Consider the following 67478-nt stretch of genomic DNA (forward strand, 5'->3'; position numbering starts at 1 on the left):
ACCTCAGTACTGGACTCAGCTGACCATGTACATGGCTCCTGCACATCAGGAAAATATTCGCTTTTTGGTGTTGCATAATTTGCATGATGTTGTCGTCTTGGGTTTGCCATGGTTACAGGTTCACAATCCAGTGCTGGATTGGAAATCAATGTCTGTGTCTAGTTGGGGTTGTCAATGAATACATAGTGATGTTCCTTTGATGTCAATTTCTTCTTCCACTCCTTCTGAGGTCCCTGAGTTTTTGTCGGATTACCAGGATGTATTTGATGAGCCCAAGTCCAGTGCCCTACCTCCTCATAGGGACTGTGATTGCGCTATTAATTTGATTCCTGGTAGTAAGTTCCCTAAGGGCCGACTGTTCAATTTATCTGTGCCAGAACATGCCGCTATGCGGAGTTATGTAAAGGAGTCCTTGGAGAAAGGGCATATTCGCCCGTCCTCGTCACCGTTGGGAGCAGGGTTCTTTTTTGTGGCCAAGAAGGATGGCTCTCTGAGACCCTGTATAGATTACTGCCTTCTCAATAAAATCACGGTCAAATTTCGGTACCCTTTGCCTCTGTTGTCTGATTTGTTTGCTTGGATTAAGGGGGCTAGTTGGTTTACCAAGATTGACCTTCGAGGGGCGTATAATCTTGTGCGTATTAAACAGGGCGATGAATGGAAAACAGCATTTAATACGCCCGAGGGCCATTTTGAGTACCTGGTGATGCCATTCGGGCTTTCTAATGCTCCATCTGTGTTTCAGTCCTTTATGCACGACATCTTCCGGAAGTATCTGGATAGGTTCCTGATTGTATATTTGGATGATATTTTGGTCTTTTCGGATGATTGGGAGTCTCATGTGAGGCAGGTCAGGATGGTGTTCCAGGTCCTTCGTGCTAATGCGTTGTTTGTGAAGGGGTCTAAATGCCTCTTTGGAGTTCAGAAGGTTTCCTTTTTGGGCTTCATTTTTTCCCCTTCTACAATCGAGATGGACCCTGTTAAAGTTCAGGCCATTTATGATTGGACTCAACCTACATCTGTGAAGAGTCTTCAGAAGTTCCTGGGCTTTGCTAATTTTTACCGTCGCTTCATCGCTAATTTTTCTAGTGTGGTTAAGCCTTTGACTGATTTGACGAAGAAAGGCGCTGATGTGGTGAATTGGTCCCCTGCGGCCGTTGAGGCTTTTCAGGAGCTTAAACGTCGTTTTACTTCGGCCCCTGTGTTGCGTCAGCCAGATGTTTTGCTCCCTTTTCAGGTCGAGGTTGATGCTTCTGAGATTGGGGCAGGGGCTGTTTTGTCTCAGAGAAGTTCTGATGGCTCTTTGATGAAGCCATGTGCTTTCTTTTCTAGAAAGTTTTCGCCTGCTGAGCGTAATTATGATGTCGGCAATCAGGAGTTGTTGGCTATGAAGTGGGCATTCGAGGAGTGGCGACATTGGCTTGAGGGAGTCAAACATCGCGTGGTGGTCCTGACTGATCACAAGAATCTGACTTACCTCGTGTCCGCCAAGCGGTTGAATCCTAGTCAGGCTCAATGGTCACTGTTTTTCTCCCGTTTCGATTTTGTGGTCTCATACCTTCCGGGATCTAAGAATGTGAAGGCTGATGCTCTTTCTAGGAGTTTTTTGCCTGATTCTCCGGGAGTCCCTGAGCTGGTTGGTATTCTCAAAGAGGGGGTGATTCTGTCTGCCATCTCCCCTGATTTGCGGCGGGTGCTGCAGGAGTTTCAGGCTGATAGACCTGACCGCTGTCCAGTGGAGAAACTGTTTGTCCCTGATAGATGGACTAGTAGGGTTATTTCTGAGGTTCATTGTTCAGTATTGGCTGGTCATCCTGGGATTTTTGGTACCAGAGATTTGGTTGCTAGGTCCTTTTGGTGGCCTTCCTTGTCACGGGATGTGCGTTCTTTTGTGCAGTCCTGTGGGACTTGTGCTCGGGCCAAACCTTGCTGTTCTCGTGCCAGTGGGTTGCTTTTGCCTTTACCTGTCCCGAAGAGGCCCTGGACGCATATTTCCATGGATTTTATTTCTGATCTTCCTCTCTCTCAAAGGATGTCTGTCATCTGGGTGGTTTGTGATCGGTTTTCTAAGATGGTCCATTTGGTACCCTTGCCTAAATTGCCTTCCTCCTCTGATTTGGTTCCATTATTTTTTCTGCATGTGGTTCGTTTGCATGGCATTCCGGAGAACATTGTGTCGGACAGAGGTTCCCAGTTTGTTTCTAGGTTTTGGCGGTCCTTTTGTGCTAAGATGGGCATTGATTTGTCTTTTTCTTCAGCGTTCCATCCTCAGACAAATGGCCAAACCGAACGAACCAATCAGACCTTGGAAACCTATCTGAGATGCTTTGTTTCTGCTGATCAGGATGATTGGGTGACCTTCTTGCCATTGGCCGAGTTCGCCCTTAATAATCGGGCTAGTTCTGCCACTTTGGTTTCGCCTTTTTTTTGTAATTCTGGTTTTCATCCTCGTTTTTCTTCAGGGCAGGTTGAGCCTTCTGACTGTCCTGGTGTGGATTCTGTGGTGGACAGGTTGCAGCAAATTTGGACTCACGTGGTGGACAATTTGACGTTGTCTCAGGAGAAGGCGCAATGTTTTTCTAACCGCCGTCGCTGTGTTGGTCCCCGACTTCGTGTTGGGGATTTGGTTTGGTTGTCTTCTCGTTATGTTCCTATGAAGGTTTCGTCTCCTAAGTTCAAGCCTCGTTTCATTGGTCCTTATAAGATTTCCGAAATTATCAATCCTGTGTCGTTTCGTTTGGCCCTTCCAGCTTCTTTTGCCATCCATAATGTGTTCCATAGGTCGTTGTTGCGGAGATATGTGGCGCCTATGGTTCCCTCTGTTGATCCTCCTGCTCCGGTGTTGGTTGAGGGGGAGTTGGAGTATGTGGTGGAGAAGATTTTGGATTCTCGTATTTCAAGACGGAAGCTTCAGTATCTGGTTAAATGGAAGGGCTATGGTCAGGAGGATAATTCCTGGGTTGTTGCCTCCGATGTCCATGCTGCCGATTTGGTTCGTGCCTTTCATTTGGCTCGTCCTGATTGGCTGGGGGGCTCTGGTGAGGGTTCGGTGACCCCTCCTCAAGAAGGGGGTACTGTTGTGAATTCCGTTCTCGGGCTCCCTCCTGTGGTCGTGAATGGTACTTTGGTGAGTTCTGTCCTTGGACACCCTCTGGTGGCTTTGAGTGGAACTGCTGATCTTTGAGGTTGGCTTTCTCAGCTGCTCTCGGTTATTGCTTCTGCTGGCTTCCCTATTTAACTCTGCCCAGGTCGTTAGTTCATGCCAGCTGTCAATGTCTCAGTACTGGTTCAGATCTCTCTTGGATTTCTCAGATGACCTGTCTACTCCAGCAGAAGCTAAGTCCCTGCTAGTTCATTTGCTGTTCATTGGTTTTTGAATATATTTCTCAGTACATGCTATGTTTCTAGTCCAGCTTGCTATTATGATATTTCCTTGCTAGCTGGAAGCTCTGGGGGTGAAGAGTTGCACCTCCACACCGTGAGTCGGTGTGGAGGTCTTTTTGCACACTCTATGTGGTTTTTGTAGTTTTTTATACTGACCGCATAGTTCCCTTTCCTATCCTCTGTCTTTCTAGAGAAGATTCGGCCTCCTTTGCTAAAATCTGTTTCATGCCTGTGTTTGTCACTTCCCTCTTAACTCACAGTCAATATTTGTGGGGGGCTACCTTTACTTTTGGGAATTTCTCTGAGGCAAGGTAGGCTGCTATTTCTATCTTTAGGGGTAGTTAGCTCTTAGGCTGTGAAGAGGCGTCTAGGGAGAGTTAGGCACGCTCCACGGCTATTTCTAGTGTGTGTGATAGGATTAGGATTGCGGTCAGTAGAGTTACCACCTCCTCAGAGCTTGTCCCAGGTTTTCAGTTTTAACCATCAGGTCATTTCGGGTGCTCCTAACCACCAGGTCCATAACAAAGGGCGAAACCAAGGTAGCCGAACTAGCCCGATTATTAAGGGCAAACTCGGCCAATGGCAAGAAAGCCACCCAATCATCCTGATCAGCAGACACGAAGCATCTCAAATAAGTTTCCAAAGTCTGATTAGTTCGCTCGGTTTGGCCATTTGTCTGAGGATGAAATGCGGAAGAAAAAGACAAATCAATGCCCAGCCTAGCACAAAAGGACCGCCAAAACCTAGAAACAAACTGGGAACCTCTGTCGGACACAATATTCTCCGGAATACCATGCAAACGAACCACATGCTGAAAAAACAATGGAACCAAATCAGAAGAGGAAGGCAACTTAGGCAAAGGAACCAAATGAACAATCTTAGAAAACCGGTCACAAACCACCCAGATAACCGACATCCTCTGGGAAACCGGAAGGTCTGAAATAAAATCCATAGAAATATGCGTCCAAGGCCTTTCAGGGACCGGCAAAGGCAAAAGCAACCCACTAGCGCGGGAACAACAAGGCTTAGCCCGCGCACAAGTCCCACAGGACTGCACAAAAGAACGCACATCCCGCGACAAAGAAGGCCACCAAAAAGACCTACCAACCAAATCTCTGGTACCAAAAATACCAGGATGACCAGCCAACACAGAACAATGAACCTCCAAAATCACCCTACTAGTCCATTTATCAGGAACGAACAGTTTCCCCACTGGACAGCGGTCAGGTTTGTCAGCCTGAAATTCCTGAAGAACCCGTCGCAGATCAGGGGAGATGGCAGAAAGGACCACCCCTTCCTTTAGAATGCTGACCGGTTCAAGGACCTCCAGGGAAAAAGCTCCTAGAGAGGGCATCAGCCTTAATATTCTTAGAACTCGGAAGATAAGAGACCGCGAAATCAAAACGGGAGAAAAACAAAGACCATCGAGCCTGTCTAGGATTCAGCCGCTTGGCAGACTCAAGGTAAATCAGATTTTTATGATCGGTCAAGACCACAATACGATGCTTGGCTCCCTCAAGCCAATGTCGCCATTCCTCGAACGCCCACTTCATAGCCAACAATTCCCGATTGCCGACATCATAATTACGTTCAGCAGGTGAAAACTTTCGGGAAAAGAAGGCACATGGTTTCATCAAGGAACCATCAGAATTCCTCTGAGATAAAACGGCCCCTGCCCCAATCTCAGAAGCGTCAACCTCAACCTGAAATGGAAGAGAAACATCTGGCTGACGCAACACCGGGGCAAAAGTAAATCAGCGTTTAAGCTCCTGAAAAGCAGAGACAGCCGCAGAGGACCAATTCGTCACATCAGCGCCCTTTTTCGTCAAATCGGTCAGGGGTTTAACCACACTGGAGAAGTTAGCAATGAAACGGCGATAAAAATTAGCAAAGCCCAAAAATTTCTGAAGCCTCTTCATAGACGTGGGCTGAATCCAATCATGAATGGCCTGAACCTTAACCGGATCCATCTCTATAGATGAGGGAGAAAAAATAAAACCCAAAAAAGAAACCTTCTGCACTCCAAAAAGACACTTAGACCCCTTCACAAATAAAGCATTGTCACGAAGGATCTGAAATACCATCCTGACCTGTTTCACATGAGACTCCCAATCATCGGAAAAAATCAAAATGTCATTCAAATATACAATCATGAATTTATCAAGATAATTCCGGAAGATATCATGCATGAAGGACTGAAAAACAGATGGAGCATTAGAGAGCCCGAAGGGCATCACAAGGTATTCAAAATGGCCCTCGGGCGTATTAAACGCAGTTTTCCATTCGTCACCCTGCTTAATACGAATAAGATTATATGCCCCTCGAAGGTCAATCTTAGTAAACCAACTAGCCCCCTTAATCCTAGCAAACAAATCAGAAAGCAAAGGCAAAGGGTATTGAAATTTGACCATGATCTTATTCAAGAGGCGATAATCAATACAGGGTCTCAAGGAGCCATCCTTCTTGGCAACAAAAAAAATCCCACTCCCAATGGTGAAGAAGATGGCTGAATATGCCCTTTCTCCAAAGACTCCTTAATATAACTCCGCATGGCGGTATGTTCAGGCACAGACAGGTTGAAAAGTCGGCCCTTAGGAAACTTACAACCTGGAATCAAGTCAATAGCACAATCACAGTCCCTATGCGGTGGAAGGGAACTGGACTTGGGCTCATTGAACACATCCTGAAAATCAGACAAGAACTCTGGAATCTCAGAAGGGAGGGAAGAGGAGATTGACATCAAAGGAACGTCACCATGAACTCCCTGACAACCCCAACTAGTCACAGACATAGATTTCCAATCCAACACCGGATTATGTACCTGCAACCATGGAAAGCCCAGCACAATAGCATCATGCAAATTATGCAACACCAAAAAGCGACAATCCTCCCGATGGGCTGGCGCCATGCACATGGTCACCTGTGTCCAAAACTGGGGTCTATTTTTAGCCAAAGGTGTAGCATCAATGCCCCTTAAAGGAATAGGGTTCTCCAAAGACTGCAAGGGGAAACCACAACGTCTAGCGAATTCAAAGTCCATTAAATTCAAAGCGGCGCCAGAATCTACAAACGCCATGACAGAAAATGATGACAATGAGCAGATCAATGTCACAGATAACAGAAATTTAGGTTGTACGGTACCAATGGTAACTGAACTAACGATTCTCTTAGTACGCTTAGGGCAGACCGAAATGACATGAGAAGCATCGCCACAGTAAAAACACAACCCATTCTGACGTCTGAATTCCCGTCGTTCAGCTCCAGACAGAATCCTATCGCACTGCATATGCTCAGGTATCTGCTCTGAGGGCAACGCCACAGCGCGCACAGCTCTGCGCTCACGCAGGCGCCGATCAATCTGAATGGCCAGAGACATAGAATCGCTCAGACCAATAGGCGTGGGAAACCCCACCATAACATCTTTAACAGATTCAGAAAGACCCTTTCTGAAAATTGCCGCCAAAGCATCCTCATTCCATTTAGTCAGCACAGACAATTTTCTAAATTTCTGACAATACAATTCTGCCGCTTCTTGACCCTGAAACAGGGTCAACAAGGTCTTCTCAGCATGATCCACAGAATTTGGTTCATCATATAATAACTCTAGAGCCTGAAAAAAGGCTTCTACATTAAACAAGGCAGGATTCCCAGATTCCAGGGAAAATGCCCAATCCTGAGGATCGCCACGCAGCAGGGAGATGACAATTTTAACCTGCTGAATGGGATCACCAGAAGAACGAGGTTTCAGAGCAAAAAACAGTTTACAGTTATTTTTAAAACTCAAAAATTTAGACCTGTCCCCAAAAAATAAATCAGGAGTAGGAATCCTAGGCTCTAAAACCGGAGTCTGAACAATATAATCGGAAATACCCTGTACCCTAGCAGCTAGTTGGTCTACACGAGAAGCTAATCCCTGAACATCCATGCTAGCACACAGCTCTTCAGTCACCCAAAGGAAAAGAGGGAAGGAAAGACAAAACAGACTGCAGAAAAAAAAATGGCTCAGCACTTTTCTTCCCTTTTTCTGAGATGCATTTAACTCATTGTTGGCCAGTTGTACTATTATGATCCGGTGACCCTGGAGCCGCATGAGACTATCTCTGGAGTAGGTGGTAGCTATACTGACCGCAATCCTAATACAGACACCGCAACTAGAAGTAGCCGTGGGATGTACCTAACATGGCTTATTCACCTCGACACAGCCGGAGGACTAAATACCCCTAAAGATGGAAATGGGAAAACCTATCTTGCCTCAGAGCAGAGCCCCAAAGGATAGGCAGCCCCCCACAAATATTGACTGTGAGTTTAAGAGGAAATACGTACACAGGCAGAAAAGACAGAGTTTAGCAAAAGAGGCACTTCTAGCTAAAATAGAAAAGGATAGGACAGAGTACTAAGCGGTCAGTATTTAAACTCTAGAAAAATCCACAGCAGAATATACTATCTACTACATCTAACTAAAGACATAGGATGTATATCTGCATCTCCAAAGAATCCAGCATGACAGAAAAATCCAAATAAAGTCTAAGCTGGACCAAAACACAATAGATTGCACTGCACATAAAAGCACACTGCATGCGTGCTACAGAGAACAAAAACCAGACACTTATCTTAGCTGAAATGACAGCAGGGCAAGTGGAGCCAGACAGAGATGCAATCCCTCCAAGATACAATGGACAACTGGCAAGGATTGATGGATCCTACAACCCTAAATACCTAATAGAGCTGCAATAAGCAGAAACACGTGCCCAGGCTTACAATCCAGAGACCACTGCACTACCACTTACAACCACTGGAGGGAGCCCAAGAGCAGAATTCACAACAATCACCCCAGCGGACCCCCTAGCAGTGTCGGTCACCCTGACCAAACACCACAGGTGGCGTCACGAACACTTGACAAACACTCATCCTTTAATTTGGATCGCCCCTTAACAGGGCCACAGACCGGGTCGGGCCACCGTGACATCCCCAGAACCGAGACAGAGGGACCCGGTACCAAGTACCCCACTGCCCTGTGCCTGGGGGCGATCCAAATAGCTGCATTGCTGTTTGTACGCCGCTGTGCAAATCAACTGCTTTTTTAAAAGCAAAAATCCTGTTGCTCCTTTCTGCAGTTATCTTGTTTATTTGTCCACACTTTTGTGTGCAGCAGTCCTTTTTGTTGCTGCAATACTTGTCCTGAGATCATTGTAGGGAGATTGTTATAGTAGTACAGTCCCTTTTTTTATATACATCTTCCAGCCACTTTCTGCCACTGAAACTGTGTAGTGTAATACAGTGGGCCTGGTTTTTCCAGCAGTCTCCCACACATAAAAAGGGACATTTAAATTGCCACTAAGTGCATCTGCGTCAGTTCTGTTTGTCGTATATCTGCCAGCCACGTTCTGCCGCTTACATTGTGTAGTGTAATACAGTGGGCCTGATTTTTGCAGCAGTCTCCCACACATAAAAAGGGACATTTATCGCCACTAAGTGGATCTACATCAGTTCTGTTTGTCGTATATCTGCCAGCCACTTGCTGCCACTCACATTGCGTAGTAAAATACATTGGGCCTGAGTTTTGCTGCAGTTTAACCCCCAAAAAAGGGAGATTTAATTCGCCACTAAGTGGATCTATGTCAGTTCTGTTTGTCAAATATCTGCCAGCCACGTTCTGCCACTTACATTGTGTAGTGTAATACACAGGGCCTGATTTTTGGGTGCAGTCTACCCCCAAAAAAAGGGAGATTTAAATTCTCAACAAGTTTAGATACACCTTCTACCTTGTTTTACAGTACCATATAACGGTTGTTATTTTGGTTACATTTTTCCAAAAATGAGGAAGTCTGGTGGAAGAGGCCGTGGGCGGTCATTGCCAGCTGGTAATGATGGTGGTGGTGGTGGAGCATCTGGTGGTAGTGGGAAAAGCAAGATAGCACCTAAGGCTCGCGTTGTTGAGCCAGCGTCATCGTCTGGCTACACAAGGCCTCGAAGGCTCTCTTATCTGGGAGTAGGAAAACCGATTTTAAAGCCGGAGCAGCAGGAAAAAGTTTTGGCTTTCCTTGCTGACTCAGCCTCTAGCTCTTTCGCCTCCTCTTCAGAAAGTTCAAAATATAAAAGCAGCGAGTCGTCAGTGGATGCTCCCGGTCAGGAACAAGTCGCTTCCTTGTGTCCTTCACCCAAAGCAAAAGTGACGGATGCGGCAGGCAACACTACAGTTTACTCCATGGAGCTCTTTACACATACCGTGCCAGGGTTAGAAAGGGAAATAGTTAACAGCCCATTACAAGATGAATCGGACATGGAGTGCACAGATGCACAGCCACAGCTAGATTATTATGCTGTTCCATTGACTCAGATCACAACATTGCCCTTGCAGTGTACTGATCCAGAACCTGACCCTGATGAGAATATGGTACCCCATCCCGAACGCTATAGCACCTTACACGGTGACACAGAGGAAGGTGCACAGGACATTGAAGAGGAGGTGATAGATGACCCAGTTGTTGACCCAGATTGGCAGCCATTGGGGGAACAGGGTGCCGCTGGCAGTAGCTCTGAAGCGGAGGAGGATGAGCTGCAGCAGGCATCAACATCGCAACAGCTTTCATCTGGCAGGCCCGTATCAGGCCAAAAACATGTGTCAAAAACAAAAACAGTTTTAGGACAGCGTGGCCATCCGGTGAAAGTAGCACAGCGTGCAATGTCTGAAAAGGTATTCGATAGTAGGAAGAGTGCAGTGTGGCAATTTTTTAACCAAGATCCATATGACCAGTGCAAAGTTATCTGTAAGAAATGCTCAAAGACTTTTAGCAGAGGGCAGAATGTGAAAAATGTAAATACAACGTGCATGCGTAGACATTTAACCAGCATGCACTTGCAAGCCTGGACTAACTACCAAATGTCCCGTAACGTTGGTGCACCCGCTCAGAATGAAGGTAGTCAGCAACGCTACATTGCTTCCCTCACTGTAAGCCTACCGGTTAGGACACTACCAGCAGCAAATGTGGAGGTATCGTCGCAAGGCCAAAGCAGTCAGGGAATTACCAGGTTCTTGGTAGGAAACACTGTATGTAGGCCAACCTCAATAATACCATCATCAACCCTCTCTCAATCTGCCATGTCCACCACCACCCCCGCTAGTTCCACCATATGCAGCTCTCCAGTCCAGCTCACCCTACAAGAGACTCTCATTAGGAAAAGGAAGTACTCATCCTCTCATCCGCGTACACAGGGTTTGAACGCCCACATTGCTAGACTAATCTCGTTAGAAATGATGCCCTACCGGTTGGTTGAAAGTGAAGCTTTAAAAGCCCTGATGGCCTACGCAGTACCATGCTATGACCTACCCAGTCAACACTTCTTTGCAAGAAAAGCCATCCCAGCCCTCCACCAGCATGTCAAAGACCGCATTGTCCATGCACTCAGGCAATCAGTCAGTAAAAAGGTGCACCTCACAACAGATGCATGGACCAGTAGGCATGGCCAGGGACGTTACGTGTCCATCATGGCACACTGGGTTAATGTTGTGGATGCAGGGTCCACAGGGGACAGCCATAGTGGGACAGTTCTGCCTAGCCCACGGTTTAGGAAACAGTTGGCTGTAGGCGTTCACCACCCCTCCTCCTCCTCCTCCAGCAGAAGCGAAAGCTCGTCCACAGCGCAGTCGCACGACCACTCCATCCGCAGCTGCCAGTGTTGCACACGAGGTGTCCCATTATGGAACAGCTAGTGGTAAGCATCAGCAGGCTGTGTTGGAAATGAAGTGTTTGGGCGACAACAGACACACCGCGGAAGTTCTGGCCGAGTTCTTGCAGCAAGAAACTCAGTCATGGCTGGGCAGTGTACATCTTGAGGCAGGCAAGGTAGTCAGTGATAACGGAAGGAATTTTATGGCTGCCATAGCCCTTTCAGAACTGAAACATATACCTTGCCTGGCTCACACCTTGAACCTGGTGGTGCAGTGCTTCCTGAAAAGTTATCCGGGGTTACCAGCCCTGCTCCTGAAGGTGCAAAGACTTTACTCGCACATCCGCCGGTCGCCCGTACACTCCAACCGTATGCAGAACCATCAGCGATCGTTGAATCTTCCCCAGCACCGCCTAATAATCAACGTTGCAACAAGGTGGAACTCCACACTGCACATGCTTCAGAGGCTGTGCGAACAGAGGCATGCTGTAATGTATTTGTGGTAGGATACACATACACGGGCAGGCAGTTGGATGGCAGACATGGAGTTGTCAGGTGTGCAGTGGTCGAAGCTACAAGACCTCTGTCAAGTCCTTCAGTGTTTTGAGGAATGCACACGGCTGGTAAGTGCAGATGACGCCATCATAAGCATGAGCATCCCACTAATGCGTCTGCTGATGCAAAGTTTGACGCACATTAAGGAGCAGGCGTCTGCAGCCGAGGAGGAGGGAAGCCTTGATGACAGTCAGCCATTGTCTGCTCAGGGAACTCTCCTGGACGAGGTGGCAGATGAAGAGGAGGAGGAGGATGATGGGGATGAATATTTATGAGAGGAGGAAGCTTCTCAGGGGGCAATAGAAACTGGTGGCGTGGCAAAGGTGTCTGCCGCTCCTTGTTGTTCTCCTCCACTGAACAAAGCTGAGCGTCAATTTTCAAGCTTTCAGCCTATATCACATGTTAAACTGCATTTGGCCTACTTGTTTGATTGGGCCTACTAACGGTGTCTGCCGCTCCTTGCTTTTCTCCTCCACTGAACAAAGCTGAGCTTCAATTTTCAGGCGTTCAGCCTATATCACATATTAAACTGCATTTGGCCTACTTGTTTGGTTGGGCCTACTAACAGTGTCTGCCGCTCCTTGCTTTTCTCCTCCACTGAATAAAGCTGAGCTTCAATTTTCAGGCTTTCAGCCTGTATCAAATATTAAACTGCATTTGGCCTACTTGTTTGGTAGGGCCTACTAACGGTATCTGCCGCTCCTTGTTGTTCTCCTCCACTGAATAAAGCTGTGCTTCAATTTTCAGGCTTTCAGCCAATATGAAATATTAAACTGCATTTGGCCTACTTGTTTGGTTGGGCCTACTAACGGTGTCTGCCACTGCTTGTTGTTCTCCACTGAACAAAGCAGTGCCGCCTGTTTACTCCTGTTACCAATTTTGAACTGCATTTAGCCTACTTTATTCTATGGGCCTATATCTGTGTTTCCTCCTCATCCTGCCCATTGCCCAGCCACTGCTAGATGAGTCTGCTGGTACATTGACCCAAACCACTACATTCCCCTTGCACTCTACACAGCCAGTATCTGACCCTGCTGAAAGTCTGGTTCCCCTTCCCACATACTATACCACCTTACACGGGGACAAAGAGGAAGGTGCAGATGAAAGTGCAGGTTCCTTCATCAGGTGGGGGGCATACTCATTGGCGACATCACTGGCACAGGGCCCCTCATAGTACACAAAAGTGTCTCTGCCGGTGGGAGGCGCCCCCACCATCAAACACACCGCCGTACTTTGAGGGGCCCTGTGCCAATGCCAATGTGAATGAGTGTGCCCCCCTGCTTGCTCAGGATCACAGCACTTGCAAAGTTGAAATACTTACCTCTCCCTGCTCCACCGCCATGACGTAGTCCGCGTTTCCTGGGCCGACGAAAAAATTGAGCCAGCTCTACCCCCCCCACAACTTTAACCAAATGACCCCCAATTTTCAATGCCTAACTATTATTATAAGTTAAATTAAGATTGACAAGCTTAAGTAACAAGAATTGATGTTTTTTGACATTAAAATGGGCACTGTAGGTGTTTTCCTGTCCTCCACTCACTGCCGACTGCTTCCCCATTGACTTGCATTGGGTTTCGTGTTTCAGTCGGATCCCCGACTTTTTGCAATAATCGGCCGATTTCACCCGACCCGACTTGACAAAGTCAGGTTTCGCGAAACCCGACTCGATCCTAAAAAAGTAAAAGTCGCTCAACTCTAACTGCCACCACTCACCGAACACATGGGCGATGAGTCCTGGAAATATTACTACTACTGTCTGCCAATCAGCAGGGTCACACACTCTAAGGCTATGGATTCTTTTAGAGCATTCAAGGTTCCAACTTATTAAAGTTTTAACCTTTGACCCTGCTGTACTGTTCGGGTCAATATGACCCAAAATGATTTTTGAGACCCTGTAGATTTTTTTATATGAGGATTTGAAACTAGTGGTATCTTGACTTCTCCTCATTTGAGGAGCTCTATATATTTTTTTTGTTTTTGTTTTTTTTTTGTTTACTTTTTGCTACACGCTGATTGTTACACTTGTACTGTTCGGGTCAATATGACCCGATAGCATTTTATACTGTTCTACAGGTCTCTGATTATTTCTGACTGCAAAAGTTATGTTTTTATGTGTACTTCATCTCAAAATGGTGGTGGTTTCACTGTTCTTATCAGTAAACAAGTAATTATCTAGTATTATCCATTTGCTGTTTGTGAGAGAGGAGACTGGTTTCATGAAATTTCTAGAGTACTGCAGTTTGATTCTAAAACAGATAGAATGGAAAGAAGAGCTAAAGATAAACTAGCACCTATTAGAAATGTTTGGAATCAATGGGTAGAGATTCTACCAAAATTGTATAATAGTGGTAAAAATGTAACTGGTGATGAGCAACTGGTGGCATTCCGAGGTAGGTGCCCATTCAGACAATATATACCAGGTAAGCCAGCAAAATACGGCATCAAGATCTGGACACTTTGCGACAGCAAAAGTTCATATGCTCTAAATCAGAGGTCCCCAACCGCCGGTCCGCGGACCGGGACCGGGCCGTTGGGGTTTTTCAGCCGGTCCGCGGCGCCGCAGCGCTTCCCCTGTTCAGCGGTCACGTGGGACCGCTGATTAGAGAAATGAATAGGCTGCTCCACCTCCCATAGGGGCGGAGCCGCCTATTCATTTCTCTAATGAAGCGGTGCCGGTGACCGCTGACAGAGGAAGAGGCTGCGGCACCGAAGAGCAGCTGTCCGGGGGAAGGAGCGGGACGCCGGGAGCAGGTAAGTATCTCATATTCACCTGTCCTGGTTCCACACGCCGGGCGCCGCTGTCTCCATCTTCCCGGCGTCTCTCTCTCCTCACTGACTGCAGGCAGAGGGCGCGATGACGTATATAATGTGCGCGCCGCCCTCTGCCTGATCAGTCAGTGCAGAGAGACGCCGGGAAGATGGCGCCGAGGAGCTGCAAGAGAGGTGAGTATGTGTTTTATTATTTTTATTGCAGCAGCAGCAGCACAGCTATGGGGCAATAATAAACAGTGCAGAGCACTGTATGGCACAGCTATGGGGCAATTATGAACGGTGCAGAGCACTATATGGCACAGCTATGGGGCAATTATGAACGGTGCAGAGCACTGTATGGCACAGCTATGGGGCAATAATGGTGCAGAGCACTGTATGGCACAGCTATGGGGCAATTATGAACGGTGCAGAGCACTGTATGGCACAGCTATGGGGCAATAATGGTGCAGAGCACTGTATGGCACAGCTATGGGGCAATAATGGTGCAGAGCACTATATGGCACAGCTATGGGGCAATTATGAACGGTGCAGAGCACTGTATGGCACAGCTATGGGGCAATTATGAACGGTGCAGAGCACTGTATGGCACAGCTATGGGGCAATTATGAACGGTGCAGAGCACTGTATGGCACAGCTATGGGGCAATAATGGTGCAGAGCACTGTATGGCACAGCTATGGGGCAATAATGGTGCAGAGCACTGTATGGCACAGCTATGGGGCAATTATGAACGGTGCAGAGCACTGTATGGCACAGCTATGGGGCAATTATGAACGGTGCAGAGCACTGTATGGCACAGCTATGGGGCAATAATGGTGCAGAGCACTGTATGGCACAGCTATGGGGCAATAATGGTGCAGAGCACTGTATGGCACAGCTATGGGGCAATTATGAACGGTGCAGAGCACTGTATGGCACAGCTATGGGGCAATTATGAACGGTGCAGAGCACTGTATGGCACAGCTATGGGGCAATAATGGTGCAGAGCACTGTATGGCACAGCTATGGGGCAATAATGGTGCAGAGCACTATATGGCACAGCTATGGGGCAATTATGAACGGTGCAGAGCACTATATGGCACAGCTATGGGGCAATTATGAACGGTGCAGAGCACTGTATGGCACAGCTATGGGGCAATAATGGTGCAGAGCACTATATGGCACAGCTATGGGGCAATAATGGTGCAGAGCACCAGGGAAACAAGCATGGTGCTCCCACTCATTCCTGAACCTATGGTAAGTTGAATCACATTCTCATTATAAATGTCATAATTATATGATAAGTATGCACTAAGCTCCATCCCTCCATAACCCCACCCCCATATGACCAAAGCCCCGCCCCTGCCCCACCCCCACCGGGCCATGGAAAACTGGTCTGGCTTAAAGCCGGTCCCTGGTGCAAAAAAGGTTGGGGACCTCTGCTCTAAATGTTCAAGTGTATACAGGAAAAACCCCTGGTGAAAGACCTGAAAAAAATGAGGGTATGCGTGTTGTTCTCGATTTGACTCAGGGACTAAAAGGACAAAATGTTACATGTGACAACTTTTTTACATCCTATCAACTAGGCCAGATGTTGAAGAAAAAACAACTTACCATGCTGGGTACTATAAGAAAAAACAAACCTGAACTACTGCAAGGTATCCTTAGCAAGAGAGAGGTGCACAGTTCTACTTTTTTTTTTTCTGGAAATACAACTGTTGTTTCTTATGTTCCAAAAAAAACCAAGCAGGTAATTCTAATGAGTACAATGCACCATGACAATGCCATAAGTGATAGAGAAGACAGAAAGCCTGACATTATTTTGGATTATAATGGGGAGCAGTTGATACTTTAGACCAAGCAATATCAACATATACATGCAAACGCAAAACCAATCGGTGGCCAATGATTTTATTTTATAACATACTGGACGTTTCTGCATACAATGCATTTGTCTTATGGAGAGAAATCGACCCCGATTGGAACCGGAATAAGCTGCATAAAAGAAGATTATTTCTTGAGGAATTGGGCAAATCCCTGGTTAGGCCATATATTGAGAGCAGAAAAGTGACCCCCAGAAGTGAAGGAGCAACAGCCATTGTAAAAAGTGTCCAGCATGCTCAAGAAAGAGACTCCACATCCACGGCCTCCACCAGCACAGCTACCAGCAAAAAAAGGAAGAGATGTAGCTTCTGTCCATCTTCCTGTGACAATAAGACTAATCTGACATGTGCTGGATGTTCAAAATATCTGTGTAAAGGACATTTGTTATTATTGTGGTCAGTGTAAAAACGCATGAACATGTTCAGTTTTTCTTTTTTCTTTCTAAAAAGGTTGAGGTTTTTATGATTTTTCATTTGTTGATTTATAAATATTGTTTTCAAAAAGTTAAATTTCATGTTTTAGTAATAGTAGTGTAAAGCTTCTTTGTTATTTGTGTGCAGAATGCCAACAATCAAAGATAATTGTAAAAAGCCTGTGTAACCGTTTCATTTGTTTATGATCTATTATGTTCACATACAGTATCATAATGAAAAAAGTATTCAAATAAAACACTTAGAGTAGCTAAAAATCAAGAATTAATAGGTCGGGTCATATTGACCCGGGAACAGTACAAGTGTATAGCAAATGCGAACAGAACAGCAGGGTTAACAGAAAAGGTACAGTGCTTATGCAGCGCCCCAGAGTCCTGGTCGTTGCAGTACTGATGCTCCGCCGCTAAGGGGGGCTATGGTACGTCTGATGGCACTGAAGGAGTTCACCTGACCAGGTATCACAGACACCAATACACTTCACAGTCTGGCCTCCAGGGGGAGCTAATGGTGCTATGTATTAGGCCACTCCTCACAGTCTGGTAAACCTGGGGGTTGGATAGGAAGTTGGATAGAAAGCTGACTGAGTTGGAACCAGGCAACATCCTGTGGCAGAGGGTGTTGCAGGGGAAGATTCAGGGGGGTCCCTGTCAGGGGTGGGATCCTGACAGAGGCCTAGCGAACAGAGAGAACGTTACGGGACCGCGCCTGCACCTGATCGCAGCGGTACCCTAAGAAAGGACAAGAAGCGAGGTTTATTGTGCTGAGTGAGAAACGAGATCAACGCAACAAGGAGAAACACCAGTAGGAGTTGTGCTGTAAGACGAGGCAACATCCTACTGAGGCGCGCAGCCGGTGGCCGGAACGCCGAGGAAGTATAGAGCTCCAGGCCTAACTTCAAACCTACGGCAGGACAGTCAGTTATAGGCGAGCTGTCTCACCCAAATCACCTAAAAAGACATAGGGGGCAACAACAGGAGAGGGGCGACACTAGGGTCCAGGAAGAGCTCCGAGCCTACCCGTCATACGGGTGCGTCCTAGCCATATCATCTGGGGGACGAAGAAGAACATCATAATCGAGTTGTGAGGGAACTTCAGAAACAGACACAACAGTTGTGGGGACTATCCCGTAAGCACAGCAGGGGAGGACCACAACACACAAGCGCTAGAAGGTAGGCACAGATTTCCACCTGCAAAGGGAACTCTGGAGGTGCCATCGGACCGGCCGGACTCTCACAGCCCGGTTAACCGTATTCCGGACTGAGGATCCTGAAGCCTTCAGTAAAGAGGTAAAGAAACTGCAACCTGGTGTCCTCGTTATTTACTGCGACCTGCACCGCACCACTACAGCATCACCACCCACACCTTTCATTGGGCGCCCCTCAGCAGGGTCACGGACCGGGTCTAGCCACCGTGACAACCCCAGAGCAGAGACTCAGAGGCCCGGTACCGGGTACCCCTCGGCCCTGCGGCAGTGGGGGCACTACAACTTGGCGTCACGAACAGGATCTACTTAAGCCTGAAGAATCAGGTCATGTGTGCCTTGGAACTGTGATTTATTGTGCTTGGACTGTGATTTATTGCAAAGACTGTGTATTGCCACTTGCCGCCAGAAGTTCCCGCCAAAACCGCCGCCATTTCCAACGCTAAGGGGAGCGCAGGAGAAGAAGAAGGGCATGGAAGTGGGCGTAAACAAGCTGAAGAACGCGAAAGACAATGGCCGCCCAGTCTAAGTATTTCTGTCCCTTGAGGACGTGTCCGTCAGCAGCCGAGATTCGCCTCCTAATCCTTAATGGAGGATGGAGGCAAAGAAAGCGAAACCGCCCACGAAGGAGAGAGCGGGAAAAGGACGAGGAAGAAGAAGCGAACCACGTGGAGGACGCCATGGCGAGCTGCCCAGAACCGGAGCGTGGGGTCGGAGCAGAGGACTCCCCCAGCTACCCGGAGGGGCACCGCAACCAGGCCTCCACCGCTGATATTGACTTCCTGCAGGCCGGAGTGGATGAGCTCGGCGACCAACTACGGCAGACGCAGCTGAGCACTGAGGCCGGGTGGAAGAAGACCTTCATCGGGAGCCTCATCAGACGTCTGTTGGCAGCCTCATCTGGTCCGGAGCAGGAAAGAAGTTCCAGCGCTTCGAAGCCAGAAAGCAAGGCCCTGCCGGAAAGCGAGGTGCTGCAAACGGGGATGACAACGCCGCAGCGCGAGGCCCTGCAACTAGCGTTCCAGACCCCAGCGGAGACGGAGCAGATCGGCACCGGAGGGACCGCATCTGAAGCAGGTATGAAGAACGACCCTGCCTCGCTGGCAGAGGACTTGCTGGTAGGCCTCGTCGCGGTACCCCCTCTCTCTGGGACCTATAGTCTCCGGCGCCTTACACCCTGGGATCGGGCCCCGGGTATGGAGCACTTCTTAAAGGCCCCGATCTTGCCGATCACCTTGCCGAGCGAGGTCTATGCGGAGCTACGGCCGCCAGAGCGAGAGTAAACCTCGATGCCATGGATATGTAAATAGTTAACTGCTTGTTTCCCTAATTTTTGCTGCTTTAAACCCGACTAGGGTTATTCTTAAAGGGATCCCTTTGTTTACCCGGGATCCCTTCCTCGGCTTTTGTTTTGTTTCCTGTTTTATCATTGTTGAAAGAACTGCTGGATCATGAACACTGCATGATTACAAACTCCCTGTAAATAGTTTGCACCTTCTTAAAGGTGCCCTCTACTGGTTTTACAAAAGAAAGGACTCTTTGCGAAGAAACTGTTCCTGGAAACAGCACTGGAGTCCTTACTGCATACGGACTTGCAGCTTGAGAAGTTGCACTACCTCATAGAGACTTGGTCCCTTCTTAAAGGGGACGTTCATCGATAGCACTTAGGGAATGATGATACTTTAACAGAAGAAGTAATAATGCTTACATATAAAAGTTATATGTAGTGAGCTAGTTAATTGTGGGAAATGTTTAATGATGTTGCTAGAAGAACGAGGACAGGAAGTGAACCCGTATGGGGTTAGTCGGTGAGTCCTCTTAGGAGCCATACAGAGATGGCTCAGTGATCTTGAACTGAGAGATGGATGATACGTTCTATACTGTGTATAGTAGCAGAATGGCAGTAGGCCCGGGCGGAAAGGGGCGGTCCTGCAACAGAACGAGAGGCAGTAGGCCTGGGGCAGATAGACAGGCGGTCCTGCAGATGTAAGGATGGAAAATGAAGGAAAAGTTGATTAGCCTTATAGTGTTTTATAAGAAGGTCTTTAGTGGATTCAGTGTGTACGTCCTTAAAGGCAACGTTAAATTATTGTTCAAAAATTTGCACTTAGTAGAATATCCGGTTGGGTAGGAAAAGTTATTTATAGTATGTTATTTAAAGTAATTAACCATGTTTGTAACGTTCAAGTGTCCTTACCTCCCATAAAGGGAAGCTCTGTTCAAATTTGCTTATTGTTATTGCATTTCAAAATTGTATGTCTTTTTGCTGACATGTATTGTTGTTTTCTTCCCAGTCCAGGAGTACTCGATTTAACCGGGGGGGAGTGCAGCGCCCCAGAGTCCTGGTCGTTGCAGTACTGATGCTCCGCCGCTAAGAAGGGCTATGGTACGTCTGATGGCACTGAAGGAGTTCACCTGACCAGGTATCACAGACACCAATACAATTCACAGTCTGGCCTCCAGGGGGAGCTAAGGGTGCTATGTATTAGGCCACTCCTCACAGTCTGGTAAAACTGGGGGTTGGATAGGAAGTTGGATAGAAAGCTGACTGGGTTGGAAACAGGCAACATCCTGTGGCAGAGGGTGTTGCAGGGGAAGATTCAGGGGGGTCCCTGTCAGGGGTGGGATCCTGACAGAGGCCTAGCGAACAGAGAGAACGTTACGGGACCGCGCCTGCACCTGATCGCGGCGGTACCCTAAGAAAGGACAAGAAGCGAGGTTTATTGTGCTGAGTGAGAAACCAGATCAACGCAACAAGGAGAAACACCAGTAGGAGTCGTGCTGTAAGACGAGGCAACATCCTACTGAGGCGCGCAGCCGGTGGCCGGAACGCCGAGGAAGTATAGAGCTCCAGGCCTAACTTCAAACCTACGGCAGGACAGTCAGTTATAGGCGGGCTGTCTCACTCAAATCACCTAAGAAGACATAGGGGGCAACAACAGGAGAGGGGCGACACTAGGGTCCAGGAAGAGCTCCGAGCCTACCCGTCATACGGGTGCGTCCTAGCCATATCATCTGGGGGACGAAGAAGAACATCATAATCGAGTTGTAAGGGAACTTCAGAAACAGACACAACAGTTGTGGGGACTATCCCGTAAGCACAGCAGGGGAGGACCACAACACACAAGCGCTAGAAGGTAGGCACAGATTTCCACCTGCAAAGGGAACTCTGGAGGTGCCATCGGACCGGCCGGACTCTCACAGCCCGGTTAACCATATTCCGGACCGAGGATCCTGAAGCCTTCAGTAAAGAGGTAAAGAGACTGCAACCTGGTGTCCTCGTTATTTACTGCGACCTGCACCGCACCACTACAGCATCACCACCCACACCTTTCATTGGGCGCCCCTCAGCAGGGTCACGGACCGGGTCTAGCCACCGTGACAACCCCAGAGCAGAGACTCAGAGGCCCGGTACCGGGTACCCCTCGGCCCTGCGGCAGTGGGGGCGCTACACTTACAATAAAAGATATAAAAAATATGGGAATAAAAAGTGACATACAAATATGCAAAACAGTGTTAAAAATAAAGGGAGAAAACTTACAGAAATATCTAAACTTTGCAGTCCGGCATTTTGCTCTCTGAAGGGGGGTGATTATGGAATGGCTCACATCAGCTTGGCTTCCCCTCAATCTGTGAACAGGTTTCTAAGTGTAAAGCCCTAATTTAAAGAGTTAACCTGGAGGTCAGATTTCTAGACCAGCCTCTCAGGTTAATATTCTAATAATTCTTGGTTTGTGACTGGATCCTGGCTACTTTACCAATGAATACATTACTTTTCTTTGAACACTATTTGTGTGACCTTTCTCATAGTAAACAGTGTCTTGCTGCAATTGGCATGTCTGTTCAAAGGAGTCAGAAGGTGTGAAGTATTTCTAATTCTGTATGTGTTCATGAAATCCCCCTTGGGGTGACTGGAGACCAGGAGATTGCCTGCTCAGGATAACATAGGTCATGAACTTTGTGAGAGTTGCAGTCTAAGGACAGATGTTAATTTACTGCTGGTCAAACATCCATACATATACATATTTCACTACAAATGTGTTTGTAGAATTTTTTTTTCTCAGAACAAGCAAAAATTAGAAATGATCCTAGCTTTGATTTCATGCTGTCAATAACTCTGTTAGTAAACCTTGTAGAACAACTGTAAAGGTCCACAAAACTAACGTTTCCTCCACAGCTTCAGTTCACAAAGAATTCAGCTCCCGTCAAGGAGCCACATTCCTTACTGAAGTGCAGAGCTTTCAGAGAAAAGTAATTGGAAGAACTGAAGGCCTTCCTTAAGGAGAACCACAACAGCTACAAATGCTGCTCTTCAACATCCCACTTTGCCAGGGACTGTGAGGTTAGTGCAAAGTGAGCCGAATGTGATAGCACCGAGCATAACTCAGCTCTACATTCTGGACCATCATCGGAGACTCTGTCACAAGTCCAAGAGCATAGCGGGGAGCTGAAGGACTCAAATACTTACACGCCAGCAATTACTTCTAAGTGTAATGACGTTTGTAGAAATCTCATAGGAGGCAAGTCCTGCTCTAAAATTTCCCTAGTGAGAATCTACCCAGCATGTGAAAAGGACAAAGCCATCAAAGTATACGCATTTTTAGATGATCAGAGTAACAGGTCATTAGCCAAGTCTTCCTTCTTTGATAGCTTTAAAGGGAACCTGTCACCCCCCTTTGGCATTTTTAACTAAAAGAGCCACCTTGTGCAGCACTAATGCTGCATTCTGTGAAGGTGGCTCTTCTTTTTGTGCTCCCTTCCAACACAGCAATATTAATTTTTATAATTTTCATGACATACCTTTAGTCTGTCGGGGGGCACGTCTTTTCCCCCTGACACAACCGCCTCCCAGCCATCGGTCAGCCCCTGCGTGCACTGGGCGCTGCCTACTCTGTCTTCAGTAACATACCCTGCACCTATGCTGTGCTTTTCTTTTTCAGGCATGCATCGTTTGTGCTGCCCTTTGACCCACATCACCTGATGGAATTCATCTCGCACCTGCGTGTGCCTGAGATCCCGCCCTGCAGTATGAATAAATCAGAACACACTGGGGGGCGGGATCTTGGGCACACGCAGGCGCGAGATGAATTCCATCAGGTGATGTGAGTCAAAGGGCAGCGCAAACAAGTTTGTTTAGGAGGTGCATACAAACCGACAATGGTTAACAACATGCTTACCAGTGCGCTCGAGAATGGACGTCCATCTCTCCTTCAACTATGTGAAAATCACTGCTTCATAAAGGAGTTGCCACACAGCACTTCAGCACCAAGTATCTTAGCAAGTCGTGCCTACGATGATTGCATCCTGAATTGCGACCAAGATCTCCTTGGGTGTACAGTCTTCCGCAAGACGAGAGAAGATAATCATACAGCAATGTCATTTGAAGATAGACTGTTCCTAGAGATGATGGAGCAAGGAACGGTACAGGACAAAACTAAGAGGTGGATTGCACCTCAATGACAACGCTTGCCTAACAACAGAGGACAAGTTTACCAACAATTTGTCTCCCTCGGGTCCAGCTTCCATAATAAACCAGAGATGAAAGAGCATTTCCTTACCTTCATGGAGATATGTAAGAACGGTCATGCACAGTTGGCACCTACACTTCAAGACTCTTCCATGGTAAACACTTCTATGTTAAACACGTCCACACAGCTCTCGAGTTAGAGCAGTCAAAGAATGTAATTATCCCAGCTGTACAGTGGGAAAACTACGCCAAAGAAATTGACATTGTAACTAACCAATGACCAATACCAAAAGATAGTGTTCTGAGGAAACTTGGAGCAGCAAGAGAACTGCAACTCTCTTCCAACTTGAATATGAATGACATAGAAAAATATCTAAGTGTACAAGGGTGTACTTGGACTTTCAACCCACCACATTCTTCACATATGGGAGGTGTATGGGAGAGAATGATAAGTGTCGCAAGGAGAATCCTTGATTCAATCTTCTTACAAGAAGGATCTGCAAGACTGACGCACGAAAGCTTAACAACTTTCATGGCAGAAATGTTAGCCATCATAAACGCCAGACCGTTGACTCCGATTTCCAGTGATCCTGATGACCCAACTGTTCTCACCCCAGCCCTGCTGCTTATGCAGAAGACCAAACCTAATTGCTCTCCACCTGGAGAATTTAATGTTAAAGACTGTTACAGGAGTCAATGGAGGCAAGTACACAGTCTTTCCAATGCTTTTTAGGACAAGTGGAAAAAACAATACCTGCCTACTCTGCAACAGAGGAGAAAGTGGCAAACCAGCAAGCCTAATCTCCAACCTGGCGATGTAGTACTAATGAAAGACTATCAGTCTCAGAGAAATGAATGGCCGTTAGGTCTCATTACCCAGTTCCCGAGTAAGGATGGAATCGTACGTAAGGTAGAAGTAAAAATAGGGAAACAAGGCGAGACCAAATTGTTGCTCAGGCCAGTAGGGGAACTCGTTCTGCTCTTCTCATCCAATAAACAATAGTGACGTCGGCTGACTTCAAGCGGGGGGAGTGTTCTGTTCAGCAATATAATTGGTGTCTAGAGTTTAGTCATTTTTGTGTCTTAGTTATTACAGACATTGTATTTTCTGCGCATATTAATCCTTTCATTGGTTTTTATATTGTAAGGTAACAGCACCATCTGCTGGTGGTTTGATGTATACATTCTAGTTTAGTTTGCAATGTACTATGGGCATTGTGTGATTGTTCCTGTTGCATTGCGGTCTTATTACGACACTGTGAAGGGAGCAGAAGCCATTGTTCCTGTATACTCCTGAGGAGAAACCACATCACTCTTTTTTCTGCATGCTCCTTGTAAACAGCCTGCTCTAAGCATAGTTGGTAAGTCACTAGCTATGTGTTACAGCACTGTGTGTGTAAGTATGCTTGCTGTATTAAATAGGTAATCATCAACTTGTAGTACCTCATGTTACTGTGTATTGCAGACTGTATTCTATACATTGTACAGTTATATAGTATATTCTGAAATGCTCCTGTTATTGCATCTTATAGTTTCACCTTTTCCTGTCACATCTACAATTGATAATAGAAGGTTACAACTTTACAGCCTCTTTTTATAAAGAAGACAGGGAGTTTAGCTGCATGTCTAATTACACACCGTGCTAATATGTATGAGGACTAGTGTTGAGCATTCCGATACTGCAAATATCGGGTATCGGCTGATATTCGCTGTATTGGATTTCCGATACTGAGTCCTGATACTTTTAAGATATCGGATACCGGAAATGGAAGTTCCTATAGTGCAATGATGCACTATAATGGAGTGTGGGCGGTGCATGGGCAGAGACTGTGTGTGTGTGTGCGGGCAGGATCTGTGCGTGACAGTGGGGGGGTCTGGGCGGGCCTGCCGGGGGTCTGTGTGGCCCGCCGGGGGTCTGTGGGCCTGCCGGGGGTCTGTGCAGCCTGCCGGGGGTCTGTACGGGCCTCTCGAGGGTCTGAGCGGCCTGCCGGGGGTCCGTGCGGACTGCCGGGGGTCTGTGCGGCCTGCCGGGGGTCTGCATGGGCCTCTCAGGGGTCTGTGTGACCTGCCGGGGAACTGTGCGGCCTGCCGGGAGTCTGTACGGGCCTCTCGGGGGTCTGTGCGGCCTGCCGGGGGTCTTTGTGTGCAGGCGTCATCCAATGGGACTACAAGTCCCATCGGGCTATGCCTGCTACAATGGCAGTGATTGACACATTAGCCAATGATGGGACAGTAGTAGTCCCATCATCCGGCTAATGTATTGAATGTAAAAAAACAAACAAACTACATACTACATACATACTATATACAACATACTATATACATACATACATACTACATACATACATACTATATACATACTACATACATACTACATACAACATACACACTACATACATACTACATACAACATACTACATACATACTGTAAGAAATGTAAGACTATTCTTACTGAGTGTGTTGGGGGACACTCGCTTGACCGCGACATTCAGCACACGGGCACGGGTTTTAAAACCCCAAAACAGTCCATACGGTTTATTATAGTGTCATAAACCGGGTTATGCACAGTTCCTTATGTACATCTCATGAAACACAACAGGCACCAACTGGTGATATTAACTTGCAGCTTTAAACACTTCATTTACAGCTTTGACTCACGGACACTGAACATGCTGGACCTCACTCCGTTCAGTTGCCGTGGGTTACCACACAGTTCCTGTTACAAGCACCAACGGCTTATGGAGGTACCTTATCGGAGCTCCTGCTCCATCTGCTGACTCTGTGTCAGTCCTCTCCTGGGGAAACTGCCTTACGGGGTTCACCAACTTGCCTGGCCGGCACACATCAGTCAGTCCAGAGCCACCGAAGGCCGGTAGCTTCCCCAACACCGATCATCCAGGTCCCCAGTCTCTCAGGTGCTCCAAGAAGACTCCACTCACAGGAACACCTAACCCAGACTGTCCAGGACCATGATCACACTGTGGACTTCAGGACGTCCATCCCACCTGGGACCGTCCAACACAGAGGCATGTGCTTTCCAGGAAGCCTCCTCCCAGGCTTCCAACACAGGAGCATACACAGCCCACACACAGGCCCTCAGGAGACCCGTGACTCACACCCTGGCCAGACTATGTACCCGTAACCACACCCACAGTAATGGATCACATGGGCTGGCCACGTGATCCTGACATCACTGCAGGTCGATTCTCACAGCCTCAATACGACTCTGTGCACATACCGGGGAGACCATGCAGCGCCCCCTACCTGTTACAGGGGTCACTGCATCACAATACATACATACATACTACATACATACTACATGCATACAACATACTACATACATACAACATACTACATACATAATACATGCATACATACTACATACATACATACAACATACTACATACAATACATACAATACATACTACATACAATACATTCATACATTACATACAATACATACATACAACATACATACAACATACTACATACAACATACATACTACATACAATACATTCATACATTACATACAATACATACATACAGACATACAGTACATATAACAGAGTACATACTCACCATCACTTGTCATTTTGATCCCCGAAGCCAGTGTCATCTGTAAAAAAGATTAAAATAACAAACAACCAATATACTCCCTGATCCGCAGAAATCCATGAGTGTCCCACGACGATCTCCCGTGGAGAACGGCAGCATCAGCTGATGCGACCGCTCTCTAGGGGCTCCAGGAACACAATGATGGAAGGAAGGTATCCTTCCACACTGTATTTCTCCGCTGTAAAAAAATAGTCCCTAGTCTCACTTTTGGCATTGCTGTGTGAAAAATTTTCCAACACAGCAATTGCCATAAATTGAGACTTTGAACTCTAGTAACCTCTCAGTGATGCACTGCAAGAGCCATTGTCTCCTGTCAGAGAGTCACTGAAGGTCCTATAGAGCAGAGACATCACCCGATGTCACTGTTCTATAGGGGAGATCGTCGTGGGACACTCATTAATTGGACTATGGCGGACAGGGAGCATACAGTTTATTATCTTACGTTTTTTGCAGGCGCTGAAGTATGGTAAGTATGGTTAAATGAAGAATATTAAAATACTTTTTTCCTAATGTGTGTGTTTTATTAACCCTTTACTAGTATTGGATTAATAATGGATAGACATCTTATTGACGCCTCTCCATTATTAACCCGGCTTAATGTCACCTTACAATAGCAAGGTGACATTAACCCCTTATTACCCCATATCCCACCGCTACACATGAGTGGGAATAGAGGGGCTAAATGCTGGAATTGGCGCATCTTACAGATGCGCCATTTCTGGGGCGGCTGCGGACTGGTATTTGTAGCCGGGGGGCCAATATCCATGGCCCCTCTCTAGGCTATGAATATCAGCCCGCAGCTGTCTGCATAGCCTTTCTGGCTATAAAATATAGGGGGACCCCACGTCATTTTTTTGGGGGGTCCCCCCATTTTAATAGCCAGTAAAGGCTACGCAGACAGCTGCGGGCTAATATTCATAGCAGGCTACAAATATGGGCCCCCAGCCGTCAGCTTTCCCCCCCTGGCGCAGAAAATTGTGCGGGAGCCCACGCCATTTTTTTCCTTTTTTTTAAATTAAGCGCTCATTAAGGCCTCTTTCACACTTGCGTCGGTACGGGTCCGTCGCTATGCATCAGGCAGACGTACCGACGCACGTTGTGAAATTTGTGCACGACGTGGGCAGCGGATGCAGTTTTTCAACACATCCGCTGCCCATTCTGAAGTCCGGGGAGGAAGGAGGGGGCGGAGTTTCGGCCATGCATGCGCGTTAGAAAATGGACGCGATGGACAAAAAAGTTCACTTGAATATTTTTTCATGCCGACGGTCTGCCAAAACATGATATATCCGTTGCACGACAGACGCGACGTGTGGCCATCTGTCGCAATCCGTCGTTAATACAAGTCTATGGGTAAAAAACGCATCCTGCGAGCACATTTGCAGGATCCATATTTTTCCACCGGATCCGTTATTTTCTCATAGAGTTTTATTAGCACCAGATTGCGCCTGATGGCTACACGTTTCATCCGTTTTTTGCCGGATCCGTCAAAAAAGCTGTTTCCGCCAAACGGAAAAAACATACGGAGCAACGGTTTTTCTGTCCGGCGAAAAAACGCACAGCGACAGATCCGGCAAAAAACGTATGAAACTGAGATGTGAAATGATGAATCTGGCCTCTGAATCCATTTTTTCACGCATGTTTCCATTCAAATCATGCACATTTTCTGTTTATTTATTTCCAAAAACTGAATCAAAACCATTCAAAAACCGCACCAAAAACTGCATCAAAACTGCACAAAAACTGCATCAAAAACTGCATCATAACTGCACCAAAACTGCACCAAAAACTGCACCAAAAACCGCATAAAAAACCGCACCAAAAACTGCATCAAAACCTGTATCCAAAATTGCACCAAAAACTGCATCAAAACTGTACCAAAAACTGCATCAAAACTGCACCAAAAGTGCATAAAAAACGGATCAAAAACTGCACCAAAAACTGCATCATAACTGCACCAGAAACTGCATCAAAAACCGCAACAAAACTGCATCAAAAACGCATCAAAACGGCACCAAAAACTGCTCAAAAAACTGCATCAAAACCTTCATCAAAAACTGGTGCAATTTTGATGCAGTTTTTGGTGCAGTTATGGTGGGGTTTTTGATGCCGTTTTGTTGCAGTTTTGATGCAGTTTTTGGTGCAGTTTTGATGCGGTTTTTGATGCAGTTTTTGGTGCAGTTTAGATGCAATTTTTGGTGCAGTTTTGATGTCGGTTTTGGTGCAGTTTTTGATGCAGGTTTTGATGCCGTTTTTGATGCAGTTTTGATGCAGTTTTTGGGGCAGTTTTGATGCAGTTTTTGGTGCAGTTTTTAATGCAGGTTTTGATGCAGTTTTTGGTGCAGATTTTGATGCAGGTTTTGGTGCAGGTTTTGATGCAGCTTTTGATGCAGTTTTGGTGCAGGTTTTGATGCAGTTTTTGGTGCGGATTTTGATGCAGTTTTTGGTGCATGTTTTGATGCAGGTTTTGATGCAGTTTTGGTGCGGTTTTTGATGCGGTTTTTGGTGCAGTTTTTGATGCAGTTTTTGGTGCAGTTTTGATGCAGTTTTTGGTGCAGTTTTGATGCCGGTTTTGGTGCAGTTTTTGATGCAGGTATTGATTCAGTTTTTGGTACGGTTTTTGATGCGATTTTTGATACAGTTTCTGGTGCAGTTTTGATGCAGTTTTTGGTGCAGATTTTGATGCAGGTTTTGATGAAGTTTTTGGTGCGTTTTTTATGCAGTTTTTGGTGCGGTTTTTGATGCAGTTTTTGGAAAAAAATAAACAGAAAATGTGCATGATTTGAATGGAAACATGTATGAAAAAACGGATTCAGAGGCCGGATTTATCATTTCACATCTTAGTTTCATAAGTTTTTTACCGGATCTGTTGCTGTGTGTTTTTTTCGCCGGACAGAAAAACCATTGCTCCGTATGTGTTTTCCGTCCGGCGGAAACAGCTTTTTTGATGGATCTGGCAAAAAACGGATGAAACGTGTGGCTATCAGGCACAATCTGGCGCTAATACAAATCTATGAGAAAAAACGGATCCAGCAGAAAAAAACAGATCGTTTTGAAATAAAGGACTAAGTTTTTTTCGTCACTGGATTTTGAAGTGTTGCTGCATTTTTTCTTTCTTCTAATGGACTTTCTTATGTGCACTTCACGTCATGCACCTTCAATACCGTGAACTACGTTCCTGCATTGAGGCCTATGATTCAGAGACCACTTCACTACACCAGTGAGTAAAGCACGCTACTCAGTGCCATTTTTTTCCTTTTTTCTTCATTTTATGCACCTACACTGTCTTCGCACAAAATGGATGATCCTGTTGAAGAATGAGAAAGTCGCTCCTCGTCTGGAGCATACAAGGAAAGCTCAAAGTCGGTTGGAGTTTGTGGAAGACATCGTTCAACTGCCTGTTGTGAAATTGGATTCTGGGCTCCCCCGGTGGCTACTGGTGGAATTGAACTTGTGTGCATCATCCCCTCTGTTCACCTGCTCCCATCAGGATGTGGGAGTCGCTATATAACCTTGCTCCTCTGTCAGTTTCATGCCGGTCAACATTGTAATCAGAAGCCTTTCTGTGCATGTTCCTGCTACCAGACAACTTCCAGCTAAGTTGGACTTTAGTCCTTGTTTGTTTTTGTATTTTGTTCCAGTTCACAGCTGTAGCTTCGTTTCTGTGTCTGGAAAGCTCTTGTGATCTGAAATTGCCACTCTGATGTTATGAGTTAATATTAGAGTCTTAAAGTAATTTCAGGATGGTGTTTTGATAGGGTTTTCAGCTGACCATGAAAGTGTCCTTTCTGTCTTCCTGCTATCTAGTAAGCGGACCTCAATTTTGCTAAACCTATTTTCATACTACGTTTGTCATTTTCATCTTAAATCACCGCCAATATATGTGGGGGGCCTCTGTCTGCCTTTCGGGGAAATTTCTCTAGAGGTGAGCCAGGACTATATTTTCCTCTGCCAGGATTAGTTAGTCCTCCGGCTGGCGCTGGGCGTCTAGGGATAAAACGTAGGCAACGCTACCCGGCCACTGTTAGTTGTGCGGCAGGTTTAGTTCATGGTCAGTTTAGTTTCCATCATTCCAAGAGCTAGTTCTTATGTTTGCTGGGCTATGTTCTCTTGCCATTGAGAACCATAACAGTTTGACCGGCCAAAAAAGGGTTAAATTACTGGCTGAGAAAGGAGAGAAAAAAGAAGTCTGCTACAATTTTTTTTTTTTTTTTTTCCTCTAGTTCTGAGTGTGCTCATAATTGAATCACTTGCTAGTCTGCCTATACTGCAGCCTTCCTCTCTTTCTCTCCTTCTAATCCTTGAATGGCTCTGTGTTCACCTGTTTGAAATGGATCTTCAGAGTGTGGCTGCAGGTTTGAATAATCTCGCCACAAAGGTACAAAATTTGCAAGATTTTGTTGTTCATGCACCTATGTCTGAGCCTAGAATTCCTTTGCCTGAATTCTTCTCGGGGAATAGATCTCACTTTCAAAATTTTAAAAATAATTGCAAATTGTTTTTGTCCCTGAAGGCTCGCTCTGCCGGAGACCCTGCACAGCAGGTCAGGATTGTAATTTCCTTGCTCCGGGGCGACCCTCAAGACTGGGCTTTTGCATTGGCACCAGGGGATCCTGCGTTGCTCAATGTGGATGCGTTTTTTCTGGCCTTGGGGTTGCTTTATGAGGAACCTCATTTAGAGCTTCAGGCGGAAAAGGCCTTGATGTCCCTATCTCAGGGGCAAGATGAAGCTGAAATATACTGCCAAAAATTCCGCAAATGGTCTGTGCTTACTCAGTGGAATGAGTGCGCCCTGGCGGCGATTTTCAGAGAAAGTCTCTCTGATGCCATTAAGGATGTTATGGTGGGGTTCCCTGTGCCTGCGGGTCTGAATGAGTCCATGACGATGGCTATTCAGATCGATAGGCGTCTGCGGGAGCGCAAACCTGTGCACCATTTGGCGGTGTCTACTGAGAAAATGCCAGAAAATATGCAATGTGATAGAATTCTGTCCAGAAGCGAGCGGCAGAATTTTAGACGAAAAAATGGGTTGTGCTTCTATTGTGGTGATTCAACTCATGTTATATCAGCATGCTCTAAGCGTACTAAGAAGCCTGACAAGTCTGTTTCAATTAGCACTTTACAGTCTAAGTTTATTCTATCTGTGTCCCTGATTTGTTCTTTATCATCTATTACCGCGGACGCCTATGTCGACTCTGGCGCCGCTTTGAGTCTTATGGATTGGTCCTTTGCCAAACGCTGTGGGTATGATTTGGAGCCATTGGAGGCTCCGATACCTCTGAAAGGGATTGACTCCACCCCATTGGCTAGTAATAAACCACAATACTGGACACAAGTGACTATGCGTGTTAATCCGGATCACCAGGAGATTATTCGCTTTCTGGTGCTGTATAATCTACATGATGTTTTGGTGCTAGGATTGCCATGGCTGCAATCTCATAACCCAGTCCTCGACTGGAAAGCTATGTCTGTGTTAAGCTGGGGATGTAAAGGGACTCATGGGGACGTACCTTTGGTTTCCATTTCATCATCTATTCCCTCTGAGATTCCTGAATTCTTGTCTGACTTTCGTGACGTTTTTGAAGAACCCAAGCTTGGTTCACTACCTCCGCACCGGGAGTGCGATTGTGCCATAGACTTGATCCCGGGTAGTAAATACCCTAAGGGTCGTTTATTTAATCTGTCTGTGCCTGAACACGCTGCTATGCGAGAATATATAAAGGAGTCCTTGGAAAAGGGACATATTCGTCCTTCGTCATCTCCCTTAGGAGCCGGTTTTTTCTTTGTGTCTAAGAAAGATGGCTCTTTGAGGCCGTGTATTGATTATCGACTTTTGAATAAAATCACGGTTAAATATCAATATCCGTTACCACTGCTTACTGATTTGTTTGCTCGTATAAAGGGGGCCAAGTGGTTCTCTAAGATTGATCTCCGTGGGGCGTATAATTTGGTGCGAATCAAGCAGGGGGATGAGTGGAAAACCGCATTTAATACGCCCGAGGGCCATTTTGAGTATTTGGTGATGCCTTTTGGTCTTTCAAATGCCCCTTCAGTCTTCCAGTCCTTTATGCATGACATTTTCCGCGATTATTTGGATAAATTTATGATTGTGTATCTGGATGATATTCTGATTTTTTCGGATGACTGGGACTCTCATGTCCAGCAGGTCAGGAGGGTTTTTCAGGTTTTGCGGTCTAATTCCTTGTGTGTGAAGGGTTCTAAGTGCGTTTTTGGGGTTCAAAAGATTTCCTTCTTGGGATACATTTTTTCCCCCTCTTCCATCGAGATGGATCCTGTCAAGGTTCAGGCTATTTGTGATTGGACGCAACCCTCTTCTCTTAAGAGTCTTCAGAAATTTTTGGGCTTTGCTAACTTTTATCGTCGATTTATTGCTGGTTTTTCTGATGTTGTTAAACCATTGACTGATTTGACTAAGAAGGGTGCTGATGTTGCTGATTGGTCCCCTGATGCTGTGGAGGCCTTTCGGGAGCTTAAGCGCCGCTTTTCTTCCGCCCCAGTGTTGCGTCAGCCTGATGTTGCTCTTCCTTTTCAGGTTGAGGTTGACGCTTCTGAAATCGGAGCTGGGGCAGTGTTGTCACAGAGAAGTTCCGACTGCTCCGTGATGAGACCTTGTGCTTTTTTTTCCCGTAAATTTTCGCCCGCCGAGCGAAATTATGATATTGGGAATCGGGAGCTTTTGGCCATGAAGTGGGCTTTTGAGGAGTGGCGTCACTGGCTTGAGGGGGCCAGACATCAGGTGGTGGTATTGACTGACCACAAAAATTTAATTTACCTTGAGTCTGCCAGGCGCCTGAATCCTAGACAGGCGCGCTGGTCGTTGTTTTTCTCTCGGTTTAATTTTGTGGTGTCGTACCTACCGGGTTCTAAGAATGTTAAGGCGGATGCCCTTTCTAGAAGTTTTGAGCCTGACTCCCCTGGTAATTCTGAGCCCACAGGTATCCTTAAGGATGGAGTGATATTGTCTGCCGTTTCTCCAGACCTGCGGCGGGCCTTGCAGGAGTTTCAGGCGGATAGACCTGATCGTTGCCCACCTGGTAGACTGTTTGTTCCTGATGATTGGACCAGTAGAGTCATCTCTGAGGTTCATTCTTCTGCGTTGGCAGGTCATCCTGGAATCTTTGGTACCAGGGATTTGGTGGCAAGGTCCTTCTGGTGGCCTTCCCTGTCACGAGATGTGCGAGGCTTTGTGCAGTCTTGTGACGTTTGTGCTCGGGCCAAGCCTTGTTGTTCTCGGGCTAGTGGATTGTTGTTACCCTTGCCTATCCCGAAGAGGCCTTGGACGCACATCTCGATGGATTTTATTTCGGATCTGCCTGTTTCTCAGAAGATGTCTGTCATCTGGGTGGTGTGTGACCGTTTCTCTAAGATGGTCCATTTGGTTCCCTTGCCTAAGTTGCCTTCTTCTTCCGAGTTGGTTCCTCTGTTTTTTCAAAATGTTGTTCGTTTGCATGGTATTCCGGAGAATATCGTTTCTGACAGAGGGACCCAATTCGTGTCTAGATTTTGGCGGGCATTCTGTGCTAGGATGGGCATAGATTTGTCTTTTTCGTCTGCTTTCCATCCTCAGACTAATGGCCAGACCGAGCGGACTAATCAGACCTTGGAGACATATTTGAGGTGTTTTGTGTCTGCGGATCAGGATGATTGGGTTGCTTTTTTGCCTTTGGCGGAGTTCGCCCTCAATAATCGGGCCAGCTCTGCCACCTTGGTGTCCCCGTTTTTCTGTAATTCGGGGTTTCATCCTCGATTTTCCTCCGGTCAAGTGGAATCTTCGGATTGTCCTGGAGTGGATGCTGTGGTGGAGAGGTTGCATCAGATTTGGGGGCAGGTGGTGGACAATTTGAAGTTGTCCCAGGAGAAGACTCAGCTTTTTGCCAACCGCCGTCGTCGTGTTGGTCCTCGGCTTTGTGTTGGGGACTTGGTGTGGTTGTCTTCTCGTTTTGTTCCTATGAGGGTTTCTTCTCCTAAGTTTAAGCCTCGGTTCATCGGCCCGTACAAGATATTGGAGATTCTTAACCCTGTGTCCTTCCGTTTGGACCTCCCTGCATCCTTTTCTATTCATAATGTTTTTCATCGGTCATTGTTGCGCAGGTATGAGGTACCGGTTGTGCCTTCCGTTGAGCCTCCTGCTCCGGTGTTGGTTGAGGGTGAGTTGGAGTACGTTGTGGAAAAGATCTTAGACTCTCGTGTTTCCAGACGGAAACTCCAGTATCTGGTCAAATGGAAGGGATACGGTCAGGAGGATAATTCTTGGGTCACTGCCTCTGATGTTCATGCCTCCGATCTTGTCCGTGCCTTTCATAGGGCTCGTCCTGATCGCCCTGGTGGTTCTGGTGAGGGTTCGGTGCCCCCTCCTTGAGGGGGGGGTACTGTTGTGAAATTGGATTCTGGGCTCCCCCGGTGGCTACTGGTGGAATTGAACTTGTGTGCATCATCCCCTCTGTTCACCTGCTCCCATCAGGATGTGGGAGTCGCTATATAACCTTGCTCCTCTGTCAGTTTCATGCCGGTCAACATTGTAATCAGAAGCCTTTCTGTGCATGTTCCTGCTACCAGACAACTTCCAGCTAAGTTGGACTTTAGTCCTTGTTTGTTTTTGTATTTTGTTCCAGTTCACAGCTGTAGCTTCGTTTCTGTGTCTGGAAAGCTCTTGTGATCTGAAATTGCCACTCTGATGTTATGAGTTAATATTAGAGTCTTAAAGTAATTTCAGGATGGTGTTTTGATAGGGTTTTCAGCTGACCATGAAAGTGTCCTTTCTGTCTTCCTGCTATCTAGTAAGCGGACCTCAATTTTGCTAAACCTATTTTCATACTACGTTTGTCATTTTCATCTTAAATCACCGCCAATATATGTGGGGGGCCTCTGTCTGCCTTTCGGGGAAATTTCTCTAGAGGTGAGCCAGGACTATATTTTCCTCTGCCAGGATTAGTTAGTCCTCCGGCTGGCGCTGGGCGTCTAGGGATAAAACGTAGGCAACGCTACCCGGCCACTGTTAGTTGTGCGGCAGGTTTAGTTCATGGTCAGTTTAGTTTCTATCATTCCAAGAGCTAGTTCTTATGTTTGCTGGGCTATGTTCTCTTGCCATTGAGAACCATAACAACTGCCCAGGAATATGGTGAGGAACATTATTGTGAGACTTGGAAAAGTGATGCAGGAAATCATGAATAAATCCAGTGTGGCAAGAGTGAGGATTCCGGCTGATGATGAAGCCTGTTGTGGATTCTGTTTGTGGGCTCCCTCTGGTGGTTACGGCTGGTACTGGGTGACTTTGGTGGGTTGCGGTCTCTGGTTTCCACCTGTCCATCAGAGGCTGGGTGTTTCCTATTTAACCTGGCCTTTCTGTCATTCCCTCGCCGGCTATCAATGTATTCAGATGTGCTCAGTTTGGTTCCTGACTACCTGCTCCCAGATCTTTCAGGATAAGCTAAGTGCTGATTCTCAGTTGTTTGGTTTTTTGTCCAGCTTGCTAAATATGACTCTATGCTAGCTGGTAGCTCTAGTGGGCTGAGGTTCTCCCCATGTGCCATGAGTTGGCACATGGGTTCTTGTAATCTCAGGATGGTTTTTGATTAGGGTTTTTTGCTGACCGCTCAGACCCCTTTTGTATCATTCTGCTTTCTAGTTACAGCGGGCCTCATTTTGCTAAACCTATATTCATCTCTATGTGCGTGCCTTCCTCTCATTTCACCGTCAATACATGTGGGGGGCAACTATACCTTTTGGGGTTCATTCCTCTGGAGGCAAGTGAGGTCATTATTTCCTCTGCAGTACTAGTTAGCTCTTAGGCTGGTGCGTGGCGTCTAGAACCAACGTAGGCACGCTCCCTGGCTATCTCTAGTTGTGTTTGTCAGGAGTAGGGCAGCGGTCAGCCCAGGTTCCATCACCCTAGAGCTCGTCCGTTATTTATTATTACTTTGCCTGTCCAGTGCTATCCCTAGCCATTGGGATTCATGACAGTATAGCCGGCCCACAAAGTGTTAATTGTTTGGGCTGAAGCAGGAGAAAAAGAAGTGTTCTGGGGAAATTTTTTTTTTTTTTTTCCTTCAGAGGTTTTGCTGCCTAGCCCTTAATTGCTGTCTAGCTGCTTCTTACCTCCTCTTAACCCTTGAATGGCTCTGATCTTAGCTGTTTAACATGGATGTCCAGAGTTTGGCTTCCAGCCTGAGTAATCTCGCTGCAAAGGTTCAAAACATACAGGATTTTGTTGTTCACACTCCCATGTCTGAACCTAGAATTCCTATTCCAGAGTTCTTTTCTGGAGATAGATCTACCTTCCTGAATTTCAGGAACAATTGTAAATTGTTTCTTTCTTTAAAATCTCGCTCCTCTGGAGACCCTGTTCAACAGGTCAAGATTGTAATATCTTTCCTGCGGGCCGACCCTCAGAATTGGGCATTTGCATTGGCACCAGGGGATCCTGCATTGCTCAGTGTGGATGCGTTTTTTCTGGCACTGGGATTGCTTTATGAGGAACCTAACCTGGAGATTCAGGCTGAAAAGGCTTTATTAGCCCTCTCTCAGGGGCATGATGAAGCGGAAATATATTGTCAAAAATTTCGGAAATGGTCGGTGCTTACTCAGTGGAATGAGTGCGCCCTGGCTGCTAACTTCAGAAATGGTCTTTCTGAGGCCATTAAGGATATTATGGTGGGGTTCCCTGCGCCTACAGGTCTGAATGAGTCTATGGCTATGGCCATTCAGATTGATCGGCGTTTACGGGAGCGCAAACCTGTGCACCAGTTGGCGGTGTCTTCTGAACAGGCACCTGAGACTATGCAATGTGATAGAATTCAGTCCAGAAGTGAACGGCAAAATTATAGGCGGAAAAATGGATTGTGTTTTTATTGTGGTGATTCAGCTCATGTTATATCAGCATGCTCTAAACGCACAAAAAAGGTTGATAAATCTTTTGCCATTGGTACTCTGCAGCCTAAGTTCATTTTGTCTGTGACTCTGATTTGTTCACTGTCTTCCATTTCCGTCGATGCCTATGTGGATTCGGGCGCTGCCCTGAGTCTTATGGATTGGTCATTTGCCAAACGCTGCGGTTTTAGTCTGGAGCCTCTGGAAGTTCCTATTCCTCTGAAGGGAATTGACTCTACACCATTGGCTATGAATAAACCGCAGTATTGGACACAAGTGACCATGCGCATGACTCCCGTTCATCAGGAGGTGATTCGCTTCCTTGTACTGTATAATTTACATGATGTACTAGTGCTTGGTCTGCCATGGTTACAAACTCATAATCCTGTCCTGGATTGGAAAACAATGTCTGTGTTAAGCTGGGGATGTCAGGGGGTTCATGATAATGCACCTCTGATTTCAATCGCTTCATCTACTCCTTCTGAGATCCCTGCGTTTTTGTCTGACTATCGGGATGTTTTTGAGGAGCCTAAGCTCAATTCGCTCCCTCCTCATAGGGATTGTGACTGTGCTATAGAATTAATTCCTGGCAGTAAGTTCCCTAAGGGTCGTTTATTTAATCTGTCAGTGCCAGAGAATACTGCTATGCGGAATTATATTAAGGAGTCCTTGGAAAAGGGACATATTCGTCCATCTTCGTCCCCTCTGGGAGCAGGTTTTTTTTTCGTGGCAAAAAAAGATGGTTCCCTGAGGCCTTGTATAGATTATCGCCTTCTGAATAAGATTACAGTCAAATATCAGTATCCATTGCCATTATTGACTGATTTGTTTGCTCGCATTAAGGGGGCTAGGTGGTTAACTAAGATAGATCTTCGAGGTGCGTATAATCTTGTGCGGATAAAACAGGGTGATGAGTGGAAAACCGCATTTAATACGCCTGAGGGCCATTTTGAGTATTTGGAATGCCTTTTGGACTCTCCAATGCTCCGTCAGTCTTTCAGTCCTTTATGCACAATATTTTCCGTGAATATCTGGATAAGTTTATGATTGTGTATTTGGATGATATTTTGGTGTTTTCTGATGACTGGGAGTCTCATGTTCTACAGGTCAGGAAGGTGTTTCAGGTTCTGCGGGCCAATTCTCTGTTTGTGAAGGGCTCAAAATGTCTCTTTGGAGTCCAGAAGATTTCTTTTTTGGGGTACATTTTTTCTCCTTCTACTATTGAGATGGATCCCGTCAAGGTTCAGGCGATTTGTGACTGGACACAACCTACATCTGTTAAGAGTCTTCAGAAGTTCTTGGGGTTTGCTAATTTTTATCGTCGGTTCATTGCTAATTTTTCCAGTGTTGTTAAACCTTTGACTGATTTGACTGAAAAGGGTGCTGATGTTGCTAATTGGTCTCCTGCGGCTGTGGAGGCCTTTCAGGAACTTAAGCGCCGGTTTTCTTCTGCTCCTGTGTTGTGTCAACCAGATGTTTCACTTCCTTTTCAGGTTGAGGTTGATGCTTCCGAGATTGGAGCGGGGGCGGTTTTGTCGCAGAGAAGTTCCAATGGCTCGGTGATGAAGCCATGTGCATTCTTCTCTAGAAAATTCTCGCCCGCCGAGCGCAATTATGATGTGGGTAATCGGGAGCTTTTGGCCATGAAGTGGGCATTTGAGGAGTGGCGTCATTGGCTTGAGGGTGCTAGACATCGTGTGGTGGTCTTGACTGATCACAAGAATCTCATTTACCTTGAGTCTGCCAGGCGTCTGAATCCTAGACAGGCCCGCTGGTCATTGTTTTTCTCCCGTTTTGACTTTGTGGTCTCGTATTTACCAGGTTCAAAGAATGTGAAGGCAGATGCTCTTTCCAGGAGTTTTGTGCCTGACTCTCCTGGAGACTCTGGGCCTACTGGTATCCTTAGGGATGGGGTAATATTGTCCGCCGTATCCCCAGACTTGCGACGTGCATTGCAGGAGTTTCAGGCGGATAAACCTGATCGTTGTCCACCAGAAAGACTGTTTGTTCCGGATGATTGGACCAGTAGAGTCATCTCCGAGGTTCATTCTTCTGTGTTGGCTGGTCATCCTGGAATATTTGGTACTAGAGACTTGGTGGCCAGGTCTTTTTGGTGGCCTTCCTTGTCAAGGGATGTGCACACCTTTGTGCAGTCTTGTGAAGTGTGTGCTCGGGCTAAGCCTTGCTGTTCTCGGGCCAGTGGGTTGTTGTTATCCTTGCCCATCCCGAAGAGGCCTTGGACGCACATTTCCATGGATTTTATTTCTGATCTCCCTGTTTCACAGAAAATGTCCGTTATCTGGGTTGTGTGTGACCGCTTTTCTAAGATGGTTCATTTGGTGCCCTTGCCTAAGTTGCCTTCCTCCTCTGAGTTGGTCCCTTTATTTTTTCAGAACGTGGTTCGTTTGCATGGGATTCCGGAGAATATCGTTTCTGACAGGGGATCCCAGTTTGTGTCTAGATTTTGGCGGACGTTTTGTGCTAAGATGGGCATTGATTTGTCTTTCTCGTCTGCATTCCATCCTCAGACGAATGGCCAGACGGAGCGAACTAATCAGACCTTGGAAACTTATTTGAGGTGTTTTGTTTCTGCTGATCAAGATGACTGGGTTGCCTTTTTGCCACTGGCCGAATTTGCCCTTAATAATCGGGCTAGTTCTGCTACTTTGGTCTCTCCTTTTTTTTGTAATTCGGGGTTTCATCCTCGTTTTTCCTCTGGTCAGGTGGAGTCTTCGGATTGTCCTGGAGTGGACGTGGTGGTGGACAGGCTACATCAGATTTGGAATCAGGTGGTGGACAATTTGAAGTTATCTCAGGAGAAGACTCAGCAGTTTGCTAATCGCCGTCGCCGCGTGGGTCCCCGACTTCTTGTTGGGGACTTGGTGTGGTTATCTTCTCGTTTTGTCCCTATGAAGGTCTCTTCTCCTAAGTTCAAGCCTCGGTTCATCGGTCCTTATGGGATCTCGGAGATTCTTAACCCTGTATCTTTTCGTTTGGATCTCCCAGCATCGTTTGCTATTCATAATGTGTTCCATCGGTCGTTATTGCGGAGGTATGAGGTGCCCGTTGTTCCTTCGGTTGAGCCTCCTGCTCCGGTGCTGGTGGAGGGAGAATTGGAGTATGTTGTTGAGAAGATCTTGGATTCTCGTGTTTCCAGACGTAAACTCCAGTATTTGGTTAAGTGGAAGGGTTATAGTCAGGAGGATAATTCCTGGGTGGTCGCCTCCGATGTTCATGCGACTGATTTGGTCCGCGCCTTCCATAGAGCTCATCCTGATCGCCCTGGGGGTTCTCGTGAGGGTTCGGTGACCCCTCCTCAAGGGGGGGGTACTGTTGTGGATTCTGTTTGTGGGCTCCCTCTGGTGGTTACGGCTGGTTCTGGGTGACTTTGGTGGGTTGCGGTCTCTGGTTTCCACCTGTCCATCAGAGGCTGGGTGTTTCCTATTTAACCTGGCCTTTCTGTCATTCCCTCGCCGGCTATCAATGTATTCAGATGTGCTCAGTTTGGTTCCTGACTACCTGCTCCCAGATCTTTCAGGATAAGCTAAGTGCTGATTCTCAGTTGTTTGGTTTTTTGTCCAGCTTGCTAAATATGACTCTATGCTAGCTGGTAGCTCTAGTGGGCTGAGGTTCTCCCCATGTGCCATGAGTTGGCACATGGGTTCTTGTAATCTCAGGATGGTTTTTGATTAGGGTTTTTTGCTGACCGCTCAGACCCCTTTTGTATCATTCTGCTTTCTAGTTACAGCGGGCCTCATTTTGCTAAACCTATATTCATCTCTATGTGTGTGCCTTCCTCTCATTTCACCGTCAATACATGTGGGGGGCAACTATACCTTTTGGGGTTCATTCCTCTGGAGGCAAGTGAGGTCTTTATTTCCTCTGCAGTACTAGTTAGCTCTTAGGCTGGTGCGTGGCGTCTAGAACCAACGTAGGCACGCTCCCTGGCTATCTCTAGTTGTGTTTGTCAGGAGTAGGGCAGCGGTCAGCCCAGGTTCCATCACCCTAGAGCTCGTCCGTTATTTATTATTACTTTGCCTGTCCAGTGCTATCCCTAGCCATTGGGATTCATGACAGAAGCCCAGGTAGCTGGTGAAGATGGGATGGTTCCATTCGTCATTGTTGGATTAATGAAAAGCCTTAGAAATTTTCAAATACTCCTGGAATATCGTGTGGCACACCTAAGAGACGTAGAGCAGCTAAGACTTGACAGACTGCAGATTAATAAACAGCTGCAGGAAATGGAAGGAAGATGGTGAAAATTTTTCAACCTGAGGTATAGAGAGAGGGTTCTCTAAAGAATGGAAGTATGTTATGATTCTGACATATTCTGTAGCGGAAATACAGGCATTAGACAAACTTGTGTGAAATTTAGTAAGACTGAAGAGATAGGAGGGTCTGAGGAAACCAGCCCTGTTAGTGATGTCACGAGGCTGTGGTTATTTAAGTGACTCCACTTTTCCCAGCCTTCAGAGTCTGTCTGAGTCTGACTTGAGGAGCTCGTACTGCTAGCCCTGATGAACTGGGATATTTGGAGCTCCGTCCACTAGCCTGGTTGCCTGAAATGACCTGAACACATGTAAGTGTTAATTTCTCATTTAACCTGTTATTTTTATAACTACCTTGTACATATTTTCAATTGTCCCATATTGTAACATCTTTTATACCTTTTTATAAACACTGCCTTAATCTTTAATGGAGTAAAAAATTTAAAATACTAGATTCATTCTCCTGTTCTAAAACATACCCTAAGTCTTCTGAAGGGAATTAAGTTACTGTTTTGGGTTAGCGTCGGACCCGTTTAATCGAAGCTGGTGGCAGCATACCTTGAACGGTGCCTTTGGGAGTCGTTGTAGCGACGACATTGTTGATAATTATTGTTCCTGCCTGAGTGGGAGTAGTTATATTGCCTCGCTGCAGCGTGCCCAATAGCCAGTACATAGCAGGCAGCCTTTCTGGCGACTAATTACTCTAGGTGCAGTACCTAATCTGACCTGAGGGTAAGGGGGGCGCCAGAGAGCTGCAAGTTTCAAGTGGAACTGTAAGCGGGATATACATAAATCCCTGCAGTTCGTGGTATATTGAAGAGCAGTGGGATAGCTAAAATAAGCCCCTGTTGTAAAACTAAGAAGTCAATAGCCTTGTGTGTGTTTTTTCATCACATTGTAGCAGTGGAGGGATAACTAGGATAAGCCCCCCTGCACATGTGATAGCTGTCTAATGGCCTAAAGTCACCCCGATCCGTGACGTAGGGGTGACGGTCACGGTGTGAATAGTGACATATTGGTGGCAGCGGTGGGATATCTTAGAGCATTAGTGATTTGGTTTGAGTGATCATTCCTCTCACTAAAAACTTGCAAAGTTCTTGCGAGAACTCTGCGCAAATAAGTTTGGAGAACAAACTGTTTTTATTAGTCCTGAGACAATTGTGTGTACTGGTAATTATCCCTTCCCTATCTCTTCGTTTTTCTGTCCTATCTTTTATTTGGCAACCATGGTTGTGCTGGGATAAACCTTTTATAAGCAGCAGTCCAAGGACACTCTTATTGCCTTATGCAGGTCACAGCATATTGACTTTGCAGGCAAAAACAAAGCCCAACTGGTCGCAGATCTTGTGCAATGGGACTAGACCGCTCTCAGAGCCCAGTGGCCGCAGAAGCTAGCACAAGCGAACATGGTGCTGCAGCAGAGGTCCAACCACTGAATACTGGCCCTACTAGCAACCAGGACGAATTGGACCCCCACCTGCCGGCGGCCTTGGAAGAACTCCCCACTAACGACCATGATGGACATCTGCAGCTGATTCAGCAATACCGGCAGGAGGCCCGAGCCGATCGACAAGCAGAGCGGGAGTACCAGCTGCAGTTAGCCTGACTGCAATTGCAGGTGTCGTCCCAGTCCAGCCGTGAGCCCTGAAGCGCTCAGATACCGTAGCCCGACCCGATCACTTTCCTGTCATGGAAAAGGATGGGGACTTGGACACTTTTCTGCGGGCCTTTAAGAAAGCCTGCAGACAGTACCAGCTGCCTACAGATGAATGGGCATGATACCTGACACCAGGGCTGAGAGGCAAAGCTCTGAAGGCATTTGCTGCCCTCCCTCAAGAACAAGAAGGTGACTATGAGGCAATCAAGCAGGCCCTTATAGCCAAGTACCAACTTACACCCGAGGTATACCGTAGAAAGTTCCGGAACCTCCACCATGGCCCACATGACAGCTACGGCGATGTGGTGCATGGACTCAGGACCCACTTTAACCAGTGGATCCAAGGACTGTCAGTGACCACCTTTGAGCAGCTGGGAGACCTGATGATCAAAGACCAGTTCTTACATCCTTGCCCAGCTGAGGTGCGACAGTTCGAGATGGACAGAGAACCCAAAGACGTGACGAAAGCAGTGCAGATTGCCGATGCCTATGAGGCCAACCGTAGATCGGAAGTGGGGAAGCCAGTCACCATCAGCTGGAGAGGGGGTAAGCCTGCAAACAATGCCAGTACCCCTGCTAGCCAACACACCAGAGGTCATGTCCCCGTGGCCAACAGCATCAGACCTACCACCGAACCTCGCCAGTGTTTCTTCTGCAAGCGGACTGGCCATATCAGTCCCTACTGCCCAGACAAGCAGAAGAACCCCCCATCCAAGGCCCCAGGGCCTAATGCAGCAGTTCTTTTGGTGGGTGGTGTGGCTGGGAGGGTATGTGACAACGTACAGCACGTCACTGTGAGAGGCCATGTCGCTACAGGCCTCAAGGACACCGGGGATGAACGAACCCTCATCCGACCCAAACTGGTGGCCCCTGAAGAAATCATTAGGGGGAAAACCCTAACTGTCACTGGGATTGGGGGCATCATCTGTCTCTTACCAATGACCCGGGTTTACATTGCTTGGGGTGCCGGGAGCGGGGTGAAGGAAGTGGGGCTGTCTGAAAATTTGCCCACTGATGTTTTGTTGGGGACTGATTTGGGGAGGATGGTTGCATACTAGGTCCCTGACACCCCTCCCCAATCTGCTAATAAGGGTAACATTAACCCTTATGATGATGATGATGATGATGGGAAATCACATGTCTTACCTGACCATGCTTTATCTTGTAATGATGCATCTGATAACCATTTTTTCCCTAGGATTGATGGTGAAAATGTTGTACCTGTGCCAACTGAACCTGATAACCATTTTTCTGAAAAGGTTAATGTGACCATAGGTACAGGCGTGCTCAGCCACGTCGCTCTGCGGAGTGAGATGGCTGAGGAAGCCCTAGCAGGGGTAAGTGTTGGTGCTACAGGAAATGGGGAGAAGCATGGGAACCGTGAGAAAGGTGATATCATGAAATTCACCAGTGCCACAGAGGAAGGTAACTGGCCCATAAGCAGCACTGCCCCTGGAGTGTTGGGGGTGGATGGGGAGGTAGAGCCCATAGCAGAGGGTTCCCATGGGGAAGGGACCCTGACGTCGCTTCTGGCTTCCCCTAGCCAGGAGTTTCAGGCTGCTCTGCATACAGATGCAAGCCTAGAGAATTTGAGACAACTTGCCGAGACGCCCACCTCTGTGACTGATCAGGAGAGGGTGTTCTGCGAACGAGGAAGGTTGTACCGGGAGACAGTACCCAGAGAATCACAAAAGGAGTGGTTGAGGGAAAGACAGCTGGTCGTCCCGCAGCAATTCCGGTGTGAGTTGTTACGGATTGCCCATGAGATCCCACTAGCTGGACACTTGGGGATCAGCAAAACTAAGGCCCAGCTGTCTCAACACTTCTATTGGCCTAAGATGGGAACAGATGTGTCAAACTACTGCCGCTCCTGTATCACCTGTCAAAGAGTGGGGAAGGCGGGGCCTGCTCTTAAGGCTCCCCTGATCCCTTTTCCAGTGATAGAGGAGCCTTCCCAGAGGATCGCGGTGGACATTGTGGGCCCGTAGGCCGTCCCCAGCAGCTCTGGAAAGCAATACATCCTTACTGTGGTAGACTACGCTACCCGGTACCCAGCGGCAGTAGCTCTGTCGTCAACTAGGGCAGATAAGGTGGCGGATGCCCTGTTGGCTATCTTTTCACGTGTAGGATTTCCCAGGGAGATGCCTACTGATCAAGGGACCCAATTCATGTCTCACCTAATGGAGGCTCTCTGTAAGAGAATGCAGGTGAAGCACCTGGTATCGAGTGTGTATCACCCACAGACCAATGGCTTGTGTGAACGCTTCAATGGTACCCTCAAACAGATGCTACGCATGCTGGTTGAGACCCAAGGGCACGACTGGGAGCAGTACCTCCCACACCTGCTATTCGCTTACCGAGAGGTTCCGCAGGCCTCGATGGGATTCTCCCCCTTCGAGCTCCTGTACGGCAGGCGAGTCCGGGGACCCCTGGGGTTGGTAAGAGAATCCTGGGAAGAGGAGCCGAACCCTCTGAAGTGTCCATAGTGGAGTATGCAAATTGCTGGGAGGGCCCGTATGTTGTCCACCAACAGCTCAACCCGGTCACCTATGTGGTCACGCTTGACCACGCTCGGGGTAGGCGAAAGGCCTTTCACGTCAACATGATGAAGGATCATCACGAACGTGAACCTTTCATCCTACCAGTCTGCAGCTTGCCCGAAGACGGGGAGGAAGACACCCTCCTGGACATGCTGGCCCAAGCCAAGGCTGGTGGGTCTATCGAGGATGTGGAGGTAAGCGCCTCACTAACCGAATCCCAGCGGTCGCAGTTGCAGACCAAGCTGGAACCCTTCCGGGCCGTGTTCTCCAACCGACCTGGAAGGACTGAGTTAGCATTCCACGAGGTGGACACCGGGAATCATGCCCCACTACGGCGAACACCTTATCGAATCTCTGACCAGGTGCAGCAGGTTATGCGCCAGGATATCAATGAGATGTTACAGCTGGGGGTGATTCCACGGTCAAAGAGTGCGTGGGCCTCACCTGTAGTTCTCGTGGCAAAGAAGGATTGGACCACCCGGTTCTGTGTGGACTACAGGGGGCTCAACGCCATCACAGCCTCTGACATGCACCCAATGCCGCGCATCGAGGAGCTGCTTGAGAGGTTAGCTGGCGCAAAATACCTGACAATGAATCTGAGTAGAGGATACTGGCAGATTCCCCTGAGCCCCGAGGCACAGGAGAAGTCTGCCTTTATCAAGCCCTTTGGACTGTATGAGTCCATGGTCATGCCCTTCGGCATGAAGAATGCCCCAGCCACTTTCCAGCGGATGGTCAACCTCCTGCTTCAGGGACTGGAGAAGTATGCAGTGGCGTACTTGGATGACATTGCCATCTTTAGTTCCTCCTGGAAGGAACACCTGCAGCATCTCGAGGAGGTGCTCAGGCTAATTCACCGAGCCGGACTATCAAGCCGGGAAAGTGCCAGATGGGCAAGAGTGAGGTCCACTACCTGGGGCACCAGATAGGCGGGGGCACCATGAAGCCAGAGCATGGCAATGTTGATGGGTTGGCCCACCAGGATGAACCTGCTGAGGTGCGCATGGAGGAGCACCATGAGGTCCTGCCTCCGTAGCGCACAACTGAAGGGGGAGGTGTGAGGATAATGTATAATATAAGTTTTAGTCTCTCATTGCCAACACCTATAGGGTGGGCGTTGACCCCCCTTTACTTCAGGGTTTAGCTTTTCTTTTCAATGGGTGTAGAAGAGCTTTTATTGCTTCTTGCTGAAAATTCCTGACTTTAATCACGGTAAGCGCGGCCACGGTAAGCGCGGGCTTCTAGTTCCAACGGACAGAGTATGGATTTCTCTGGAACTATGCGTCCCATCAAGCCCAAATTTGGTCTCATTAGAACGCCAATGTTAATACAAGATGAATGCTGGGTGTGTTATGATTCTGACATGTTCTGTAGCAGAGATACAGGCATTAGACAAACTTGTGTGAAATTTAGTAAGACTTAAGAGATAGGAGGGTCTGAGGAAACCAGCCCTGTTAGTGATGTCACGAGGCTGTGGTTATTTAAGTGACTACACTTTACCCAGCCTTCAGAGTCTGTCTGAGTCGAGTCTGACTTGAGCTCGTACTGCTAGCCCTGATGAACTGGGATATTTGGCGCTCCGCCCACTAGCCTGGTTGCCTGAAATGACCTGAACACATGTAAGTGTTAATTTCTCATTTAACCCCTGTTATTTTTATAATTACCTTGTACATACAGTTATATGGAAAAGTTTGGGCACCCCTATTAATCTTAAGCTTAATGTTTTATAAAAATTGTTTTTTTTGCAACAGCTATTTCAGTTTCATATATCTAATAACTGTTGGACACAGTAATGTTTCTGCCTTGAAATGAGGTTTATTGTACTAACAGAAAATGTGCAATCTGCATTCAAACAAAATTTGACAGGTGCATAAGTATGAGCACCCTTATCATTTTCTTGGTTTAAATACTCCTACCTACTTTTTTCTGACTTACTAAAGCACTTTTTTTGGTTTTGTAACCTCATTGAGCTTTGAACTTCATAGCCAGGTGTATGCAATCACGAGAAAAGCTACTTAAAGTGGCCACTTGCAAGTTGTTCTCCTGTTTGAATCTCCTCTGAAGAGTGGCATCATGGGCTCCTCAAATCAACTGTCAAATGATCTGAAAACAAAGATTATTCAACATAGATGTTCAGGGAAAGGATACAAAAAGCTGTCTCAGAGATTTAACCTGTCAATTTCCACTGTGAGGAACATAGTATGGAAATGGAAGAAAACATGTACAGTTCTTGCTAAGGCCAGAAGTGGCAGGCCAAGAAAAACATCAGAAAGGCAGATAAGAAGAATGGTGAGATCAGTCAAGGACAATCCTCAGACCACCTCCAGAGAGCTGCAGCATCAACTTGCTGCAGCTGGTGTCACTGTGCATCAGTCAACTATACAACACACTTTGCACAAGGAGAAGTTGTATGGGAGAGTGATGCGAAAGAAGCCGTTTCTGCAAGCACGCCACAAACAGAGTTGGCTGAGGTATGCTAAAGCACATTTGGAGAAGCCAATTTCTTTTTGGAAGAAGGTCCTGTGGACTGATGAAACCAAGATTGAGTTGTTTGGTCATGCAAAAAGGCGTTATGCATGGCCGCCAAAAAACACAGCATTCCAAGAAAAACACTTGCTACCCACAGTAAAATTTGGTGGAGGTTCCATCATGCTTTGGGGCTGTGGCCAATGCCGGCACCGGGAATCTTGTTAAAGTTGAGGGACGCATGGATTCCTCTCAGTGTCAGCAGATTCTTGACAATAATGTTCATGAATCAGTGATAAAGATGAAGTTACGCAGGGGATGGATCTTTCAGCAAGACAATGATCCAAAACACCGCTCCAAATCTACTCAGGCATTCATGCAGAGGAACAATTACACTGTTCTGGAATGGCCATCCCAGTCCCCAGACCTGAATATCATTGAACATCTGTGGGATCATTTGAAGAGGGCTGTCCATGCTCAGCGTCCATCAAACTTAACTGAACTGGAATTGTTTTGTAAAGAGGAATGGTCAAAAATTCCTTCATCCAGGATCCAGGAACTCATTAAAAGCTACAGGAAGAGACTAGAGGCTGTTATTTTTGCAAAAGGAGGATCTACTAAATATTAATGTCACTTTTCTGGTGAGGTGCCCATACGTATGCACCTGTCAAATTTTGTTTGAATGCAGATTGCACATTTTCGTTTAGTACAATAAACCTCATTTCAAGGCAGAAACATTACTGTGTCCAACAGTTATTAGATATATGAAACTGAAATAGCTTTTGCAAAAAAACAATTTTTATAAAACATTAAGCTTAAGATTAATAGGGGTGCCCAAACTTTTTCATATAACTGTATTTTCAATTGTCTCATATTGTAACATCTTTTATACCTTTTTTTAAACACTGCCTTAATCTTTAATGGAGTAAAATATTTAAAATACTAGATTTGTTCTCCTGTTCTAAAACGTACACTAAGTCTTCTGAAGGGAATTACGCTACTGTTTTGGGTTAGCTTTAGACCCGTTTAATCGAAGCTGGTGGCAGCATACCTTGAACGGTGCCTTTGGGTGTCGTTGTAGTGACGGTGTCGTTGATAATTATTGTTCCTGCCTGAGTGGGAGTAGTTATATCGCCTCGCTGCAGCGTGCCCAATAGCCAGTACATAGCAGGCAGCCTTTTTGGCGACTAATTACTCTAGGTGCAGTACCTAATCTGACCTGAGGGTAAGGGGGGGGCGCTAGAGAGCTGCAAGATTCAAGTGGAACTGTAAGCGGGATATACATAAATCCCTGCAGTTCGTGGTATATTGAAGAGCAGTGGGATAACTAAAATAAGCCCCTGCTGTAAACTAAGAGGTCAATAGCCTTGTGTGTGTTTTTTCATCACATTGTAGCAGTGGAGGGATAACTAGGATAAGCCCCCCTGCACATGTGATAGCCGTCTGTTGGCCTAAAGTCACCCCGATCCGTGACGTAGGGGTGACGGTCACGGTGTGAATCGTGACAGTAGGTATGGGGGCAAGGGAATCGCCATACCATACTGACCGCCGGGGGTTGTCTGACTAAGGCCGGCATCACACTGGCATTTTAAACGGCCGAGTGCAATGCGATAAAAAATCGCATTGCACTCGGGCCAATGTTAAGCTATGGGGCAGCTCCCACCAGCCGACTTTTTTTCGGCCGTTTTCCTCGGTCCGAGACAATCGCAGCATGCTGCGATTGTCTCGGACCGAGGAAATTTCTCGGCTCATATGGGTGCGAGTGAGACAGCGCACACCACTCGGATATCATCCGAGTGATGTACGTTATAAGCAGACCCCAGCAATGGAGGAGATGGAGAAATTCATTTCTCCGCCGCAGCTGTGCTCCGATCCTCCCTGTGCGAGAGAATCGGAGCACAGACGCATGACACTCGGCTCCTGCTCTGCTGCGAGCAGGAGCCGAGTGTCATTAGCATATCACATCCGATGATCTCGCATAGGATGCAATACGCCAGTGTGACGCCGGCCTAAGGGGCAACTTTATCGGAGGAGGTGACGGAGTCAGATGAGGTATTGTTTCAAAAGGGTTCAGTGACAGGGCCCAATTTCGACAGACGGGTTTACTTTCATTTTTTTTAAACTGCTTATTTTTTGAAGGATTTTCCGTTTTTCTCCTACAAATAATATCATATACATAAGTACAATTGAAAAAAAATGATGCAAATCAATGCAAAACATTTTAGATGTTTCTTCCAGTGGCACAGTGCACAGCACTACTGCTCCTACTAAAATTAGGTCAAACATCTAATGCCTCATCTAAGAGTAGGTGGGGTACAAAGAAGAGATAGGTAAAAAGTCAGGTAGGGGGAAAAGGCAGAAAGAAAGAAAGAAAGAAGGCACGTAACATCAGTTGGTTAGCTTAGTTACATAGTCATCCCATGGAGCCCAGATGCGATTAAGCAAATCAAGTCGATTATTAATACAGGCTGTAAGATTCTCCATACGTCTTATTTCTTTAATCTTCATCAAGGTCGGACTGGCCTGGCGGGGTTCCGGGGATTTCCCCGGAGGGCACTTGGCTGTGGGAAGGAGAGGAGCACTGGCCCTTTAAAAGCTCAGGCCGCGTATGTATAGGTGCGCGTGCACGCAGCGTTCATTACCTGAACTGCTGCTGCTCACGTCCCGATTAATGAAGAGTGTGATTCCGTTCGTCACTGGCGTATGATGTCAGTGTCATGCGCCGTATGCAATGGGTGCACACATTCACCATCGCCTCTGCTAAGTTGGCGGCCATTTCAATATTAGCGCGCCGGACCCTGCAGAGGAGGAGTCACCACCGGGAGCACATGCAGGTAAGAGGAATCTGCTTTTTTTCTTCTCTCTCTCACACGGGGGGGCAGGATGGATACACATATGGAGGTGCAGGATGGATACACATACGGAGGTGCAGGATGGATACACATACAGGACGGGGCACAGGATGGATACACATATAGTGGTGCAGGATGGATACCCATATGGGGGGCCAGGATGAATACACATACGGGGGTGCAGGATGGATACACATATGGGGGTGTAGGATGGACACACATACGGGGGGCCTAAGATGGATGCACATATGGGCGGGCCAAGATGGATACACATACGGGGGTGCAGGATGGATATGGAGCGCCCCCACACCGCCGCAGGGCCGAGGGGTACCCGGAGCCGGGCCTCTAGGTCTCAGTCCTGGGGTTGTCACGGTGGCTAGACCCGGTCCGTGGCCCTGTCTGTCAGTGGGGGACGTCCGGTGCAATAAGTGGTGTAAATGGTGGTGTAGCGGTGCAGTTGTGGGGTGCAGGTCGCGGTAAATAACGAGGACACCAGGTTGCAGTCTCTTTACCTCTTTACTGGAGATCTCTGGGTCCTCAGTCCAGAATACGGTTCACCAGGCTGCGCAAGTCCGGCCGGTCCAATGGCACTTCCAGAGTTCTCCTCACAGGTGGAAATCGGTGCCTTCCTTCTAGCGCTGTGTGTTGTAGTCCTTCCCTGCTGTGCTCACGGAAAGTACCCCACAACGGTTGTGTCTGTTTCTTAAGTTCCCTCACAACTCGATTAAATGATGTTCTTCTAGTATTCCGTCCCTCCCTGCTATTCAGGTTGGAACGGCACCCGTTTGTCGGGTAGGCCTGGAGTTCTTCCGGGACCCTAGAGACGCCCCTCTCCCGCAATTGCCTCCCAAGACTTCATAGGTGATGTGTGGTAGACAGCCCGCCTGAGACTGACAGTCCTGCCGCTGTTTAGAGTATTGCTTGAAGCTGGATGTTATAATACTCCCTCGGCGTACCGGCCACCGGTAATGCGCCTCAGTAGGGTGTTGCTCCGGTCTTATAGCACGACCCCTACTGGTATTCTCCTATTGCTTGATCTCGTTTCTCACTCAGCACAATCTATCTCGCTTCTAGTCCTTTCTTGAGTCCCGCCGCTTCCAGGAGCTGGCGCGGACCCGTTATGTTCTTTCCAATGCCAAGCCTCTGTCAGGATCCCACCCCTGACAGAGACCCTACTGTCTCTTCCTCCACAACACCCTCTGCCACTAGGTGTTGCTTCGTCCAATCCAGTCAGCTTTCTGATCTAACTTCCTGCCTGACCCCCAGTTTACCCACTATGGTGGGGAGTGGCCTAATGAATAGCACCCTTAGCTCCCCCCGGAGGCCCAGCTGTGAAATGTATTTGTGTCTGTGATACCTGATCAGATGAACTCCTTCAGTGCCATCGAACGCACCATGGCTCCCCATAGTGGCAGAGCCACAGTACTGCAACGACCAGGACTCTGGGGCGCTGCACTCCCCCCTGGTTAAACACAGTACTCCGGGACTGGGAAGAAAACAACAATACAGGTTAGCAAAAAGACATACAATTTTGTTGAGTGCAAAAACAACAAGTATACTTGAACAGGCTTCCCTTTATGGGAGGTGAGGATACTTTAACGTTACAAACATAATTAAATATCATAGCAACAGGCTACAATTAACTCTCATTACCCAACCGGGTATTCTACTAAGTGCAAATTTGGTGAACAATAATTTAACATTGCCTTTAAGGACTCACACTCTAAATCCACTAAAGACCCTCCTATAATCACATTATAAGGTATTCTAACTTTTTCATTCTCCTTCTTTGGGATCTGCAGGACCGCCTGTCCTAACGGCACCAGACCTACTGCCTCTCCTTTCTGTTACAGGACCGCCCTGTTCAGCCAGGGCCTACTGCCTTTCAACTACTATACATAGTATAGAACATAACTTTACTTTCATTTTGAGAACACTGAGCCGGCTCTACTTGGCTCCTATAAGGACTCACTCACTAACCCCTACGGGTTCACTTTCTGTCCTTAGTAATGAACTAACTTTCTATGGGGACTCAGGGTTTACCTTCTATCCTCACCTTCATTATTACTTCCTTACTTTCAGCTATGTAGAACTCTAAGTCTACCCCTACGGGCTTTCTGCATCTTTCCTTTTAAAGATCATTATCTAGGTTCCACATTTCAAACAGATTAAACACACATAACTTTTTCTTCATGCAAAACAGTTACATTTCTTTCAGAGCATCATCATTATATTACTGTTCTAAAACAGTATCACTTTCAAGTACAGTTCAAACATCCCCTTTAAGAGGGGATCAAGTCTTTCTGAGGTAGCTCGTCTTCTCAGCCTACCAGTCCATGCTCAGCAAAGGTTCCAGAACGATATCTTTGCAAAGAGTCTTTAAGTAAAACCAGTAGGAAGCGCCTTTAAGAAGGTGCAAACTATTTACAAGAAGAGTTTGTATCACGCACAGTCCATGATTACAGCAGTTCTATAAACTTTGTGCAAAACTTGGAAAAAAATCAAATAAAAGCAAAACGATCGGGATCCCGGGTCAACAAAGGGATCCATAAAGAATTAACCCTGGACGGGTTTAGCAGCAACAGTACACAAACAGTTAAAGGGAGAACTATTTACATTTTCAGGTTTCCGAGGTTTATTCTTATTCAGGTGGCCTTGGCCCCTGACTCCCGGCTACCGTGGCATGGATACCAGCGGCAGGCCCCGCAGGGACCACCAGGTCACCCGTTGTCTGAATTTGAAGACTGACCCTGCTGGCAAGTTCAGGAGCTGCTACAAAGCATACAGTGGTGACAGTAACGAGATCGGGCAAACCTGGATCAACCATGGTCGGGGCCACAGGTGACACTCCTTCAGGCCCACATCGCTGAACATTCCGGGCACGCCATCCCTGCGCGTTCAGGCAACGGGTGTACGTCACCTGATCCCCCTCTCGCAGTGGTTCGCCATCCCGATCACAGCAGGGAGTTTCCACGTCATAACTAGCAACGAAGACGTCAGTCGATAGGCCCGGTTCCTGTATTGAGCCCCATCCTTTCCTTAGGTGGAAGGCCGACACCCTTCCTCGCTTTACCACGTCTCTCCTGCCATGCACAGACTTCTTGCGTTGCGTCTCCTGTTGTTCAACTTCATTTCGTTGTTTCCAGTGCTGGAGCACGCATTGATTGTACTGGTCCCAGGTAAGTATCGCGATGGTGAGGCCATCCACCGGAACCCCATCTTGCTCAACCCAGGGGGTGTCCCACCGGAACATCACTCCGTCCGGGCCCATCTCTATGGGCTCCCCCCACCTGGTTGGTAGTGGCGGCAACAACTTCCCTATCGCGCTGGGGCCGAGGACCACCCGCTCGATGGTAAACGAAGGATCACTGCTGCGGGGAGGACCGGTCGCGGAAGCGGGATCGAGCGGGGGAACAGGGGCATCTTCCATACCTGCGCCGGATGTGGTTCCACCGATGTCGCTCCGGTCCATTAACGAGGATGCTGGAGTCGGCTGCTGCTCGGACCGCAGCTCTTCCAATACGGTCCCCGAACGCGGCTCCGCTCGCTGTGGCTCCTCCTCCGCTGGCTCCGCGGTCAGGATTGGTGGACTCAGCTCCGCTATCCGTTCCAAGGAATTCAGATCCTTCTGCTGCAGTGAACGTAGGTCCGCCTCTGGTGAAGAAGGGCAAGCCGGAATCGCTTCTTCCTCGCTCAGGCACTTGCTGTTCACCATCGCCGTCTGATAATCGGTGGCAGTGCATGCACCTGACTCCGCCATTTCTCCGAGGTCGAGCTTCTCCGTCACCCGCTTCCCGCCGTTGCAAATCAGGGGGTGGTTCTCCTCTGCTGCTGGGCAGGTCGTCATCTCGCAGCAGGAGGTGCAGGGGGCGGTCGCCGCTTCTGGCGCCACTTTGGTAGTCTCCTCCCATGGCACGCCCTCCTGCTTCTCTGGCGTAGCAATGACGGCGGTTTTTGGCGGGAACTTTCGGCGGTAAATGACGCAGCACACAGGCTTCAGAATAAAGTACGGTCCAAGCACAATAAATCACAGTTCCAAGGCACACATGACCTGATTCTTCAGGCTTAAGTAGATCCTGTTCGTGACGCCAAGATTTGGAGCGCCCCCACACCTCCGCAGGGCCGAGGGGTACCCGGAGCCGGGCCTCTAGGTCTCAGTCCTGGGGTTGTCACGGTGGCTAGACCCGGTCCGTGGCCCTGTCTGTCAGTGGGGGACGTCCGGTGCAATAAGTGGTGTAAATGGTGGTGTAGCGGTGCAGTTGTGGGGTGCAGGTCGCGGTAAATAACGAGGACACCAGGTTGCAGTCTCTTTACCTCTTTACTGGAGATCTCTGGGTCCTCAGTCCAGAATACGGTTCACCAGGCTGCGCAAGTCCGGCCGGTCCAATGGCACATCCAGAGTTCTCCTCACAGGTGGAAATCGGTGCCTTCCTTCTAGCGCTGTGTGTTGTAGTCCTTCCCTGCTGTGCTCACGGAAAGTACCCCACAACGGTTGTGTCTGTTTCTTAAGTTCCCTCACAACTCGATTAAATGATGTTCTTCTAGTATTCCGTCCCTCCCTGCTATTCAGGTTGGAACGGCACCCGTTTGTCGGGTAGGCCTGGAGTTCTTCCGGGACCCTAGAGACGCCCCTCTCCCGCAATTGCCTCCCAAGACTTCATAGGTGATGTGTGGTAGACAGCCCGCCTGAGACTGACTGTCCTGCCGCTGTTTAGAGTATTGCTTGAAGCTGGATGTTATAATACTCCCTCGGCGTTCCGGCCACCGGTAATGCGCCTCAGTAGGGTGTTGCTCCGGTCTTATAGCACGACCCCTACTGGTATTCTCCTATTGCTTGATCTCGTTTCTCACTCAGCACAATCTATCTCGCTTCTAGTCCTTTCTTGAGTCCCGCCGCTTCCAGGAGCTGGCGCGGACCCGTTACGTTCTTTCCAATGCCAAGCCTCTGTCAGGATCCCACCCCTGACAGAGACCCTACTGTCTCTTCCTCCACAACACCCTCTGCCACTAGGTGTTGCTTCGTCCAATCCAGTCAGCTTTCTGATCTAACTTCCTGCCTGACCCCCAGTTTACCCACTATGGTGGGGAGTGGCCTAATGAATAGCACCCTTAGCTCCCCCCGGAGGCCCAGCTGTGAAATGTATTGGTGTCTGTGATACCTGATCAGATGAACTCCTTCAGTGCCATCGAACGCACCATGGCTCCCCATAGTGGCGGAGCCACAGTACTGCAACGACCAGGACTCTGGGGCGCTGCAGATACACATATGGGGGGTACAGGATGGATACATATACGGGGGTGCAGGATGGATACATATATGGGGGGCAGGATGGATACACATATGGGGGGCCAGAATGGATACGTATGGGGGCAGGATGGATACACATACGGGGGACCTGGGGCAGGACAAGAGGCCTGGATGGATACACATGGGGGACCAGGATGGATACACGTGGGGGCCAGGATCGAGATATGGGGGGACAGGACAAGGGGCCAGATGGATACATATGGGGGCCAGGATGGATATATGGGGGGCAGGACAAGGGACCAGGATGGATACATATGGGGGTCAGGATGGATAAATGGGGGTGGCAAGACAAGGGACCAGGATTGATATACGGGGTTCCAAGATGTATATATGGGGGAGCCAAGATGCATATATATGGGGGGCCAGGATGGATTTATGGGGGGACAGGTCAAGGGACCAGGATGCATATATATGGCGGGCATATATACTCACTCCTAGCTGGGTTTCACTGTCAGCTATACGTTCTGCTTTAGTCTGTGTGCTTTACCCCTGGAGTGTGTGCCCGGTTTGCACTGTGTTTATCTTGCTCTCCGTGCATTACCGTGTTTGCTATTCTGGAATTCTGACCTCTGGCTTTGCTTCTGACTATCCCGTCTTTCCCTTTTGGTACTCTGAGATCTCCTGGCTCCGATCTTTGCTGGTTTGGTAACTAGTATTTATCCCTTCTCTGTTCCCCGGCATCTGGCTCCGCCCACTGACCTCATCTCACTCTGTCACATGTTTAAGGTCCTGTTGGTTACCAGGTTAGTACCCGGCGTTTAGCTCAGCTCCCTTGTTGCTGTGTGCAGCTCTCCCCGCAGCATTTATACCCGGGAGTTGTGACATTATAACTGACCATACAGTCTTTCTCCCTGGTGGGGGGGTGTTGGTATGCCATGGATCCAGTACAGGCTCTCACGGGGCAGATTAATGAGCTCTCTGATCTGTTTCAGAAGCTGTCCGTGGAGCAGCAAGCCCTGGTCCACTCACACCAACAGGTGCAGAGATGTGGCAGGTGCTTTACAGATGTCTGCTCCATTGCATTTCCGGGGAGGAGGGCCCCTCTGATGTATCCCTAGCAGACCTCAAACCACCAGTAAAGTTACTCGATACTTTTTCTGGGGTGTGAGATTGTGGCCTCTGATACAGCTAGGGGGCGCTGTTTGTTCTCCCCAGAATGTGCATGCAGACGGATGAAGTCCATAGGTGTGCACGAGAGTCACGGATTTCCGTTCCGGGTTTTCCATGTGGCTGAAGGCCACAGGTTTGTGTGTGTTTAAAAACCCTGCAGTAAGGGGTATGGGTGTGTCAGGTCAGGTGTGCGAGGTGCACGTCAGTGTCAGTCTGGTGTATGCTTGTCTGCAGAGTGCATGGAGGCACAGGCCAGCAGAGCCAGCACCCAGGGCAGCTGAATAGCCTGGCACTCGCAGCGTACACAGAGATGCAAGTCATCCATGGTACTGGTCTCGGATGTGGACAGTCCTGTGCCCGGAGGTGGATGTCCTGTGCCCAAAGGAGTCAGATGTGGACAGTCCTGTGCCCGAAGGTGGATGTCCTGTGCCCGAAAGAGGACTAGCATGTGCAATGATTGCAAACAGGTGGATTTGGTGCCCGGCTGCTATCCGGAGGATATCATGAACTGTGTACGACTGTGTGAGTAAAGAGTCTGTAAAGAGACTGTGATACAGCGATGAAGGACACCCACGAGAACTAGTCAGCAGAGGAGGGCTGGCATGTGTAGTGTCTGCAACATATGAGGCTGTGTGTATGGAGACGCATAGAGACTGTGAGATGGCGTGCGGTCGCCCAGGGAAACTGGACAAGGGAAGTCTGGCCTGTTTAGAGACCGCAAATCTAAAGCCATGTGATATGTATTGCTTTGAACTGGTGTAAACTGGTCACTGATAATATCCACTGAAGTTATATGCATTTATGTGAATTGGACTTTAATGCTGTGAAGAAACACATTAAAAGAGACTTTTGTGTTTGAATTTGTGGGTCACTGCTTCTTCACTGCGTACGATGCTACTGCAGCCTTACAGGGGATAAAAAATTGTTCAGGGTCTTTAAGGAGGGATGCAAGTTCGTTTTTGAGTTGCGTCCCTGGGCTTCTGGAAATGAAAGGCAGAGGGTTGGGGTAGTAATGTCCTTGTTAAGGGGGTCTCCGCAAGCATGGGCTTTCTCTCTTCCTTCTTCTGTTCCTGAATGCATGTCTGTGAACCTGTTCTTTGAGGCTCTGGGACACATTTATGATGAGCCTGATAGTGTGTCTGGCAGAGGATATGGTGATGAGTGTGACACAGGGGAGGCACTCCGCTGAATGGTTCTGCTCAAAGTTTAGGCGTTCGGCAGCCAAAGTTTCTTGGAAAGATGCAGCCCTGAGGGGGTTGTTCCGCAAGGGTCTGTCTGACCATCTGAAGGAAGCTCTGGCACTTGATCCTCCTCCTGATACCCTGGAGGATGCCATGACACGGGCGGTTCGAATGGACCAGAGACTCCATGCTAGAGCAGTGATGCAACAAGAGACTTCCTTGTACTCAAAATTGTGTGATGCTGCACCTGTATCTGAGCCCATGGAGATTGGGTCATTCTCGGTCATGGAGAGAGAAGGCACAGCAGAGACAACCAACTGTGCTTTTACTGTGGAGCCTCTGGACATTGGAAAAGGAACTGCCCTTCCTGCTCTTCTTCTGTGAAACCGTCTGAGAAATGACTGAGTATGGAGAACAATCGAGGAGGTTGTCCAGACTCCCAGGTACATTTTTTCTCGCTTGCAAATATTGTGCTCCAAGTGGAATTGGAACTTGCTGGCGGTCCTGTGGTTACCACCTCCTTTGTTGACTGCGGTCCAGGAGCCAAATTACCCAAGGCTTGTCTGTAAAATTTGTCTGGGCTTGAGCACCAAGCCATGAAAGAATACATCACTGAGAGCCTCCGCAAAGGGCATATTCGGCCTTCTGTCTCACCCGTGACAGAGGGGTTTTTCTTTGAAAAAAAAAAAAGATGGTGGTTTGCATCCGTGCCTCGACTTTCAGGAACTGAATAAGATTACTGTAAAAAACAACTATCCTCTTCCTCTGATTCCTGATTTATGTATCCAACTCACTAGGGCCAAGTGGTTTTCTAAACTTGACTTACGAGGGGCTTATAACCTTATAAGGATCCAAGAGGGAGATTAATGGAAAACAGTGCTTCTGACAAGCGAGTGTTTATTTGAATATTTGGTTATGCCCTTCGGCCTCACTTAAGCCCCTGCTGTTTTCCAGAATTTCATTAATGTTTTTTCTGACCTAATTATATGCTATGTTGTCATTTACACCTGGATGACATCTTGATATATTCAGAGGACAGTCAGTCACACTTACACTATCTACATACGGTTCTTGTGAGACTGAGGGAGAACCATTTATATGCTAAGCTGGAGAAGTGTTCATTCTTTATGCAAGAACTGTCTTTTCTGGATTTTATTGTATCTAGTGAGGGATTCCGCATGGATACGGGGAAGGTTCAGGCCATTTCTGATCGGGTGCAAGCTCATGACCTGAAGGGGTTGCAACGATTTCTGGGCTTCGCTAATTATTATAGGAAGTTCATTAAAGGGTTTTTGCAGGTGGTGAAACCATTGACGGACCTCACACTCAAAGGGGCGGATGTAAAAACTTGATCCGTGGCCACAAGAAATTCCTTTCAGGCATTGAAGAAATGTTTCACTTCAGCCCGTGTTGATACAATCCCATCCATCAAGACCTTTTATCGTGGAGGTCGATGCTTCGGAGGTGGGGGGTGGGAGCAGTGTTGTCTCAGGGCCCGTCCACCCTCACTAACCTTAAACCCTGTGCCTTTTTCTCTAAAAAGTTCTCTTCAGCCTAGAGAAATTATGATGTCGGCAAAAGGGAATTGTTGGCAATTAAATTGGCCTTCGAATAGAGGCATTTTCTAGAGGGGGCTGTTCATCCCGTTGCTGTCATTACTGATCATAAAAACCTGGCCCATATTGAGTCTGCTAAGAGATTGACCCCAGACAGGCCCGGTGGTCACTTTTTTTTTCTCGATTTCATTTTACCATAATGTTCAGACCAGGGTCTAAAAATGTAAAGACGGATACCTTATCCCGAAGTTTTGATTCTGTGTCCCCTCCAGAACCCCCTTCCTCCATTCTTCAACAAGGAGTGGTTGTGGCAGAAGTCTCAACTGAGTTACAGAGAGAGATTTTAGAAGCACAAGCACAAGCTTCCAGGAATAACCCCCCAGGCAAATTGTTTGTACCCGATCATTTCCATCTCACACTTCTGCAAGAATTTCATGATTCTGTGTTGGGTGCACACCCTGGGATTACAGCTACCCGGGGGGCAATAGCTAGGAATTTTTGGTGGCCCTTTATGGGTACTGATATCAAAAAGTTTGTGAATACTTGTGGGGTGTGTGCTGGTTCTAAGAGTTCTGTGGTCCGGCCGGGGAATTGGTACCTTTGCCAATTCCGGATAAACCTTGGATACACCTGTCCATGGATTTTATCACTAATCTTCCGTCTTCCAAGGGTAACTCAGTAGTTTGGGTAGTGGTTGATAGGTTTTTGAAGCAAGCCCAGTTTGTGCCGTTAACTGCGTTACCTTCTGCTGAAATCTTAGCTCGTTTGTTTATTCAGCATATAGTCCAGTTACATGGGGTCCCTGTGAATGTGGTGTCTGACAGGGGTGTGCAATTTGTGGCCAGGTTTTGGAGGGCTTTTTGTAAGAAGCTGGGGGTTATGTTGTCGTTCTCCTCTGCTTATTACCCGGAATCTAACGGACAGACTGAACACACCAACCAGTCGTTGGAACAAATTTTGAGATGCCTGGCCTCTTCCAGACAGCAGGACTGGTGTGAGGTATTACCCATGGCAGAATTTGCATTCAATTGTCGTATTAATCAGCCTACTGGAAAAACTCCCTTTCAGGTCAATTATGGGTTTGTTCCGCAGTTTGGAGAACTTTCCCGCATGGATTCTGATTGCCCTGGTGCCGAGGGTTTGGTGCAACAGTTAAGAACCCTTTGGAGAGAGGTTTAGGGGAACATATCAAAAGAGGTACAAGCATTTTGCTGACAGGAGGAGGGGGTCAGCTCCCACATTGACGGTGGGGAAGGTGTGGTTGTCTACCCGTAACATCAAACTTAAGGTACCCTCTATGAAGTTGGGCCCCAGGTTTATAGGTCCATACAAAATTATAGAGGTGATCAACCCGGTGGCCTATAGATTACAGTTGCCCACCTCCTTCAAAATTTCTAATGTCTTCCACAGGTCCCTATTAAAACCTGTGGGGACAGTTAGGCTGCCATCACACTAGTAGTATTTGGTCAGTATTTTACATCAGTATCTGTAAGCTAAAACCAGGAGTGGGTGATAAATGCAGAAGTGGTGCATATGTTTCTATTATACTTTTCCTCTAATTGTTTCACTCCTGGTTTTGGCTTACAAATACTGATGCAAAATACTGACCAAATACTGCTAGTGTGATGGCAGCCTCAGAGAAGATTCCTCATCAAATGTTCCGTCGGTATTGGTAGATGGTCAGCTGGAGTACGAGGTGGGGCGTATCATTGATTCACTTTGGGTGCGTCAAAGACTTCAGTACTTAATACATTGGAAGGGGTTTTCCATTGTGGATCGGTCATGATTTCCGGCTAGTTCTGTACATGCTGATCGACTGGTATGGGCTTTTTATGCCAGATACCATGAGAAGCCTGGGGGTCCAGTGGTCCCCTGTTAAGAGGGGGGTACTGTCATGGATAGGACATGGATAATGTCCTGTTCTTTCAGGGTTACTTTAGTTGGCCTCTCTTTCAAAATGGGAGGGGTATTTATACTCACTCCTAGCTGGGTTTCACTGTCAGCTATACGTTCTGCTTTAGTCTGTGTGCTTGACCCCTAGAGTGTGTGCCCGATTTGCACTGTTTATCTTGCTCTCCGTGCGTTACTGTTTGCTATTCTGGATTTCTGACCTCTAGCTTTGCTTCTATCCCGTCTCTCCCTATTTGGTACATCGAGATCTCCTGGCTCCGATCTTTGCTTGTTTGGTAACTACCTAGTATTTATCCCTTCTCTGTTCCCCGGCCTCTGGCTCTGCCCCCTGACCTCATCTCACTCTGTCACATGTTTAAGGTCCTGTTGGTTACAAGGTTAGTATTCGACGTTTAGCTCAGCTCCCTTGCTGCTGTGTGCAGCTCTCCCCACAGCATTTATACCCGGGAGCTGTCACAGGAAAGTGCTGTGGAAGTGATCAGCTATTGATGACTATGTGTTATTTTTTGCAGAGACGAGTCCTGGCTGGAAGAAATGATGGTCTGTGCTAGTTGAAGAAAAGCGAAGATGAAGGACTTCAACCACAGATGAATCAGTACACGCACACTATATATTGTGTACAGACCTTCTGTGTATAATATCACTGGGGATCACTGTATTACTTGTACACTGACACTATATACAGATCTCCTGTGTATAATGTCACTGGTGATCCCTGTATCTGTATTACCTATACACTGACACTATATACAGAACTCCTGTGTATATCACTGGTCATCCCTGTATTACCTGTACATTGACACAATATACAGAGCTTCTGTGTATAATATCACTGGTGATCACTGTATTACCTTTACACTGACACTACATACAGAGCTCCTGTGTATAATGTCCCTAGTCATCACTGTATTACCTGTACATTGACACTATATACATAGCTTCTGTGTATAATATCACTGGTGATCACTGTATTACTACTTTGCACACAGCGACAGATGCACTTACAGGGGTTTTACTGTGGAAAAAAGTAATCACCTATCCTCAGGATAAGTGACAACGTATTGATTGGTGGGGGTCTTACTACTTGGACCCATTCAGAACTTTTTATCCCCATTAGACTGGAGTGACATGTCCGACTTGACCACTGATCAAGTCGGATATGCACTTGTTTTTTTGTAGAAGCCCCAAAGAGGATGAATGGAGCTGCGGTCAGATATCCCACCTGCCGCTCCATTTTAAAATGGAGATAAGTTTCCTATCAACAATAAAACTTCTTCATTCTTCCGATCGGTGCAGTTTCTAATGGTCGGATCTAAGCGATCCTATCTCCTATCCTGTGGAGCCCAAGGATCGGCGATAACTTATTTTAGCCAAAGAACCCCATTAATGTAAACTATCGTAATTATACATCCGTTATAGGGGCACACAGTAGATGTCCAGGAGCCACCTGTGTTTTACAGCCGATGTTCCACTATATTGGGGATAATGACTGACAGATATTTGCATATAGCTGTAGAGTGGGCGCTAGGGTCCATTTTCCTGGTGGGCCCTAGACACCCCAGAAAGGCAATACCCCCTGCGTTTTTGGAGATGTTAGGCCTGATTTAGCTATTTGATGTCATCTCTGACCCCCCCAAAATTTAGAAGCACGACCTGAAACCTCCTCAACACCGCTCGGGCGATCAGAACTGGCACAACCTCCACCATGTATAAAAACTTAGGTATAATAGACATCTTTATCGAATTTGCTCTGACAAAAGGTGAGAGAGGAAGTTTAGGCCATCTAGAAAGTAACTAATTAATCTTTTGAAAGAAGGCTGGGAAATTATGTCTATAATGGGAGTCATAAGAGACAGGAGAATACCCAAATATTTAATTTTGGTGTCCTTCCATGGCAATTTAAAATTTGATCTCAGAGCGTCCACCATTGGGCATGGTAGGTTAAATGTGAGAGCTTCAGTCTTCGTCGTATTTACCTTATACCCTGAGAGTAGTCCATATTGTCAAGGTAGATTGAAGATTGGGGAGGGAAATGTGTGGTTGGTGAGGGTGAGAATATCATCCGCAAATTGAGACAACTTGAACTCTCTCTCCCATACCTTAATGCCCTGGATTATTCCTTATTTTGGAAGCCAAGGGCTCTATGCAGAGGACAAACAGCAGGGGAGAGAGCGAACACCCCTGTCTAGATCCATTTGAGATATTGATACGAGAGGAAGATGCATGGGGGAGTTTATCCACAGCATTAGGCAAGGAATATAAAACCTGTATAACCGGATGAAATGGACCCGATAGGCCATACCTGTGTTAAGACGCAAAAAGGCTAACTCAGTCGGTCGAATGCCTTTTTAGCATCTAAACTGAGCAGAAGACTAGATTGACCAATTCTTTCAAGAACATCAATAAGATCTATAGTACATCTAGTGTTATAACCAGCTTGTCTATTTGCCACAAAACCGACCTGATCTTTATATTATTAAATATATTATTAAATACGGGAGAAACAAACGCAATCTGTCAGCCAGCAATTTAGTAAATATTTTAAGATCATCATTTAGTAGGGATATAGGACGATAGCTGGCGCAATCAGCAGGATCCTTTCCCTGTTTATGTATTATCGTGATATGTGAACTCAGCATAGAGGGGGTAATAGGAGAACCCGACATGAAGGAATTAAAAAGCGGTAGCATAAAGGCCATTAGTTCTTTTTTGAATGTTTTGTAATATAAATACATGAACCCATCAGGTCCTTACCCTGGGGCAATTCTTTAATTGTATTCCCCAGTTCTTCTTCAGTTATTATGTTATTTAGTTTTTTGTCACGATACTGTATGAAATGTAATATGATTTTGTAGCTTTGCCTGTTAGCCCCCATGCTGTGGGCTTAAAAACCCCCTTCTCCTTGGGTTTATGCGTGCTGGAATGTGTGTGAAGAGGTTTTATTGCTCTAGCTGTAAATTCCAGGCTCTGGGCAACTTACTCATCCCTCTCCAAATCTAGCACCAGCTGTAACTGGTCTAGTTTCTGTCAGAAGACATGAGGGTCTTTGTTCTAATATTGTAAGATATTGGGTCACCTATTTAGGCTAAGAAAATAATAAGTCCATGTTGCGAATCTCCATCAGCAGATCTGTCAGCCACTGTAAACGCGAGCCTCTAATTCCAACAGGTACAGAGTACGGATTTCTCCAGAACTGTGTGTCCCAACTAGGACAAATTTGGTCTCATTAGAAAGACAATTTTAAAATAAGATGACTGCTGGGTGTGTTATGATTCTGACATGTTCGGGAGCGAAAATACAAGAATTATAAGAATTAATGGAGAAAACTGTACAGCTGAGGAGAGGGGAGAGCGATGTTAACTCAACCCCTTTAGTGATGTCACGAGGCTGCAGATTTTAAGTTGCTGCACTTCACCCAGCCTTTAGGTTTACCTGAGGAGCTCTTACTGTTAGCCCTGATGAACTGGGATATTTGGAGCTCCGTCCACTAGCCTGGTTTTGCCTGCAATGACCTGAACACATGTAAGTGTTAACTTCTCATTTAATCCGTTATTTTATAATTACCTTGTACATATTTTCAATTGTCTCTTTTGTAACATCCTTGTAATATTTCTTTTATAAACACTGCCTTATCTTTCGGAGTAAAATATCTAAATTACAAGTTTCATTCTTCCTGCTCTAAAACGTACCCTAAGTCTTCTGAAGGGAATTACGCTACTGTTTTGGGTTAGCTTTGGACCCGTTTAATCGAAGCTGGTGGCAGCATACCTTGTTCTGTGTATTTGGGAGTCGTAGCGACGGCGGCGTTGATAATTATTGTTCCTGCCTGAGTGGGAGTAGTTATATCGCCTCGCTGCAGCGTGCCCAATAGCCAGTACATAGCAGGCAGCCTTTCTGGTGACTAATTATCCCAGGTACAGTACCTAATCTGACCTGAGGGTAAGGGGGGGCGCCAGAGAGCTACAAGTTTTCAAGTGGAACTGTAAAGCGGGATATACATAAATCCCTGCAGTTCGTGGTATATTGAAGAGCAGTGGGATAACTAAAATAAGCCCCTGTTGTAAACTGGTAGGGCAATAGCCTGGTGTGTTTTCATCACAGTATAGCAGTGGAGGGATAACCAAGATAAGCCCCCCTGCACATGTGATAGCCGTCTGTTGGCCTAAAGTCACCCCGATCCGTGACGTAGGGGTGACAGTCACGGTGTGAATAGTGACATATTGGTGGCAGTGCGATGGGATCTTAGAGCATTACTGATTTGGTTTGAGCAATCATTCCTCTCACTAGAAACTTGCAAAGTTCTTGCGAGGACTCTGCGCAAATAAGTTTGGAGAACAAACTCAGTGTTTATTAGTCCTGGGACAATTGTGTGTACTGGTAATTATCCCCTCCCTTTCTCTTGGTTTTTCTGTCCTATCTTTTATTTGGCAACCCTGGCTGCAATGGGAGAAGAGTGGTATAAGAAGCTTAAGAAAGACGCTCTTATTGCCCTGTGAGGGGTGTGGCGGATCGACGCCACAAACAAAAACAAAGGCCAACTGGTCGCGGCTCTGGTGCAACGGGAAACCGGCCAGAGCCCAGTGGGCACAGAAACCGGCCCAAGCAGAGGGGGTGCTGCAGCAGAGGTCCAACCACTGAATGCCGGCCCCACTAGCAATCAGGGCGAATTGGACCCCCACCTGCCGGCGGACTTGGAAGAATTCCCCACTGACGACCATGAGGGACGTCTGCAGCTGATTCAGCAATACCGGCAGGAGGCCCGAGCCGAGCGGGAGACCCGAGCTGATC

General features: G+C 47.2%; 1 pseudogene; it reads left to right on the top strand.

Moving 5' to 3' along the window:
- The first annotated feature begins 23031 nt into the window (after positions 1-23031).
- Positions 23032-59607, top strand: LOC143803817 (uncharacterized; annotated as a pseudogene).
- The last annotated feature ends 7871 nt before the right edge of the window (positions 59608-67478 follow it).

Source organism: Ranitomeya variabilis, chromosome 2 (genome assembly GCF_051348905.1).
Source record: "Ranitomeya variabilis isolate aRanVar5 chromosome 2, aRanVar5.hap1, whole genome shotgun sequence".
Classification (NCBI taxonomy): domain Eukaryota; kingdom Metazoa; phylum Chordata; class Amphibia; order Anura; family Dendrobatidae; genus Ranitomeya; species Ranitomeya variabilis.